Here is a 72,089-nt window from a genome sequence, read left to right on the forward strand (position 1 = left end):
AAGTAGTCGACCAATCAGAAATTTTCAGCGCTTGCGCCCCACCCCAAAGGTTCTGGTACTTTTGGAAAGTACTACCCCCCGAGCAGGAACTTTTTTGGGGGTAAAATAAAGCCCCCGGAACTAAATTTAGACCCTAGTTCCTGCGGTGGAAACGCGGCTTATACTTACTGGTGTGGGAATGCTGTTAGCCAGGTCTTGCACAACTGCCCATATTAATTAGGTGAATGCACTTACAATTCTCCTGCACTGCAGGTCACTCTGAATAAGAGCAGCTGCTAAATAAATGTAAGGCAACAATAATGGATGCCATTTATTTGTATTCTACCACAGGGGACAGGCAACCTGATCAGCAAATATGTAACTAGCATGACAATCCTGAGTTTATCCCAAAATGTCAACAAACTAATCGGGTTTACTGACTTCAACTAGTAACGTATGTGAAACAGGGCCAAATAAAATGTTATTATCTAGCTAATGTAGCTAGCTAACTTGCTATTTAATATTAGGTAATCTTAGCTAGGTAGTGTCAAATAGGTTCCCTCGACAAGCTCCTCCAACAATGAATAACAAAAATAACTATGACATCTTCTCTCCTACTGCCCTCAATTTAAAAACTACAATTTAATACATTGATTTGTTTGCGATATTGACTACTACAGCTTCTTCTTCAATAACGATGAATCACAATACTGCGAACAGATAAACCAAGCAGTCACCTGGTGCACAAACAATGACCTCCTCCTGAACTCATCAAAAACACAAGAACTCATCATTGACTTCAGACATAAATCACACCCCAAAACCCCCATACTCATCTCTGGCCAGCCTGTATCTGTCACTGCCTCATTCAGATTTATTGGCACTCACATAAGCAATAACCTTAAATGGAACATCAACACAGACTATATCTTTAAAAAAGCGCAGCAAAGATTATTCTTCCTCTGCCAGCTTAAAAAATTTAGAGTGAGAATGCATCTTCTGCTCCATTTCTACTCTGCCATCATAGAAAGCATCCTCACCTCATCCATAACAGTCTGGTACAGAAGTTTGGACAGCCACTCCCAGAATAAAGTACAACGCATCGTCAACAGGTCATCAAAAATCATTGGTACCCCCTCCCATCAATTGAAACTCTCCATCATAAGCGGACAGTGAAAATGGCAAGGAAAATCATCTCCGACCCCACTCATCCAGCACATCATGTCTTTCAGTTGTTACCCTCAGGAAGGCGCCATAGAACATTGCCCACAAAAACAACCTGTTTCAAAAACAGTTTCTATCCCACTGCCATAAGAACTCTGAACTCCCTCTGCTAATCACCTGTCCCCCTGTCTGCTGTCTGTCATGCTTCTGTGTCTATGATGTCTCACATTGTATTGTGTCAAATTGTCTGGGATGTCCCATGTTGTATTGTGTTAAATTGTCTGGGATGTCCCATGTTGTATTGTGTTAAATTGTCTGGGATGTCCCATGTTGTATTGTGTTAGAAATTATTGTGATATTGGCGTTAAATGTTGGGACCCTGCTGTTTTTTCTATTCTGTACCGCTCACAAATTCCACCAGCCTTGGCTGTGTGGTCATTAAAGGATCTAATCTAATCTAATCTAATGATAGATTCCAGTATTTTTCATGTGATGCAAAACTGACAGGCCTGTAGATTCCTGGATCAGTACGACCTGGAAGCATGGTAATATAAAACCAACATATAAGAAAGGGTTCTTATATGTTGGTTTTATATTACCTTGCTTCCAGTCCTCAGGTATTTCTCCAGTTTCTAAAGACTGTCTAAAATGCCTGCCAGTGGTTTAAAGATGCCCTCAACTAACCAGTTCACATCGCTGCAATTTTCTCTGCAACGTTCTAAAACCGTTTCGTCTCGTTGCGAATCATTGATCTGAACTGGCCTTAAGGTTACCATTATTTTCATTGCCATCAAGTTCATCAATATATTATAATGATCGGAATAATGCCGTCTTTCACAGAGCATTAACCCCGGGGTATAGGTGGAGCAAATCTGATTTCTGTGTAAAGATGCCAAGCCGGAGAAAACTAAATAAAAAAATATGGCAGTATGGATTAGCGTTATTATTACTTTATTATGCTTCCTCATATGTTCCTTCAGCCTTGATGCCCATTTTTGATGAAATCTCCTTTGTTTTTGTTCTTCTTGTTCTGATTGGTAATTTAACACCCAGATCAGCTTTATTCTCGAACAGTTTAGCTAGCAAAACCAGAAACACCAGGGGTAATTTTGCAAGGCAGTTGTTTCAAAAATATCACACAACAATCATTCACGAGAAAGACAATGTTTATTGTGCACGTGATACATAATTGCCCGAGCCACAGCGAATCCCGCGGATTCTTCTCTGCAGTGTAAAGATGCTCACACCGGGCAAAAGGTGGATAAAGAACGTCTGTGGAAATTGATCATCACTAATTCTACCCCAGGTGTAGTACAGCATTTTAACCCAGCTCGGCAGTGTAGAGACAGCATAAGTTAGCCTAATCTTAGACAATGAATGAGTATGTACATAACGTTACTTTTATAACAACCATTTTTTATTCAGTAAATAGTAAGTGTTATAGTTAGCGTGGGCCAGGTGCCAACTGACTGATGTCACACAGGTGACACTGGTTGGGTCTTGTTGGATCTCTGGGAAGTGGGTCCAAAAACACACCTGCAATTACTGCTTCTCGCCATTGATACCGCCAAAGAGAATGAAACGGAGATCCTCAAGATTGTAACTTTAAGGTATCAGCAATATCTTATTCTTAAAAAGCAATGCTCCTTCTTTGTTCCTGTGCACCTGATATCCTCCTTCAATTTACTTTTCCTACATTTCCTTCATTGAAAGAATGAAAAAAATGTTTAGGATTACTTTTTGCATCGTGGGAAATTTTCCTTTTAAAGAGCGTCTTAGATTCCTGTAGTTCTTTTTTTAACCTTAGAATATTACAATATTAAGCCTTATTGCTCTCAGTGCTGTTGTTTTTATATATCTTATACAGTTTTTTTCTCAAACTCTTCCATATAGCATTGTTCATCCACTGGGTAGACTGGTTCTTAAACTTACTTTTCTTTACTTTTGGAATAAATTTACATTGTGCCTCAAGAATAACCCTTTTGAACCTGAGCCACTTTTCATTCACAAACTTGCAGTCAAGAAGCTGCACCCACTTAATATGATTTAAATTTGCTCTCATCTTATTAAAATTATCCGTAGAGGAGGCCTTGTTAATTTACCAAAATACATCAAAACTAACTGCCGAATGATAGCTAGCCCAAGTGGCTCGATTACCTCTATGCTCCAAATTATGTCAGGATCATTACGTGGCACCAGAACCAGAATTAATTTCCCTCTTGTAGGCTGACTGATATACAGTGCCAAAAAAAGGTTATTTATAACATCTAAAAATTCTTCCTCTCTTTTTCCTTGTCCTGTCATCATAGCAATAGCAGGGTAATTTAAGTCACCCATGATAATAATCTCACCTTCCTGACAAGCTTTTGTTATGTTTCTAAGGAGCATTGAGTTCACACCACTGTCTGAAGCTGGCGGCTGGTAACACACGCCTACTGTAAGGCCCTTTTCATGTTCCTCAATGAGCTTAATCCAAATATCCTCACTAGGCATGAGCTGGTTAGTTGGGTCATGTAGCTAAACATCCAATGGGAAGATGTATTCTTCGTGGCCCTGTAGCATTTGTCATGATGTAATTGGTAGGGAAAACAGGAAGAAGAATTTTTTAAAAATGCAAAAACCCCTAAGTTCTGGACCTTTATCATGCGGACATGTGAAGTTGTTTGTGAATTCTGTCTGTTGACATGAGGTCAGAAGGTACGGGGAGTTAATGTTTTTAAGGGCTGAGAGTCTGTGGTCATTGTAGTTATTTCTGTAGGGAACCCTGAAAAATTCCAAATGTAATGTGTAGGTATGGAGCATGCTGCCACAACAAGTGTGATGTTCTGTGTAAGGACCCACACGCAGACCAGGGAAATCCAAAAAACGTTGTCTTTAATCAGTCCGAGGTTCGAAGCCAGGTAATCAGAGAGAAGACGGTGCCGAATCGAGTTTCCAAAAGAATAGTGAAAAGACAGGCAAAAAATCAAAAACCAGGAGATCAGAATGGCGAAGGTACAAAGGGACAGGCAAAAGAGAAGTCAAGGCAAAGCGAAGGTCGAACCAGAAGCAAACAAAACCAAAAGGGGCAGGCAAACTCGAAGTCGGGCAAAGGGGTGTCGCAGGAATCTCGATAGACAGGTGGAAAAGACTGACATTTATACACTGGGGAAGATAACAATCAAGGAGGGGTTAAGTGAGTGAGGGAGGAGTAACAAACAACATCCAGGTGAAGAACATTAGGAAAACTAATTCAATGACAGGGGACTGACAAAACGCGGACTGGAATCACATAGACAACAATGATAATAGACGGCCTGGGTGAAGCAGGTAAAACACGTGCAGAGAGAGAGAGGTGCAGTCAGAGCAAGAGACAGGTGCAGGCAATTGCAGAACTCAGCGTTAGAGCAGGCTAGAAAGAAAAGGGGCGGAGCTACAGCGCAGCATGGAAAAGGGGAGACTGGTTAATGTATTAGTATAGTGATCTAAACTATCAAAAACCCAAAACTAGTGTGTGTTAGTCCATTAGTAATATTCACATGTTAGTATATTAGTGAGGTTAGTACTTTACAATCTATAAATTAGTAGGGATTAGTAGAAATTAGTAAAACTAGAAATAAGCAGGAAGTAAAGCGAGACTAGAAAGAAGGGGGGAAACCACGAAAACCCGGAACCACCCGAATAGTGAAATCACACAAGTACAGGGGAGTGAAGCAGCTCAGGGAACACAGACACAGAGACAGTACTGGGGAGACAAGTGACCGGAAATACAGACTACAACAACAAGCCGTAACTTGGCAGGATGGCATACCTGCCATCCCAATATATTGTATACTATATGCTAGTGGAAGATGTGTGCTGAAATTGGCTCGCTTTCCCCCTACCTACCACGCCCCCCCTCTCTCTCTCCCTCTCCACCCCTCTCTCTGCCCTACCCTTGCCACCTATCAGCAGCAGGTCTGGACGATTGTAGGAAATAACTACATTAGCTATCTAGTTCAGTGTTTCCCAACCGATGTGCCGCGGCATTCTGGTGTGCCGTCAGGCGAGGTCAGGTGTGCCGTGAGAAAAATCCTTTAAAAAATTTTTTAATGTTCAAATGAATTTTAAAAAACGTAAATAAACAAATCCCATTCACAAAAGCCAAAATAAATGTAATTAATATGTATATTCATTAAGTGAAACCCCAAAAGAACATTTTAGGCCTACTGTTGACACGTCACATCGACATCAGTGTGTCACTTGCTTTTGAGTGGTGCGCCCCGAGATTCTGCAAATTTGGAAAGTGTGCCCCGGCAGGAAAAAGGTGGGGAAACGCTGATTTAGTTTACTAATGCAGTGATGCGTCCATTTATTGAACATTTTATGAAATACCCCGCTACCATCAACATGTTAAACACGTCAATTTTACATGCTACATTTATTATATATTATAAAATGAGGCCTACTCCTTATCCATAAGTATAATAATAAATATATATATATAAATATATGAGAATATATTTTGATGCTCACATTATAAAATGTAAAAGTCTTGTATTGCACATGCCCTCTGCTAAGGAGTCAAAGCTGTTTTCACTGTCCTCTTCATTAATATTCACTCAGATGAGTGATTTCCTCCAAGGCCACTGAAATTTGAGTCTTCTGTTTAGACATAGGCTTTGAAAAATACATTTTTGTTGTAAAACAACAACTTTTTTAGGCCTTAAGCCGGTGCAAGACCCAATAAATGTACTGCCCTTCGCTGGAAGCACAAACACCCTCCATCTAACTCACTCTATCAAAGATCTCTAGTCTTGTGTTCCCAATGAGAGAATGTACAATCTGAAATAAAAAAACTGGTATATTTGATGACATATTGCGTAACTTCATTTATTTTATGGAATCTACTGATCTACTATGTAAACACACACCTAAACTAAAAAATTTGGTCTCTACATTTTTGTTTATTTTATTTATTTTTTTAAAGATTTTTTTTGCTTTTTTCTAACATATGTAATATGCTGTTTTTAACACATCTGTTTGAGAGTGTATTGGAAAGGGAGAGGTACAGTAGATCCAGTAATAAATTGAAATAAGGAACTGCTCAAGTGAACAAACCTGTGATTGCAGTATTTTTGATGCAGAAAAGGCTTATGACGTGATGTGGAAAGAAGGGCTTCTGATTGATTAAGCTTGATCAGGATCGATGGGAGGGCTTCAACTGGATTAAGGATTTTCTGCTTGATAGAATAATGCAGGTTAGAATGAGCACAAAACTGCTCAACGGGTAAATAGTGGACTATCCAGTACTCCATAGGGCAGTGTTATCAGTCCATTGTTGTTCACTGAAATTATCAATTTCATTTTTTACAAGTATACCACCTGGTATGGGCAAATCGTTCTTTTCAGATGATAGGGATTTATGGAGGTAAGGACATTGAATGTGTTGCCACAAAGAAAAGGAGGAATAGACAAAGTGATTTGGGGGTTTAAATGGGTATTTAAATTCATTTAGGAAAAGCTTTCAGTAACTGCATTCAAGGGAAGTACCCTGATTTTAAACAAATGTATATTGCTGTCTCAAAGCATCCAGATGAATTAGTACAGGGGTGGACTTTGTAGTTCTGGCTAATAATGTGTTTAATAATACAACACACTTTATGTCTACACAGTGGAGTTGCTAAGAATAAAGATGGCGCTACAATGGGTATTGCAGTTGAGATGCAACTATAGTACTGACACTATGAATGACACTGAATTTGAAGACAATATCTGTCAAATGCAGAACAGATTTCAGAGAGTATATAACGTTGCTGATGTTATAGCAGCCATACCATCATGCACCCTGCTCCTACAATCTTCCCTCTGGTCAAATAATCCCCAATGCCCCAGTGCAGTGATGGGTACAGTGTACTGTAGGAGATGCTGTCTTTTGGAAGAGACGCTAAACTGAGGTCCTGACTCACTGTGGTCATTAAAGATCCCATGACACAAAGAGTGGGGGGTTCCCTGGTGTCCTGGCTAAATTCCCAATCTGGCTCTCTCCAACTTGCCACCTAGTCATCCCCTGATTCAATTGGCTAAAAAATGTTCTCTCCCTCTGAGTGGTGAGTGGTGAGTGGTGAGCGTTCTGGCCCAAAATGGCTGCCGTGTATCGCCCAGGTGGGCGCTACACATTGGTTGTGGGTGAGGTGAGTTCCAACTCATCACTGTAAAGCACTTTGAGTGTTTAGAAAAGTGCTAATAAATGCAATGATTCATTAATTCATTCATTTGTGTTACCGTGCCCGCGATACTAACAGGAAGTCCCTCCTCTCCAAAAAACCGAAGCGTGCCACTCCTCCTCGCATTTGCTTTTCCAGAGTTTAATCTGGTCGCTGGGGAAGTGAAGAACATTGTTGTTCTGAAACATTGGCCTATTCTTCAGAGTGATCCTCTTTTTAAAAAACAGTTTTCTGATCCCCCCTTGCGTGCTTCGGAAGGCCTTGCAACAAAAGATAAAGTAGTGTTGTGAGAAACCCCCAGACTAAACCCTCCCAGATAGCAGCGCCCCCTAGAGGCTTCTATCACTGCGGTCATTGTGTTCACTGCTCCATCTCCAGCAATGTCAAGGCTTTCCGCCATCCCCATTCGGGCAAAGAATACAAGAAAGATTTAATTAATTGCAATTGTTGAAATGCATATGCTCTAAAATCTGCATAGGTCAGACCGAGTGAGCCCTCAAACTTAGAATTGCAGAACACAAGACAGCAATCCACACTAAGAACTTTGCTATGCAGTTCTACACTATGAACTATGAATTTTGCAACATTATTCTGAAGCCAATCAAGTTTAATTAAAATTTTGGGGTATCAAAAAAGTTACTGTGTCATCCGGAGGTGGTGACATCATTAAGAAATTGCGCCGCAGAGAGGCATTTTGGATTCATACCCTTAATCGTATGGAACCTAATGGACTAAATGAGTCCCTCAATCTCTCATGTATTTTATAATCCTTAAGATTTTTACTGTTCATGTTTGACCAGAATTGTCTATAATTTGTTTAACTTTTCCCTTTATTAATTTAATTTCTTGGTTTTCTTCTGTACCCATTTTTTATTGTATCAGTTATTGTTGTCAAATGTTACTATATTTATTCTATGTATGTTGTAATTTGCGCAAGGTGTTTTTGTTTTGTACACGTGCACACCTTACATTGTATAATTGATGGGATGGAATTTATAATCCTCCTGGGGTGGCCTTTCCACTTGTTTTTTTGACTCTGAGGAAGACGTTGTAGCCGTCGAAACGTCAGTCCTGCCCTGTTCATTAAAACAGTGACTTTTGCCCTGAGCAATGTGTGCTCCAGTGTTCCTTCTTTTGGGCCAGTCCCCGTAAAGTGCCCTGGTAAGGAATTTTACTCTAGTTTGACTGTCCTGGCTGTTGCACTCTTTCATTTAGCTGGCTTGAAGCAAGTTCGGCATCATCTTTATCACACTGTAGGTGGTTTCACAGAGTAAGTAAATTATGTAAACTTTCTGAGAATCAGGGAGAGCCTCAGTTATAGGAGTTTTCATGTTATTTTAATGTATTTTGTTAATAACACAGGTCTAGGGACAAGATATAGATACTTTGATCCACACTCCGGAGCAGTAGGTGGCGTTAATGTAACCTGGATTTCTGGACGAGAATCACCATTAAGATTCACAAAGAAGCTCAGCTAGTGTATTAGGTGACGACACTTCATGCACATCCAGTGGGCATACTACAGATTTCCCATCTCTGTGGCTCCATGAGGTGGACAGAAGCTGGCCAACACACGCATTTGTTCTATTGGGCATTTATGGGAGTATTTATAAAAGTGTGGAGAGAACAGGGGCGATTAGCAGGGCCAGGGGCAGAATTCCTTAGAGTCTGACTAAAGAGACCACATTCTGTAAACTTACCACCTCTACACTGACTTGAAATAACGGTTAATCTATGCTTCAAATGAGCATTCAGTACGCTTACACATTAATATATTACATGAACATAGGCCTATTTTGAAATAAATACATAAATATAAATGTATTTCTAGTGTAAAGACTTTCTAAGCAAGACAAAGTTTTTTTCAATGTTTTAATCAACATAAACTTCTCAGAAAGAAGTCCTATAATTAGCTGGCTTAAATTGGGCGTGAATGATGCATTTTGGCGTACATAATGCCTGAACCTATTTCTGAGTTGTGTCAGTTTTCTTATTTTCTTCAGAAAGGTAATTATTATAGTCAGGTATAATTATGCCTCCAAGTGTTGGAGACCTTTCACTTGGTCAGTGTTTATAGCCAAGGTCCTGCCCTCTAAAATATCACTTCCATGCCCATACACAGCACCCATTCCAGGTAAACAAGATGTGGGTGAAGAATGATTACACTCCAGGCATAGGCCGGTAATCAAAGGCCTTCAGATCAAGGTACCAAATTTAAAACTCCCCAAAACCCCCATCAGTGAATGGACAGGAAGGTGGGACTGCTTTCTTTACAGCAAAACAATGGTCTCACGTGTGGCTAATTTCAGCAAAGTATGATGTAGCTGACTGACTGTTCACCTGTGACAATAGGCTATTTCTCACTGTTTGTCAATTGCAGTGGTTCTCAAACTTTTTGATTCAAGTACCACCTCTGATCAGATCATCAAAACGTCCAAGTACCACCTCACCAATTAGCATGCGCACACAAACGCACGCACGCATACACATGAATGCACGCACACATACACACTCTAACACATGCATGCATGCACACACACACACACAAGGCTTCTGTTCCTCAACTAAACAAAAGTCAAAAAACATTAAAATGGATTTCTTTGCTCACAAATCACAAGCTCATCAAGCTACCATCTCTGACTTTAGCAAAAGTAAATGGGCGAATGCAAGTTTCTACCCCCCCCCCCTCTCTCTCTCTCTCTCTCTCTCTCTTTCTCTTTCTCACACACACATACACATGCATACACACCTTTGCATGAAGTTGAGGAGCATCAAAAAATTGCAGTCTCACCGCTTGATATCGGGTAGAAATGTGTCATGCACAGAATGTACATCTGTGCATGACCAAATTCTTTTTGAGACTAATTCCAAACTTGTGATGTTGAGTTCTCTCGTCTTTCTGTCCTTGAATAATTTTCATCCTTTCCTTTCCATTAGTAAAGCATATTCAATCACTTGCAGTCTGACACCCAGTCATGCTTTTTATTGGCAGCACTTGGAAGGTAGACTACCTGGAGTCCCAGTCCCACCATTTCCAGCTATGACTCAGCCCTGCGAGTGGCTGCTGGAGTCCCAGTCCCGTCATTTCCAGCTATGACTCAGCCCTGCGAGTGGCTGCTGGAGTCCCAGTCCCGCCATTTCCAGCTATGACTCAGCCCTGCGAGTGGCTGCTGGAGTCCCAGTCCCACCAGGAAACAGTTTGTTAAATTAAAAGAAGAAGAGTCTAGCTACTCAATGATTAAATATGGTATTCCACAAGGATCAATGCTAGGACCAGTACTTTTCTCATTATATATACTCCCACTTGGCAAAATGGGACCTTATCCGGATAAGACCAAAATGTTGGTGTTAGGTCCGAAAATACTTAGGTCTTTCACAGCCATATTTGGTTCAGCCAGACAACCATTTTCTCCCTGTTACCATTGATCCTGATTTAACCTTTGACACGCACATAAGAAACATATCCAGAGTTGCTTTCTTTCAATTATGTAACATAACTAAAATCAGGCACTTCCTGTCAGTGGGGATGCAGAGAAATTAATACACGCTTTTGTTATGTCTCGCCTAGATTACTGTAATGCCATTAACCAGCTTCCCTAATATCTTGTTTTTGTGCAGAATGCATCTGCTCGTATCTTGACTAGAACTAAGAAGTATGAGCACATTACCCCAGTGTTAGCATCACTTCACTGGCTACCCACTAAGCATAGCATAGATTTCAAGGTTTTGCTCCTGACCTTTAAAGCTCTGCATGGAGGTGCACCAGTGTATAAAACTAACCTTGTCAACCCACAAGGTCACTCTGTTCTCAAGATGCAGGCTACTTGGTAGTCCCATGAATATCTAAGAACCTAGAGCGTGGTAGAGCTTTCTCCTACAGAGCTCCACTACTGTAGAACACGCTTCCAAAATTTATAAGGGAGTCAGACACAGTCTCAATATTTAAATCTAGATTAAAAATACCTTTATGCTCAGGCTTATAATCAGTTATAGTCTGGAAACAGGATGGGAGAAGCCTGTAGCCATAGAGCATAGTGGGGTGGAATCCTTTCCTTACTGTCACCTGTCAATCAGCTGTGATCCCACTTCACATGGGCTGGCTCTTGATAGGCGGGTATGGTTGTCCCCCCTCATGGCTGCATGGGCTCTTGATCCCTGTCCTAGTAGCTGTGCAGCCACAGCCTATTCCTGGCTTTGTAATCCCCAATTCATACCACTGTCACTTTACTGATCACTTGTTGGTAATGCCAAATACCAACTAGTGATCCGCACGTTGCCATCTTTCTGTGGTGGAGCCACAGAAGGGGCATGTGGTCCGAACAGAGGGTGAAAGGGCATCCCAGGAGATAATAGCGGAGAGCTGCGACTGCTTACTTGATAGCCAGACACTCCACAGTGCTGTACTTTGCCTCCCACTGTGACAGCTTCCGGCTAATGTACAGCACCAGGCGGTTGACCCCCTCAACCTCCGGGGACAAAATGGCCCCCAGCCTGCTGTTCGATGCGTCCGTCTGCAGACAAAACGGGAGAGCAAAGTTATGCGTATAAAGGAGCGGTTCACCACAGAGAGCCTGTTTTACCCTCTCAAACGCCTGCTGGCACCGCTCCGTCCACTGGACCGGATCTGAGGCACCCTTACAGGTCAGATCGGTCAGAGGACTGGTCAGCTCAGAGAAAGCTGGAATAAATCTCCTACAGTAGCCTGCCAGTCCCAAGAACTGTCCAACCTCTTTTTTTGTTTTGGGTCACAGGCAGGCCGCAATAGCTGCTGTCTCATCAACTTGGGGACGCACCTGCCTGCCGCCCAAGTGGTACCCCAGATACCGTACCTCCCTCCGTCCAACTGCACACTTCTTCTGGTTGGCCATAAGCCATGCACACCCCTGAGACTGAAGCACCGCCCCTACATGCTCCACATGCCGCCCTCAGGTGTCACTATAGATTATTACATTATCCAAGTAGGCTGCAGCATATGGAGAGTGGGGCAGCAGCACTCGGTCCATGAGGCGTTGGAAAGTAGCAGGCGCCCCGAACAGCCCGAATGGAAGTGTGACAAATTGGTACAACCCATATGCAGTGGAGAAGGCCATTTCTTCTTTAGACTCTGGAGACAAGGGAATCTGCCAGTCGCCCTTAGTTAAATCCAGCATTGTGAAAAAACGAGCAGTGCCCAGCTGGTCCAGGAGGTTGTCAACCCTAGGCATAGGATAAGCATCGAAACGTGAGACATCATTCTCCTTGCAATAATCAACACAGAAGCGCACAGACCCACCTGCTTAGGCACAAGCACAATGGGGCTGCTCCATAAACTGTTTGATTCTTCTATCAATCCCATCTCTAACATAGCCTGCAATTCTGCCTGCACAGTATTATTTTTGTGTTCAGGCAATCTATAGGGCCATGTTACTTGAAACAATTTAGGAAGCATTGGGTGGAATTGCTTTGGAATACAGCTTATTTAATTTGTGTGAGCTAAGATAGCCAATATTGTTTCATGTAACTTGGCACAATTTTGATAACAATACTTTTAATGGCTGGCCTAGATTTGAATTAATGACTTATAGACAGTGCTTTGTAAGTTGTGTGAGAGTAGTTTGCCATTTTTGTACTTTGAAAACATGTTTTTCGTCAGATGGTATTGACGTTTCCAAAATCCCACTCTGAGCCATAAGCAATCAATCCACTTTTTGTACATAGGCTAGGAAAAGTCAACGCATTATTTCCATTGAGCTGAAAGCATTTTCAGGAGCACTTAAAAACGAGCATTTCTATGTATGTCAATAGTAACTTCTTACCTTACAAACAGTGAAAAAATAATCTAATTTAGACATTCCAGTACCAAATAAATTTATAAGTGCCCCCTGTGGGGCACTACTGACACTCTTATGTCCAGTATAAAACACTACACTACTGACACTCGTATGTCCTGTATAGAACACTACTGACACTCTTATGTCCTGTATAAAACACTACTGACACTTGTATGTCCTGTATAAAACACTACTGACACTCTTATGTCCCGTATAAAGCACTACACTACTGACACTCTTATGTCCTGTATAAAACACTACTGACACTCTTATGTCCCATATAAGGCACTACACTACTGACACTCTTATGTCCATTATGAAACACTACTGACGACTAGCATAATGTGCCGAGTATTTCAAGGCAACTCCATTCACGCTAACAAACATAGAGTGTGATATTCGGCATAACTAATGACACAGTTCCTGATACTCAGCGGACATGAACAACGGTCGAGTGTGAGTGGTTGCTTATCTTGCCGTACTGCATTTGCTAGCCCACACTGCTAGTAAGTAATTCATCATCTCACTGCAACTTTAGCCTAAAGCTCTTATTTTTGCGATGGTTAACTCCTAGAAATCAGGATGAAGACGAAGCAAAAAAGTATATCTAGTTACCTATACAACATCCGCAGAATCCGCCCCTTTCTCACCACCTACTCAACCCAGCTCCTGGTCCAAGCAATGGTTCTATCCCGCCTGGACTACTGCAACTCTCTTCTGGCTGGACTATCGGCATCTGCCACCAGACCCCTGCAGCTCATTCAGAATGCTGCGGCTCGTCTGGTCTTCAACCTCCCCAGACACTCCCACGTAACTCCCCTGCTCACTACCCTCCACTGGCTGCCTGTTATAGCTCGCATCAAATTCAAAACATTGGTTCTAGCATACCAGGCAGTCAAGGGATCAGCCCCAGCATACCTTCAAAAGATATTCAAACCCTACATGCCAGCCAGATCCCTCCGTTCTGCTACCTCAGGACGCCTAGCACCTCCCCCTCTTCGCACCTGCACTTCCAGAACACGTCTCCTCTCTGTTCTGGCCCCACGATGGTGGAATGACCTCCCTGTGGAGGTCAGAACAGCTGAGACTGTGACCCATTTCAAACGACGACTGAAGACCCACCTCTTCAGGCTGCACCTCTCCCCATCCCTTCCCCCCCTGTAAATGACTAAACTTAGGGTTGTAACTAGGCAGCTGTTTAATAGGTGACTTAGTTGATGCGCCAGTCTTAACGACTACTTGTATTTTTATTTATTTTTATTTTTCCATAGATTGCGTTGTTGCCGTTCTCGTTGTTAGTGTTAATCAGTTTAACCACCAGGGTCCAGGTTGAACTATGCGGTTGTTCCCTGTACTTGGACCGGTACTTCTTTCTAGGGGTTTCGTCATACTTGTTCCTGGTTATGGTTATACACTTTGTTGTACGTCGCTCTGGATAAGAGCGTCTGCCAAATGCCTGTAATGTAATGTAATGTGGTAGAGCTAGATATTTATCTGAAATATTCAACCTGATACAATTTGTTTGGTATTTTCCTAAAATTATTGTGACCTGCTCCAGAGGGAAAACAGCAGTAATAATATGAAGGCATGTATTCCAAGCAACCAATGACAGCTTAGACCTCCCCCTGACCCGGCCAAGCAACCCATAACAGCTTAGAAATCCTGTTCACTCGGCCAAGCAACCAATGACAGCTTAGACCCCTCGCTCACCCGGCCAAGCAACTAATGACAGCTTAGACGTCCCGCTCACCCAACCAAGCAACCAATGGCAGCTTAGAGCTCCCGCTCACCCGGCCAAGCAACCAATTACAGCTTAGACGTCCCGCTCACCCAACCAAGCAACCAATTACGGCTTAGACCTCCCGCTCTCCAGGCCAAGCAACCAATGACAGCTTAGACCTCCTGCTCACCCAACCAAACAACCAATGACAGCTTAGACCTCCCACTCACCCTGCCAGGGATTTTAGGTAGATGACCCTGGGTGTTCGCTCTCTTTTTTCTTTTTTTTTCTTAAACCTTAGCAAACCTTTTTTGGGTGAGTTCCTATTATTTCAGCATCTCCAGCTAATAACAGATTGGATCACCATGCTGCTGGACTTCTGAGTTCCCGTCCCACTCAGAAACTGTGTCATCTGCACCTTGAAGTGCCACATTGCTGCATTCCGGTGTGACCGACCTACACTCGTTTTGGGCTGAGTGGTATTTCACAGATTTCAGTCTAGCGTGTCGTACTCTGGCTGGGTCTCAGATATCCTCCCTTCTCCTCTTTCTCCTTCCTTAATCTACGCTTTACTCGCAAGTAACACATTAATTCCAGTTTCCCCCACATTAGGCTATTTACCTATACATGCCTCAGTGTGAGAACAGTAGCCAATCTGCATGACTGTAATCTAGACTTCTGTATTATCAGCCGAGTTGTGAGCAATGTATGGACAATAATACTAATACATTCACATCTTGTTTGTCACTACATATTACCTTGTATGTATAGTATTGCATTGTGCCATACTGTACCATTATTTTTATCCAGCATTACAAATGGCTAATTTCTGAATCATTACTTATTAAAACTTTTTACATACTTGACTGTGGTTCCTCTCTCATGCTGACAAAATTATCCACTAGCAAAGACAAATAGAGACATCTGAATTCATATGTGCAGAGGTTGAATTCCCTCTAAATAAATTTACTAAAAGTATTGAGGTTGATAAAGAGTCATCTCCAGGTATTCTGGGTTCAGAGTGCTGGGCACAGCATAACTGAAAGTGACAATTAAACAGTGATTCTTAAACACTGAACTGCAATTAAATTAAAAATAATCCAATAAATTAAATTCAATAACTATGGTTAACCAAGGATTATCAACCCATTGCCAGCAGCCATACCTCCATGCACTCTGCTCCTGCCGAATGGCTGAAGCTAAGCAAGCGTGGGCTTGGTTAGGACTTGGATGGGAGACCACCAGGGAATACTGAGTTGCTGCTGTAAGTGGTGTTGGTGGGCCAGCAGGGGGCAATCTTCCCTCTGGTCAAATAAACCCCAGTGCAGTGATGGGGACACTGTGCTGTAGGAGATGCCGTCTTTCAGATGAGATGTTAAACCGAGGTCCTGATTCACTGTGGTCATTAAAGATCCCATGACACTTATCGCTAAGAGTAGGGGGTCTCCCGGTGTCCTGGCCAATTCCCAGATCTGGCTCTCTCAAACCTGCCACCAAAAATCATCCCTGGATTTAATTGGCTAAAAAATGTTCTCTCCCTCTCCACTTTCGCTAATGTGTGGTGAGCTTTCTGGCGAAAAATGGCTGCTGTGCATCACCCAGGTGGGTGCTACACATTGGCAGTGGGTGAGGTGAGTTCCCCTTCATCACTGTAACACACTTTGAGCATTCGGAAAAGTGCTATATACATGCAAGGATATATATATATATATATATATATATATATATATATATATATATATATATATATATATATACATTGTGTTAAAGCCCAAAACAACCTTAAGCAGGGAATACCTGTGGATTCACCTGGAGGAAATGGAGTACAAAGGGAAACAAATGGATGAAAATAAAATGGTGAAAATAAAAATCTCTCTCTCTCTCTCTCTCTCTCTCTCTCTCTCTCTCTCTCTCACACACACACACACACACACACACACAAGCAGAGAAGCACATATGATTGCAAGAGAATGAAGAATCATTCATATTAAAAAGTGTAATTTCTGTAATAATTTCAGAAAAACCTGAAACCCCGAGTATAGCTGTCAGAATCACTTACCTCTATTTTTCCCCTGACATTACATTGAGTTAAAATCAACTGAACAATCATATTAGATACAAGATACATAAATATCTGTTAAGACTGTTCTGTTAAGGCATATCAATGTGGTAAATTACTTATGTACTGTAATATGTAGTACAATTAGTATGTACTGTAGGACAACACCAGGTGGCCCTTAAGACAGTAAAATTACTATAGAATACTTTTTTCTGTAGTATACACTGAATATGATCACTCTGGGAGATTTCATCTCTGTTCTACTTATGAAAACTGGGAGATTTACCACAAATTCTTTTTGTAAATCTGCAACACAGATATCTTACATAGTTCAGCTGCAACGAGCTCTGTGATCGCTTCCTGTTTTAGAAATCAGTTAGAAACATTAATAAATGTAATGTGAGTGATTGAAATCTGAAGCCAAGGAACACAAAAAAATTCAGACTGCTTTCCAAATCTCCCTGGTTTTATTTTAATGCTTCTGCTTGCAGGCAGAGTACAATAATAATAATAATAATAATAATAATAATAATAATAATAATAATAATAATAATAATAATAATAATAATAAATGATAATAATAATAAGATGATAAGTCAGGATTGCCTTTGTTATAATAATGTCAGATGTTAGATAAATCTGCTCTGCAATCTCTCTAACAACCACTATTGGCAACACATATCCAAGTGTTGCAATTCACGACCCGGTGGAATGTCAATGTGCTCTTATGCAAATGGAGCCCACTCTTGCCGTTGGTGTGGGCGTGGAAGTGGGAGTGGGAGGTGTTAGAGATTTAAAGTGTGAGTTCACCATGGAGAAGGAAAGAACAGCCAGTGGATCGATAACCACGAAGCAAATAGCACTTGCAGTAAGGTTCTGCTCGGTATGCAGTCCAGGTTTGTGTGTATGATGCTATGCCACTGCAGCGCTTTCCTGTCCACTGTTCTGTATGGGATTGTACTGCAACATGGCTGATGATTCATTTAGGTAGGGGGAGGATGTGTCAGCCCAGCCAAACACTTGAATATATTATGAAATACCACCAAGATCATCTGCACTGCATGTTCAAACTGCACAGGGGTATTTCTCAGAAAGAACACGAGTGACTGAATCAGCACTATCTGAGGGGGCTATCATAATCTAAGCTTTTTCCTTCTTAATTTAAATAAAACAAATATCTACTATTGGAATCCTGCAGAATGAATAGTCCTTTCTCTGTTTCCCTTAGCTAAAATTAAAATGATGTATTTGAGATTGTAGACACTTATTTTAGATAATTAAACATATCTTCAATGCACACAAACAAAGACTGCTATTTAAATGTACATGCAATTGAAATACAGTATTTTTGTTTAAAAAAGCATTTATTATATTTATAAATATTCATATAAACATTCTCTTTTTCTTTTTTGTTGGTATTCACATTATGTATACAAGATTTGACATTATGAAAAGAAACATGCATGCTCAGTCACACTGAGTTAGTCCCTGCAGGCTCTGACGTATTTAAACACCAAAATAATTACCTTTGTATAAACAGATTAATGACCACACAACATTCTTTACTTTGTATGTACAAATACTTTGTCCAAAAAAAAAGCCATTTCAAAATCCCCAGTACAGTAATTGAGTCGTGCTGATCTGTTTGTATGTATACATGCACACAGACCTCTTAAAAAGTAGCATTAGCGATGATCTAATTTTCATCTTCTCTTCAGTCTGAAATCCCTCATTTAAGTGCTCAAATTCTTCAACATTCCAAGGGTAACCATGGCAATATCCTTTCTCAGTTATAGCTATGATGGTGAGGCAGAGTATTAAAGCAGTTACATGTATCATACAGCAGTCATTTCTATGCTCGCTCTCAGGGACCCCCTGTGAATACTGGCTTTCTTTTGAACCACTGCTGCAAAATTTTTAAAAGCTGTTAATTTTTCTTAATTAGGTGCTTTTCATGTTTATAGGGATTATCTAACCTCTTAAGCCACATTATGTCAAAAATAGCTGTGCATGCAATGTAGAATTGAACGTCAGACATTCACATTGTGCTTGTTGTGCTATACTGCAACCAATTTAATTAAAAGAGGCAACATGGTCATGGTCACATGGTGTGGGGGGGGGGCGTACTGGGGGGCAGTCCAGTTAGCCTGACCTGGATGTCTTTGGACAGTCCGGCTAGCCTAACCTGTATGTCTTTAGGCAGTCCAGCAAGCCTAACCTGTGTGTCTTTGGACAGTCTGGTTAGCCTAAGCTATAAGTCTTTGGACAGTCTGGTTAGCCTAACCTGTATGTCTTTGGACAGTCTGGTTAGCCTAACCTGTATGTCTTTGGACAGTCTGGTTAGCCTAACCTGTATGTCTTTGGACAGTCTGGTTAGCCTAAGCTATAAGTCTTTGGACAGTCTGGTTAGCCTAACCTGTATGTCTTTGGACAGTCCAGCTAGTCTAACCTGTATGTCTTTGGACAGTCCAGCTAGTCTAACCTGTATGTCTTTGGACAGTCCTGCTAGTCTAACCTAGATGTCTTTGGACAGTCCAGCTAGTCTAACCTGTATGTCTTTGGACAGTCCAGCTAGTCTAACCTGTATGTCTTTGGACAGTCCTGCTAGTCTAACCTGTATGTCTTTGGACAGTCCGGCTAGCCTAACCTGTATGTCTTTGGGCAGTCCGGCTAGCCTAACCTGTATGTCTTTGGACAGTCCGGCTAGCCTAACCTAGATGTCTTTGGACAGTCCAGCTAGTCTAACCTAGATGTCTTTGGACCATCCAGCTAGCTTAAGCTTTATGTTCAACAACCCAATTAGGAGCTTATTGATTCACGCCAGTCTTTAATTTGATCCGTTCAAAATTTTGTTACCCTTTTTATGTAATTGTTTGCAATATAGCACCATAAGCACAATGTGAACATGGGTTCTTATCCTTTATGGCATGCATAATATAGAGTGGATTAAAAGGGTCAATAATCCCTCCAAACGTGAACAGCACTCAATTAAAAAAAAAAAACATGTTAAAAGTCCGGGATTGCAATTGTGGTTGTTACAAAAACCAGCATACACAGGGGGTCAACCAGAACTGACATTGAATACCACTGTGTTACAGTATACAATACATGCTGCTTATGTATTTATATATGTTTCTTATTTAAATAATTTGTGTATTTTGTAAGTTTTCTTAATATATATTTTAAATGTTCTATAATATATGCAAACAATAAAATACATAAAAGTGGCAATATTTATATATTTTGTCTTTTGTATTTTTTCAATACATTGAATTAGTTGGAATCTGTCCTTTGAGCCTTATTTTGATTTTTTTTGTTTTTTTTTTGTTTAAATTTTTAATGTGAAACAAGAAACATTAAGAAAACAGTTGCAATGCATAAATAGTATAATGTACACTATTTAAACGACCTGGGCTAAACTAATGAAAGGTATCATCAAGTTATCTGTTTGAAAGCAGCTGTCCTGGCTTTAAACACATTTTGAAATATTGAATAAAATATTCATAAAGTAAATATTGATTGGTTGACTGATAATAATTGAGGAATATTATATTCCAATAATTACTTTTAACAGAACATTGAGGGATTCAAACAGTTTTCAGTTTTCTCAGCTTATTTGAGTTTTTTTTCCATTTCTGTGATTCCCTCACAAGGAGTGTGTTCATCTAAGGTATGTATCTGAGTTCAGAGACAACTCTCATGTTTTCTAATTTCATATAGGAGAAATATCAAACTGCAATGAACAAGGAATGGAGAAAGCTTGGTTCTTACCACAAATGTTTTGTGTGTTGACAAGGTGTTCAGAAATTCACACTGGAAGCCCTTTCCCTGCTGTTGTTGGAACTGTACTGATCTGCTGGTTCCTTATGAATATGCATAAGGGATGTTGCCAAAGAGAGATATATAGGTACGTATAGCTATAGTAGCGATGGAGACAGCATCAAAAAGCCCTGTTGCCAAGCAAAACTTTAAAGACAATGATGTATGAAGTGTGGAAGGTAATGTAGGAGATAGATATCTGGTCAGAATATATGATATCTGTGGTTTTACGATTCCATTTCGCATTTCTGCTTCCAATCAGGTAGGACATTGGGACCATGACAACATGGATGGAAGTCTCACTCGTTAACAGTGTTCAAAATGATAAACCGACTTATGCGCATGAACAACAGCAGGCAGAAATATCACACCTCAGTATTGCCATCATGCAGCTCTGTGAAGGCTGGTCACATTTTTCTGTGCTCCTTTTATTTATAATTAGACTTGAGAAACTAGGACCTCTTGGCTCTCAAATGGTACATGCTGATGCTATTCCACAGAGGAACATACTGTTCCCGTTCCTTATGGGAACATACTGTTACTGTTCAGTAATACACTAGTCCCGTTTCCCATATAAACACTGATTCACCTCTAAATGTGATCGCACTGATCATGTTTCTCACATAAACCAACTCATCCCATATAAATGTGCTGTTCTTGCTGTCCATAGCTGTGGGTGTTAGTAGAGCAGCCAGTGACTCAAGGTAAAGGGGCTAAAGGGGCTAAAGGGATATCTTCTATAGACTCTTGTTTGGTTTTCTGAGCTTCTGTAATTAATGGAGGTATTATCCAAAGATAAAAAAGAGACAATAGGTGAGGAGAGAGACGGAGTGTGAAAGAGAGGAGATAGAAATAGAGGGGCAAGAGAAAAGGAGAACAGCCCTCTGTGGTCCAGTGCCACCTAAAGAAAGCATGTGAGGTTTTTTAAGTGCAGGTTGTGATTGTCTGACTGGTGCAGGAGCTGGGAGGAGAGCTGTGGCCTATTCCTGCCATGCCCACCATGCCCTCAGCCCCCCCACCGCCCCCCCCGCCGGCCGTGTCCGCTGCCTTCTTCTCCCTCTGCTTCAGGTGCACCTTGGCATGCCGGCGGCGCTCGTCGCTGCGGGCGAACTTGCGGGGGCAGAACTCGCAGGAGAAGGGCTTCTCGCCGGTGTGCGTGCGGATGTGCGTGGTCAGGTGGTCGCTGCGGCTGAAGGTGCGCATGCAGATGCGGCACTGGAAGGGCTTGTGGCCCGTGTGGATGCGCAGGTGGCGCGTCAGCTCGTCGGAGCGGGAGAAGCGGCGGTCGCAGCTGGCCGCGGGGCAGGCGTGCGGGCGCTCGTGGATGGGCGTTTTGCAGGGCCGGTTGGGGTACTTGCGCAGGCGCACGGGCCGGAGCGTGAGGGCCTGGGGAGGGGAGGGCCCGTGCTGCTGCTGCCCAGCAGCCAAACCTGGGGCGACCTGCTGCTTGTCCTTGAAGGCCCGGATAGTCTCCAGAGGTGTGATGGGCGGGGGGTTGACACGCCCAAGGTCCTGGGTTTGGAAGGGCTTCTGATCCATCATGCCCACCTCCCCTTGGTGGTGGAAGAGGGTGTAGTCAGGAATGACCGAGAAGAGCCCGGCGTCCACAGCAGGCTTGGCGGTGGTGTGGTAATCGCTGCTTGGGTAGGGGAGCTGGGTGGTGGGGGCTGTAGGGCTGTGGTTGAAGGAGACCTGGTCTTGATACATGTCCCCACAGATGGAGAAGGCGGGCAGAGCCGTGCTGTACACCTGCTCCAGCTCTGAAGCTTGGCTGCCCATGGCCACACCCCCGCCCCCTCCACCGGGTGAGGTCTGGGCGCTAACATTGCTGGGTGACTGGGACACCCCCAGGACTCCTGCGCTCACCAAGCTGATGATGTTGCTGTCCGAGCACCAGCCGGAGCCTGTGACCCCCCCGCCCGAGGAGGAGGGCGTGTCAAAGGCAAACTTCCCCAGGTATGTGACCGTCTGGCCGCTACGCACAGACTGGAACCCAGAGCTGTACTGCAGGTCTGCCGCCCCTTTGTCCCCCCCCAGCCCCAGATCCATGATGCTGTCTGCGTGGCACAGGGAGAGAGAGACAGAGGCACACATTATAAACTAGCAAGCAGTCAGAACAAGGAGCAAAGAACATGCCAATGTATTCATACAATAAGGGCTCAAATAAGCATGACAGAAACACTTTAGTTTAAAAAAAAAAACCATCTGCACCGGACTATAAAGTGGAACCTTTTTCAAGCTGAAGTTACTCACTGAGTACTGAGAAGTCCATTTCTAAACTTGGAATGCATTTGCACACAGTCAAAGTCATTTCACCCTTCAGTATACATTTGAAGCTAACAGCTATTTTATTCTCTGCTATAGTACAACTGAAATACCAGACAGCCCACTTTGAAGATCTGAAGATTTCGATGAGCATTGAGGCTTAGTGAGAATTTCGAAGTCTCATTCTTTATTTTCATTCTCATTCTATTATTTTTTATCTGTTTACAGCCAGTTGAAGGTCAATTAGATGTTTCCAGCTAGTTGCTGTAATCTTAACAACATTTTCCAACAGTGTACCTGTTATGCAAATCATGTACATCTCACGGCACACTCTTTGCATTTCTGGAACAAGTTCCATATTAATATACCCAAATATACTGGCTCCAAAAACAATGATGAACATTAATTCAAAATCAATTGCACAGGGACACTTGAGCTGAACTGTAAAATAATTAGCATAAACTTTGTGCTGAGAATGGCTCTGAGCTTTGTCCTGCCTGGGAGAGTAATGACGCCTGAAGCCAGTCACCCACCGCACGCATAGCGTAAGCGGCGTGAAGTGGCGCGGCGCGTCGTGTGTCTGCACACGTTTGTGTCGCGCAAAGGCTTGGTTAAAGCTTCGTATTCCTAGCAGCAGTCTGCAGTGGGATTACATCGTGTATTTCAAGTTTGTTCACGACTGTTGATTATGGGTAAGTGAATACTTGGTGACAGACCTTTTTCAGTTTGTTAATTTGGTAATACTTTGTTAACTCATGTAAATACGTGAGAAAGTTTGTGCTGAGGCTGCCGAAACAATTTGCTACCTTCATGCTGCGTGTAGATGGAATGAAACGAGCCACACTCGCTCCTTGGAAAATACGTGTTTACTTTAGGCCTACTATTAAAAACATGACATTATGTTCTTAATAATAAAGTTTTGTTGTGTGCTCATGTGTTATCAATATAGCCCCCTGCACCCAAACCTGATGAAACTGGATAGGGAAAAAGATTGCTTACTTGAAATCAAATCAAAAATATGTAAACGCTTTAAAGAATTACCATAAACTTAAATCGCAACGTAGCCTATATAATAATCAATCTCAAACTATATTAATTTATTTGCTTGGTTAACAAGCGTGCCAACTTTATGAAGAATATGTAATGATAATAATAATAATAATAATAATAATAATAATAATAATAATAATCCGTAATCAACCATTGGGGATTCCCGTGTCATCTTGTTTTTCACGTCAAAACATTTAAATGATCAGATTTAGTAAAATCAGCTAATCGTCAAAAAGTTCAACAGTTTAAACTTGAAGGGATATGAACACCACAATGCTATGAACACCGGAAGCTTTGAAGTACAAGTGCAATAAAGACTTCCTTACAACTTAATTTATGAAATAGGTGCATTTTCATTGGCAAGACCAGTAAATAATCTGCTCTTTTAAAGCTCTGTGGATTACCTTATTTTTATTATCAAGCCCTTTTTGAAAGCACGGCGAACTAAGACATCAGAGAAGTCAAATAGGCTGAGCAATGGTTGGTTAAAAACTACCTTCCAACACTTCAAGCTAACAAACCGCTGCTCAGTGCATTCACTTCTACATCATTCAATATGTCTTTCTGTGGTGTATTTTCAAATTTACCCCACCCCCTCCGTAAAATAAGATAGCAAAACTAAGTTTGCCTTTTTCCCAGGTTCCAGTTTGAATTTCTTTTCTGCCAGGACAATACAAAAACAAAAAGGCTTGTACTTTTTTAGCTGCTTATAAAATATCTGGTGTTTATCTGGTTATATCCTGTTCTCCACTACTGCAAGAGGGAACTAGGGATACACCCCCAGTAATATAAGGATGAAATATAAGTCAGAGCATGTCTACCTAGCATTTTAGAGCATATTTCTGTGTATAATCAGGTCATCATGATGCGCGGCAAGCCGAAAAATAGAACAGAAGCGAAAAACTATGCTTCAGTTCGCTTGTGTTGCACAAGTTTCGCACTCGGTTCACGCCACGTTCGTGGCTGGTGTAGAGGACGCCGCCCGCTGCCGTTGTAATAACAGTACTTCAACTACGCTTCACGTACGCATGCTACGCGTGCGGTGGGTGATCGGCTTGAGGCTTAAAGCCAAGGCCTTACCCTGCCAGAGGAGTGTGAACTTATCCAATGGATACATGAGAGATATTCTACTTATATCACACCAACTTAACCTACATTAATATTAAAATACAAAGCAACGAAAAATTTAAACAGTTATCAAGTAAAATCGATTACATTTTGGTATGTGAAAGAAATACACTTCTGCGCTTACCGTGAAATAGGAAGAGACAGAGACACAGTCACAGAAACACAGTGTACATGAGACCCACAGAGACACAGAGTACATTAGACCCACAGAGACATAGTGTACAATAGACCCACAGAGACATAGTGTACATTATACCCACAGAGACATAGTGTGCATTAGACCCATAGAGACATAGTGTACATTAGACCCAATGAGACATAGTATACATTAGACCCACAGAGACATAGTGTGCATTAGTCTTTCAGAGACATAGTGAACATCAGACCCAATGAGACATAGTGTACATCAAACCCACAGAGACACAGTGTACATAGGACCCACAGAAACATAATGTACATTAGACCCACAGAAATATAGTGTACATTAGACCCACAGAGACATGGAGTACATGAGACCCACAGAGATATAGTGTACATCAGACCCAATGAGACATAGTGTACATTAGACCCACAGAGACATAGTGTACATTAGACCCAATGAGACATAGTGTACATCAGACCCACAGAGACATAGTATACATTATACACTCAGAGACATAGTGTACATTAGACCCACAGAGACATAGTGTGCATCAGACCCACTGAGACATAGTGTGCATCAGACCCACTGTGACATAGTGTACATCAGACCCACAGAGACATAGTATACATTAGACCCAGAGACATAGTGTACATCGGACCCACAGAGACATAGTATACATTAGACCCAGAGACATAGTGTACATCGGACCCACAGAGACATAGTATACATTAGACCCACAGAGACATTGTGTACATTATACCCACAGAGATATAGTGTGCATCAGACCCACTGAGACATAGTGTACATCAGACCCACAGAGACATAGTATACATTAGACCCAGAGACATAGTGTACATCGGACCCACAGAGACATAGTATACATTAGACCCAGAGACATAGTGTACATCGGACCCACAGAGACATAGTATACATTAGACCCAGAGACATAGTGTACATCGGACCCACAGAGACATAGTATACATTAGACCCAGAGACATAGTGTACATCAGACTTACAGAGACATAGTATACATTAGACCCAGAGACATAGTGTACATTAGTCTTTCAGAGACATAGTGTACATCAGAACCACAGAGACCCACTGAGATATAGTGTACATTAGACCCACAGAGACATAGTATACATTAGACCCAATGAGACATAGTATACATCAGACCCACAGAGACATGATGTACATTAGTCCCCCAGAGACATAGTGTGCATTAGACCCACAGAGACATACTGTACATTAGACCCAATGAGACATAGTATACATTGGACCCACAGAGACATAGTGTACATTAGTCTTTCAGAGACATAGTGTACATCAGACCCACAGAGACACAGTGTACATAGGACCCACAGAAACATAGTGTACATTAGACCCACAGAGACATAGTGTACATCAGACCCAATGAGACATAGTGTACATCAGACCCACAGAGACATAGTGTACATTAGACCCACAGAAGCATAGTGTACATTAGACCCAGTGAGACATAGTGTACATTAGACCCACAGAGACATAGTGTACATCATACCCAATGAGACACAGTGTAAATTAGACCCACAGAGACACATTTTACATTACACCCACATAGACTTTGTGTATTTTAACATTACATTACATTTATTTGGCAGATGCTTTTATCCAAAGTGACGTACAATAAGTGCAAACCAAAGGTCATTGGAATAACTACAAGACACAGGTCCAATAATGTACAATACTATTTTGTAACAGTTATTCATAGCCATGAACACATTAAGTCCAGTTCACATAGTAAACATTACTCTCTGACCTAGCCTATGCTAAGTCAAACTAGGAGGCATGACAAGCTACAACATCAAGATAATGATACAAAGTACAATATACATGCTGGATGGAGGTACATGTAACAAGAAAGTGGTACAGGAGGTAGATGTGTAACATGAATGTGCTATAGGAACAAAGGAGAGGGATTTAAATGATAAAAATGAACCCAGATTGGAAGTGCCCTGCAGAGTGGTGATAATACACGTAATAGAGCATGACATCGAGGTTGGCAATGCCGGTCCTATTAAACAACGTTTTTATCGCGTCCCCTTGGGATAAAGGAAAGTCTTAACTGCCGAGCTGAATTACATGCTGGAGAATGGAATAGCCCAACATTTTTCCTCTAACTGGGCTTCTCCGTGCCTGCCTGCCTAAGTACGCCCTCTGCTGCCTCAACTGGAACTCCGCCGCAACTACAGGAGAAACAAACAACAGACTAGCGAAGGAACAGCAGAGGGTCGCAACAGTTAGTCCAGGTATAGTCTGAAGATGACTCTTCAGACTACGGTGGAATATGGGCAATGACTGAGTGATTCATAGAGAAACAGGGAGTTTGTTCCACCACTGGGGAGCTAGGGTGGAGAAGCTCCGTGGTAGGGATGAGTGAGAATCATTCACCCAGATGGCAGAAAGTGCAAGTCACCCTGCTACAGCTGAGCAGAGTGGTCGAGCTGGTATGTAGGATTGAATCATGTCCTGTAGGTAGGCGGGGGCTGTATTGTTGGCTGAAGTGTAGGTGAGGGTCAGGACTTTGAACCTGATCCTGGCAGCGACTAGTAGCCAGTGGTGTGTCCTCAGCAGGGGAGTGATGTGAGAGAACTTAGGGAGGTTGAAGACAAGTCTGGCAGCAGCGTTCTGAATCTTTAGACCCACTGAGACATTGTGTACATTAGACCCACAAAGACATAGTGGTCATTAGACCCACATAATCATAATGTACATTAGACCCACAGAGACATTGTGTAAATCAGACCCACTGAAACATAGTGTACATTAGACCCACAGAGACATAGTGTGCATTAGACCCACAGAGACACAGAGTAAATTAGACCCACAGAGACATAGTGTACATTAGACACACAGAGACAAAGGGTAGGGTAGTGTGTAGTGAGGGTCTGCTGGGAACGCCTGGCAAAAGAGTCTGTCTGGAAGGGTTTCAACTCCTACCTCCGAGAAAGCTTTCCTGTATCTCGGAGGAGGTTGGGGACATGGAGTCTGAATGGACACTGTTCAAAACCTCTAATGTGGAAGCGGATGCGAGGAGTTGTGATCAAAACCTAGTCAATGCATGTCCTGGTGGCAACCCAAGGACCTGTTAGTGGACTCCAGCAGTGAGGGAAGCTGTCAAGGTAAAGAAAGAGGCATTTCAGGGCTAGTTTGCACAGGGAACCACTGATTCAGCTGACAGGAACCCGGAGGCAAGAAAGGTTGTAGCTGCTGAAGTTGCAGAAGAAAAAGCCAGGACATGGAAGGAGGCCTTGGAGAAGAACTTTTGGTCAGCCTCGAAGTGGTTCTGGAAAACCATTTGGCATCTCAGGAAGGAAAAGTGGGACACCATCCAGGTTGTTCTTACAGGGATGGTGAAATTCTGGTGACCTCAACTTGGTATACTGTCGTAAGGTGGAAAGAACAGTATGAGGAACTCCTGAATTCAACAGCTATGGCTTCCTTTCAGGAGGCTGAACTGGAGCAATCCGAGTCCATCTCTGTGGCAGAAGTCACTGGGGTAGTTGGTGAGCTCCTCAGTGGCAGAGCACCAGGGGTGGATGAGATTTGTCTGGAAATGCTGAAGGCTCTAGATGTTGGTGGTGTGTCATAGCTGAGACAAATCCTCAATGTTGCATGGAAGTCGGGAACAGTGCCTTTGGAATTGCAGACCGGGGTGGTGGTCCCCATTTTTAAGAAAGGAGACCAGAGGATGTGCCCCAATAGTTGATGAATCACATTCCTCAGCCTCCCTGGGAAAGTCCACGCCAAGGTGCTAGAACGGAGGCTATGACTAATAGTCAAATCCCATATTCAGGAGGAACAATGCAGGTTTTGGCCAGACTATGGAACAGTAGATCAGCTTTTTACTGGTATTTGAGGGGGCATAGGAGTTTGCCTAGCCAGTCTACATGTGTTTAGTGGATTTTGAGAAGGTATATAACTGTGTGCCTGGGGTTTCTTGTGAGAGGTGCTGCAGGAGTATTGGGTGCTGTGGTCGCTGTTACATACCATTCTGTCCCAGTATACTCGGAGCAAGAGCTGTGTTTGCATTCTTGGCATTAAGGCTTTACAGAGCGAACATGCCAGTTAGCTTAGCATCAAGTGTCAAGCTGGCCTTAACCTTATCTTCTCTTTTTCTCTTTCCATGGGCCTCCCGCCCCTTATCTCACCCTGAGTTCAAAGACTGCTCCAGCTTGTTTCCTCGGCCTGAATCCACGGGATCGCTCCAGTCCTGTCCCTCGCTCCATGGTGATGGACTGCTTCAACCCTGTACCTCCCCTGCCCATGCCTTGACGCTGTCTGGAGCTCCAGATCCATCATTCGGCTCCTCTAAACTGCACTATTCCTCTATAGTCGGCTTCCTCTTGAGATTTCTTGGGGAGTTTTTTCTCACCAGCATTTGAGGGGTTTCTCCCCACAGGGAGTTTTTTTTACCTTATGCACTTACTATTTGTGGTTTCAGGCCTGGTGTTTGCTCTGTTTGCTCTCGGGGTGATATTCACAAGTGAGGGAAAAACAGATTCGGAGGTTGGCTGTCGTGTTGGTGCAGTGGTTGCTGTAATGCGGGCATTATATCGGACAGTGGTGGCAAAGAAGGAGTAAAGCCAAAAGCCAAAGCTCTCTATTTACTAGTCAATCTTCATCCCTACTTTCACCTATGGTCACGAGCTATGGATAGTGACCGAAAGAGTGAGACTGCGAATACAAACAGCTGAAATGGGGTTCCTCCATAGGGTGGCAGGGCTCAGCCATCCCTGAGAACCTCAAAGTAGAGCCGCTGCTCCTCCGCATTGAGAGGAGTCAGTTGAGGAGGTTCAGGCATCTGATAAAGATGTGTCCTGGGCGCCTCCCTCTGGAGGTGTTCTGGGCTCAGCTGCTGGAAAGGAGACACAGGAGCAGACCTAGAACACACTGGAGGGATTATATCCACCGGCTAGCCAGGGATCGCCTTGGGATCCACCGGGATGACTTGGCAGAAGTTGCTGTGGAGAGGGACATCTGGGCTGTTCTGCTTGCCCCTTTGCCACCGCGACCCTGATCTGCATTAAACAGTTAGAAAATGGATTGATGAATGGATGGAGACACAGAGTTCTATTTTCCAGAATAAATGCCACACGGTGCATGGGCAAGGTAGACGTGTGGCGCACTGAGCATGGCTTGTGATTGTTGGTATTTTCAGGACCAGAGGCAAACAGGACAGAGTGGAAAGCGCAGTGGCACATCTGGAGAGACTGGGCGGGATTTTGCTGAATATTCTATCAGAGGGTGGGTGCAGATGCATTTGTTAATAGCTAATCAAATTATTTCTTTTCATTCCCTCTTTAGAGCCATTCACTTTGCACATCCCCTTTTAAGAGACGTGCACATCAGAAAACTAATTTTTAAAAATACTTTCTACAGTTACTTATTTATTTTTGCAAGAACAAAATCATACACCCTTTCAGCTTTCAGAACAGCACCTCAGATCACAGAATAAATCATTCACAACAAAGTTTTAAATGTCCATATGTACTTACATTGCATTCACTTTCAGTATATCCAATACTGTAGTCTTTATGTCTGTTTTGACAATGTAAATGTTTCTGTAATACAAAATCCACCCGCTTGTATTCAAGCTAAAAATGTTAGCTAAGTCAGGTGCTGTTTTCAACTCAATCCAACAAGCATCCACTTAGAACATGGCTGGCATATCTGACCACCCAATGCTCTCTTTACTACAGAATATTTTGTTCAGCAGATGGTTGGTCATCTGAACAGCTATAGATTTACTTTTACATCATTTAAGTTATAGAACAAATTAAACAAGACTGTAAATGAGCCCATATTGTGTAATCACGTCCAGCCACTTGTGAGTAATTAGACTGCGTATCTGCTGGGGGGGTGTGCATAACATACATTGTGCCGACAAGCAGTGATTGCATGCACATGGAAGGGAGGTAGTTATTGAAACAACTTACCATTGTGTCATTAAAATGTGTTTATAATTATGGCAGATTAGAGAAAACTGTTTTCACTGTAACAGAAGTAACTGAAGAGCTTGAAAAGTGGATTTCAATTAGAGGCTTTATTTTCACATTTATAAAGCTCTCAAATAGGGTGCTAGACAAAGTTATAGCCCCACTGGTGGGCAGGTAGGTTCACTGAAAAAGTAAGTTTAGGTGTTCTCCTTATTATGTCTTATTATTCCATGTCAAGTTTCTGTATGGTACTCCAACAGCTTTTCAGTAAGACCTACCAAGTTTGGCTAGCAGCTTCACCTACTGTAATTGCTTTTGTTTTTGTGTCAATAGCCCAGATCTGGGTTTGAGTTATTTACAATTTCCTCTGTTATCTGTTGAAAATATGTGATTTTGAGTGAAGAAAACTTGTTTTGTGGTGTAGATAATATGTTCAAAATATTATCCAAAATATGTGATTTGGTGAGGTTTTTGGAGGGATGTCTTGGAAAAACCCTTGCGGAATTTCACTACTTTTTGTGATCTACAAAGTGTTTTGCATGCAGGGGTGGGAAACAAGCTGGTGGTGAACTGTGTATGATTTTTTGCTACTAGCTGGAGTGAATTTTGTTAAATAAACAGTAGAGTTGCACATTTATGTACATTATATGTATACCATGAATATTTCTTCACATATTCCTTTAATATTGATACATAGACTTGATGTCTATAAATGTGACCTTCAAATAATGCCATGATCTCTCTGATGTGTCTTGCCACAAAGTTGTAAAAGTACTTTTGGCCATATGGTGTAGGTAGCTAGCTAACTAATTTGTAAGTTTCTGTGCCCTTTTAAAAGAGAATTTGGAATCCTGTTCAGATAAAATCACAAATTCCAGCATTAATATTTTTGTCTATGCAGTCAGTTTCTGTGTAATAAGCAAGGGAAAAGCTATTTATTTATTTGTGTGTGTGTATGTGCATGCATGTGTGTGTGTGCATGCGTGCGTGCGTGCGTGCATGGACGCATGCGTGTGTGTGTGAGTGTGTGTATGCGTGCGTGCATGAGTGTGTGTGTGTATGTGTGTGTGTGCGTGCGTGCGTGCATACATACATGCATGTGTATGTGCGTGCATGTGTGTGTGGGTGTGTGTGTGTGTGTGTGTGTGAATGTGCATGTGTATGTGTGTGTGCATGTGTGTGTGTGCATGTTTGTACACAGTTTCCCTGGGCCCCCCTGCAAGGTCCCCCCCAATAGGCATCCACACACATATATATATATCACAACAAAATCACATTTTCAACCTACAAAATTTCCAAGTCACTCACATATACAAAGCACTGTCTATAATTCATTAATTAAAACTTGCAAAATGTAGACCTGCTGTTAAAAGTATAGATATCAAAATGAGGCCAAGTTACAAGCAATATTGGATATCTTAGCTCACACAAATTAAACAAGCTCTGTTCCAAAGCGGTGTTACATAATGTTCCCTAAATTATTTCATGCAACTTGGCCCTGTGTTTTTTCATCTTACTATCTGAAGAGAATGTGGCCATTTAAAGTTTAAGTGTCACATGAAAGTGTGAAATGCCAGTCATTTATAGTGCAAATAATCTGCAATTCATCTGTGTTACACTTAAAATAGTAAAAAATTACTACACTAGATGTTTGAACAATTGTGTGCATTCAGTTGGGTGCATGGGTGTATGAAAAACACAACATTAATAAAATGCATTATTATTATTATTTTTATTATTATTATTATTATTATTATTTTGTTTAGAAAAGTGTGTTCACAAATATGATTTTTTATTTTTACTTTACATTCTAAAATGAATTATACAACTGTACTTAGTTTGAGTAAATTTTACCTGACCCACAAACATACAGTGCAATAATGGAGTATCCAATGTACAAGCTTGAGTTGCAAATATATAAGAACTACTACAACCCAGTATAAACATATCCTTTCTTGAGTGTACGTTTTCACTAGCTGTTTAAAAAATTCATTTAAATAATGTCTTCTTCCATGAGGCAATTTTTGTTATTTGACATTTTGATGTGACGCAAAGTTTGAATGATCACACTTGATCATGCTGTACAAGGGTAAACACCTTATGCAGAAGTGGGCAGAAACCTGGCAAATGAAACTCAATGTAACTAAATGTAAAGTTCTACGTGTGGGGAATAAAAACCTAGGGCAGGATTACTTTATGGGTGGTTCAAAATTAGAATGTGCACATGTAGAAAAGCCTATCAGGGTCTGGTCAATGTGCCATAGCAGTAAAAAAAAAAAAAAAAGCCAACAGGATGCTGGGATACATAGCCAGGAGTATTGAGTATAACTCTAAGGAGATCATACTCACCCGATACAATACCCTTGTCAGACCACACTTAGAGTATTGTGTGCAGTTCTGGGGACCGTACTACAAGAAAGATATAGAGGCGCTGGAAAAGGTCCAAAGACGGGCAACCAGATTGATTCCGGGTATAAAAGGTAAGTGTTATGAGGAAAGGCTTGAGATGCTTGGACTTTTCAAGCTTAGTAAAAGGAGACTTAAACCCATGCCACACCGCTCACCTCACCTGTGTGTGATGTCGCGGAACCTCTTGCTTTTCATTTCGACGCCCATGTTAACAGGTTAGAGCGGCCACACAGCCTGCGTGAGACGCGCGTCTTGAGCCTCGCTGCTGCAGCGCGTCATCTAGAGTTTCGGCGTGGAGCCTATTTTTCACGCGAGGCGCGCGGTTCTCAGCAAAAATAGACAGTGAATAGAGCTGTTGATAGTCATATTGACATCATACCAGCAACATTACATAACTGACACCTTTCACTATAGTTTCAATGTCTAGGCTATATCTGAATATGTCACAGACATGAAAAAAATATAAATATTATTTATTTTACAATTGAGCACACGCTTCTTAACCTTTTTCTGTCTAAACTAAATATAAATTAAATTTATAATGAAATGAAATGAAACATTCTATTATCGATGGCCATTATCAAAGGCAAACTCAATGTAGAAAGACAGGGCCGGCAGTAGCAGCGCCGCAGCAGCAGCCCTGGCAGCGTGCGAGCCGCAGCAGTTCAGCGAGGTAGCCGTCACGCACAGGTGAGATAAGCGGTGTGGCACAGGAGTTAGGGGAGATTTGATTGAGGCTTTTAAATTTATTAAAGGGATTAACAAAGTGAACTACAATAAATTATTCAAGTTGAGATCGGTTAGCAGAACGAGGGGGCATAAATGGGAACTGGCAAAGGGTAAATTTCACACAGACATTAGGAAATATTTTTTCAGACAGAAAGTGGTCAATGTGTGGAATAGCTTGCCTGAACATGTAGTGGAGGCAGAAACACCAGGGGTATTCAAGGCCCGGCTTGATACAGTGTTAGATACTATCTAGCTTTTAGGTAAACTAAGCATTAAATACAGTTTAGTGGTAGGAATAGATGAGCAGTGTTGGACTGAATGGCCTGTTCTCATCTTACGTTATGTTATTTTATATTTAGCTAGTTAGCTTGCTAATTAGCACACATTTAATACAGTCCTAGCTGAAGTTCCGTCCCACAATGAAATACAGTAAATAACATCTTGCTGACATGCTAAGCCAGCAGTAGCTAGCGACTAACATTGGTGCTTGTCAAGCTGTGGTTCACTAACGTGCCTTCAGCGCTATAACAACACTAGCCCCATCTATAGTTATGTTTTAAAATTCAGCACTACAACGACACTAGCCCCATCTATAATTATGTTTTAAAATTCAGCGCTATAACGACACTAGTCCCATCTATAGTTATGTTTTAAAATTCAGCACTATAACGACACTAGTCCCATCTATAGTTATGTTTTAAAATTCAGCACTATAATGACACTAGTCCCATCTATAGTTATGTTTTAAAATTCAGCACTATAACGACACTAGTCCCATCTATAGTTATGTTTTAAAATTCAGCACTATAATGACACTAGTCCCATCTATAGTTATGTTTTAAAATTCAGCACTATAATGACACTAGTCCCATCTATAGTTATGTTTTAAAATTCAGCACTATAACGACACTAGTCCCATCTATAGTTATGTTTTAAAATTCAGCACTATAATGACACTAGTCCCATCTATATTTATGTTTTAAAATTCAGCACTATAACGACACTAGCCCCATCTATAGTTATGTTTTAAAATTCAGCACTATAACGATACTAGCGCCATCTATAGTTATGTTTTAAAATGAGTGTTTGTGCAGGGCCTACTTCAGCACTATAATGACACTAGCCCCATCTATAGTTATATTTTAAATTTCAGCACTATATAAACACTAGCCCCATCTATAGTTATGTTTTAAAATTCAGCACTATATAAACACTAGCCCCATCTATAGTTATGTTTTAAAATTCAGCACTATAATGACACTAGCCCCATCTATAGTTATGTTTTAAAATTCAGCACTATAATGACACTAGCCCCATCTATAGTTATGTTTTAAAATTCAGCACTATAATGACACTAGCCCCTTCTATAGTTATGTTTTAAAATTCAGCACTATAACGACACTAGCCTCATCTATAGTTATGTTTTAAAATTCAGCACTATAACGTCACTAGCCTTATCTATAGTTATGTTTTAAAATTCAGCACTATAACGACACTGGCCTCATTAATTAATGTTGCAAGTCTTTACGGGCAGCCACGTTGACCATGACAGGTTTTTTCATCAGCCCCTCTCCAAATCTCACGGGATAGTACAAATATAATGATGTGGTTTCACTTTGTTTCAAGGTTTGAAGGATTCATTTGTTGACCAAAGAGATCGCCATTACAGCAATCTTCCCAACTGAGTGGTTGTCTTAGCAGGATATCTTAAAATCTGATTGGTTGAACTAGACTCACCGTGAAAACAACCTATTTGTGTTTTTATTTTTATATTTGCAAATCGTGGGACAAGGATTGTCTCAAAAATCCACAAATAAACTCAAGCCACAGGCAATGCACAAATGTGAACCTGCATTTATGGATCAGCTGCATTTATTTGTGGATCAGCTGTATTTATTTGTGGATCAGTTACATTTATTTGTGTATCAGCTACATTTATTTGTGGATCAGCTGTGTTTATTTGTGTATCAGTTACATTTATTCATGGATCACCCGCTTTTATTTGTGGATCGCTACATTTATTCCTGGATCAGTTAGATTTATTTGTGGATCAGCTCCATTTATTTGTGGATCCATTGCATTTATTTATTTACTTTTGAGACAATATTACCCCCATATGAATAGTACCCGGCTACAGGCCCGCAGAACAAGCCCATGGCTGAGTGAAGCCTAGTAGTTTAAGATTTTCGAGCCTACCTTGTTGTCATGTAGCTGCTTGAGTCATAACAAAACCTGATAGCACTATGGCAACCAGTTCCCATCGACCGGTAGGCTTATTGCAATGCAGATTTAGGTGCTTCATTTCGGTACTGTCTTCACCTACGCTATCATATACATTAATGTATTATCAACTCACTGAGTGACAGCAGGTATCATTAGCACGCTAGCTAACAGTAAACTCAGTCAAAATGCCAAAAGGAAAAACTGTTCAAAAGTGTGGCTCTATTTCGCCCAATCCATGGGACATGCCTTTGCAATAAAAGAGATGTTTATTTATTGTCGTTTTTGCTCATTCTTTTAAAGATGGTAGACTACCGGTTCAGGTTTGAAAAGTGTGTTTTTATTGTCAAAAATCTAAACCATACCCATCCCTAGTCATAAAATGATATTATATGAGGTTTGTATGTGGGGAAAGGTTTGCTGAGTTTGGTGGGGAAGGCCTTGACTGGCTTGCACATAGCCATGACCTCTACCCCATCAAACACCTTTGGGATGAACAGGAATTCCTACTGTGAGCCAGGCCTTATCGCCCAACATCAGTGCCAGACCTCACTAATGCTCTTGTGGCTGAATGGAAGCGAATCCCCGCAGCCATGTTCCAAAATTTCGTGGAAAGATTTCCCAGAACAGAAGAGGCTGTTTATAGCAGCAAAGTGAGGACTAACTCCATGTTAATGCCAATAGTTTTGAAATGAGATGTTCAACAAGTACATATGGGTGTGAGGTGTCCAAATACTTTGGGAAATGTAGTGTACCTGCTTTTAATCTATTACGTAACTGAATAGATTGCATGTGTGTCTCTGTGCATGTGATTCCCATATATGCTATTGACATGGATTTAAATTTCCTGCGGTCTGATTCAGTCCTACCTGAAACCGAGTCCAGTGTAGTCCATTAGCATACTCCTTTGGGTAGGGTATTTCACAACATATCTAAAAACTACACAACTTGCCCGTTTGTTTTTTGAAGGTATGTATACACAGTAAAATGTCCACTGTTAATTCAACTCGAACAGGGTGCATATGAGTCCAGCTGCGATCATACGTACTATGTAAGAGTTGACACTGAACATTTGACTATGTGCAAAGGTAACCTTTTGTATGTGTTGAATTCCATGTAGGCAAGGGCTATTGAATTCTATATATAGAGGACTGTCCGCTGATGAAACAGCTTTGTTTGCTACTCATAGATATTTTACACAGCAAGGTTTTATACTTTGAAAGTTTTGTCTTCATTTTCTTACAAATAATGATGGCCTCATTTGCAAAGCTGGTGTAATTAAGTGCTGTGTGTTATTATTGTTGTTGTTGTAGTAGTCCTAGTAATAATAGTAGACATCAATTCAATAATTATTTTCAGACAATTTCTTGTGCAGTAAATCTGCGCAATATGTGTGTGTGTGTGTGTGTGTAGCAAGGAATGTAGCATACTGTATATGGGCATTTGCTAAATGAAAATAATGTAACTACAACTGAGCAAACTTTAATATCTTTGGTTGTACATCTAACCATTCAGCACCATGGTATGTAATTTGCACAATTCAATTTCCTTTTTTTCATCATAGACGGTCTCTATTGGTTACATGACATATTTTGTGTAACAGTAACTGTTTAACAATGTTTCGTTTCTCGAAGTTCCAGTATTGCAGGTTATCTTTGGTTGGTGTCGGTGTACATGCATATTTACTTGCAAACTGGACCCGGTTGCATGTAATTTGTATCTGGAACGCTTGCACTGCGCGTGTATATATACTCGTGTAGTACCTCGATTGGAGATAATGCAAACGATTTGCTTCTCAATCAGTCAATAGGAGCATTCGATTATATGCGCCATTGTTATGCAGATCACACACGTCAAGCGATGCTTTGTGCTAACATGCAAGAGCATGTGCACGAAAAGGCCAATTAAATAACATCACAAGTAAGACGAGGGTATGTCGAGAAAAATGACCACACGCCTGTGCTCTTATCAAATTGTTTAGAGAGACTAAGAGCATGCAATATGCACTACAAAAGAGATTGTGGTTTTGCATACACAGGTTTTCAGAGTGGCATGGCTGCTCTTTGTCAGAACTGCATCAACTTTTTTATTCAAGCCAAGCTATTCAAGCCAAGCTTCCAGCCACATTTAGAATTAGAATTGCATACTCCAATGTAATGTGTAAGTGCGACCAAACCGCAGGTGCTGCTCTAACAGGTGCTCAAAACTGGAGTGCAGAAGCGCGCGCTCTCCAGCACTCAAAGGAAACTATTTACGTGGCTACTAAGACGCTCTTGGTAAATCTCCACAGCCAGCCACGGACACCGCACCTTGAAACAATAGAAGTGGGCAAGACTCGTCCTTACCTGTGTTCATCTGCGAATAAGGCGAAATAGAATCCGTGCTCGCGAAAATGTTCGACGAAGGGCTTTCCTCCTCTGGGTAAAGGTTGTCAGAAATCGTGTTTATTAAACTGCTCATTGTCGTAGGGACCCGCTCCGCCAGTTTCCCTGTCATAGCACTTATATCCAAGTTGTCTAAAAGGAAAACGTCTCAGATACCTCAAAAGTCCACGTCCTATTTGCGACAGCGCTGTAGATAGCCAGCAATAGAAAAAATACTAAGTGGTTGAAATCCCGGGTACAATGTCCAAAAGAGGAAGTTATCGCCGAAAATAAGCTGGTTTCTCTGTGTGGTGAGCAAAATTTATTGTGTCAGTTCATTATTTTAAATGTTCTTTTATTGTAATATCTGAGTTTCCTTTTCTGGTGTTTAATAAGGTGTCCAGATGAATGATACGCTATTGTAGGTTGTAGCTCAGTGCGTTGCCTAGATAGGGAACTCCAGTCAGCGCTTGCTGATATTTAAATAGGGGGACGACAAAACGAGGTGACGTAGATGACCATGTAAGGATACACAACAGTTTGGCGGGTTTTAGCCGTCACTGATGGAAGCTCTTCGTCTTGGAACCGTTCCTAGTGGCCTAGGTAGCACAGAAAGAAGAAATTTAGAAATAAATACTCGAAGTTTGAAAATATGTCAGTGGCAGCATGAACCACGAGTAACATTCAGAACAGAGACTTATGTGAATAATAATTTCCAAATTACAATAATCACCTGTATTTTCACATCTACCCGACCATCCATTATTTATACCTGCTTATTCCTGGTCAGGGTCGCGGGAGGTGCTGGAGTCTATCCCAGCATGCAGCGGGCGAGAAGCAGGAATACACCCTGGTCAGTTGGCCAGTCCATCTCAGGACTGTATTTTCACATATCAAATGTAAAAGTAATGTGACTGTGTAGCCAGTAATTTAACGCAAAATCATTAAATAATATAAATTAGATTATTTAATGTCATTTATAATAGCAATGACTTGCATTTATATAGCACTTATCTCACACTCAAAGTGCTTTAGAGTGATGAGGGGGAAACTCACCTCAACCACTAACAATGTGTAGCACCCACCTGCGTGATGCACGGCTGCCATTTTGCACCAGAACACTCACCTGAGCTGAACACTCACATCAGCTGAGGTGCAGAGGGAGAGAACAGTTTTTTTTCCAATTAAACCAGGGGATGATTCGGTGGCAGGTTGAGAGAGCCAGGGTCGGAATTTAGCCAGGACACTGGGGAACTTCCTATTCTGTACAGTGAGTGTCACAGGGTCTTCATTGACCACAGTAAGTCAGGATGTCCGATTTAACATCTCATCCGAAAGATGCTGGGTGCATTCCAACATCACTTCCTTTCCTTGTGTCCTTTCCTGGTATGGAACACATTGTTAGAACAGGAGCAGGCATAGGAAATGGACGACTGGAGGCATCTGCTTTTTGCTAACAATAGCTGTTCAGTTTGCAATTGGTGCAAATGTCAAGGCGATCAGATACAATGTTGAAATTTTAGTGCTCATCTTAATATTGGTGCAAACTCCAGGTCACACGTGCTGAAACTGAATCAGGGAAAATTGCTCCTGATTTTGTTCTCCTCATCCTGCAATGACTTGGATTCAGTGATTTCATTGTTGCCACTAAAATAATTCCAGGCATTGATTTAAAATCTTGTAAAATTTTATTGTTGTTGATTTTAAATTATTTATTCATTGCTTGGCAAGCTTTTATGAGTATTATTGCATTACCTTGTTTCTTTCTATTTTATTTCTTTAATCTCTTGCCCTCTTAACTTTGTTGTGGAAGCAGCAGGCTGCAACTGCTGGAGAGGGGTGTCAACCTGGCAGTGTTCCTAGGAGGAGCACTGCAGGTGCGCCTGTATGGGAGCAATGACAGGTCACCAGAATTCAACCATCTCAGCCCCGAGCAGCGCCTATTCCAGTGAGCCCACCCACAAGTCTGCGGCTCTGCTAGAGTCCGCCTGCCGCTCGACACGCTCCTGAGGGGGCTTCACCTGGCGCACCTGAGATCTGCATCGGCCGCCCAGGCAACCTGAGCGAGGGGCCTGCCCAAGCGGGGGACACAGAGGCTGTCCTGCGTGACCAGAACAGCACACTCCAGACTGTTTGTGGAGCGGTCTGTTCAGCAGAAGGGGGCAGTCAGGAAGTGACATCAGATACGGCCAGGCTCCATGGCGGGACGTCCAGTGCTGGCGGTATGGGGGAAAGGGCTAATGAAAGAGTGCAAATGCGGGCCACAGGGGGACAGCAGAAAGCCACAGCAGCCGGAAGACGGGGGCAGACTGGCGTAGACGGGTCACCAGAAACACCCAGAGAAGAAAAGGGGCCATTAGCCTGATTCAGAAGGGAATATTGTCTCCTAGCGCTCCATGACTAGCAGTAGACATTAAACTTGACACAGTAACTGGGCACTCAGTTAACATGCTCGGTCACTTTAAACTATCCTGTTAACATACAAGACAGCACCTTTAGTAAGATTGCCATGGCGGGCATGAAAAATGTAGCTACATAATTCTAGCGCACCATTAATGACGTGTTGTGGAGGAGGTGTAATATCACAAACTAATTTGGAATGCACAAACAAACAACAACAACAACCTGAGAATTTTAATTGGCCACAATACAACGATGAATACAGGCAGAAAACAAATCAAATGTATTATCTTAAAATGCAAATATAAGAACACATTTTCTGGTATTTGATTGGGTAGGAGCCCTAGAAAGAGAGTTTCATCAACATTGTTCGCTCCAATGGGCCAATTTTGAGAGGAATGTCGGATCATGGAGGGTCTCAATAGTTCCAAATGAGTAGCAGTGTTTCTGACTGTCTGTGATGCACTATTCAAAGGTAAAGTATAGGGATGGGCATGATTAGTCGACTAATCGATTAGTTGACTCGGGCAGTGATGTCGACTAGTTGATATCAATAATTATTGATTTTTTTTTTTTACACGACCAAGAAACTATTCATGATTTTGTTTCCGCCCGGACTCTAATAAGTGTAGCACACGCATCACGTTATAAGGGCAATGGGCAGCTAGGTGGGTGGAGCGGGGAGACAGAAACTACCTGTAACATAGTAGAAAGTGCTTGTAAATGAGAGAATGATGGCGGCGAGACGGAGTGAAGTATGGCGTTATTTTACCCAAGTTGAGAACAAAGTAGAGTACACGTTGTGTGGGATGAAGCTGTCTTACCACGGTTCTACTAGTGTGATGCGGAGTCATTTGCAACTTCGGCACCAAAGTATTAAACTGAAAGACAAAGTAGACGAACAACAGAAAAGTATGACTGATTTTGTTACAGCTAAACGCAAATGTGATAACAGCCGAAAAGAACAGATCACCCAGCTAGTCGCTTCAATGGTTTCTGGCGATATGCTACCATTAAGTTTCGTGGAGGGAGCTGGCTTTCGTAGGTTAATGGAATTTGTTGAACCGGAATACTCTGTGCCATCACAAAAGACTATTACCAGCCAAATTGAAAAACAGTACGAGGAAGCAGCTACGTTGCTAACGCTTATCCCCAGAGCACGTTGACATGCTGGTTTTCCTTGAACTAATCTGGTAGGACTTTCATTTTGCCATCTCTGGTAAGACTTATTTTCATTTTGTCACTGTAGCACTTTTTGCCTATTTGTAAAAAATTAAATATTAATTTCATATAGCACTTATTGTAGTTATGTGTACTGGTAGCCATTTTCGTTTTGTCATTTTTGGTCACTGTAGCACTTGGCCTATTTGGAAAAATAAAAGAATAATTTTAAATAGCACCTGTTATATTTATGGACTGGAAACTTTGTTTCATGGTAGTTACGTGCGGTTAATGGTCTATGTTGGGGGTGGGGGGTGGGGGGGTGATGACGTCACGACTAGTCGACTAATTGACTGAAATTACTGTTAGTCGTCGACCACTAAAAAAAATGCTCATCCCTAGTAAAGAAGGTAAAATCAATATTTTTTGATACTTATCGAGTTAACCCCTTAACCCCAAGCACTTAAGAAGGCCATATCCACCTGTTTTTTTCTATTTGTAAATAAAGCCTTACAACTTTGTGGCAACACACAATAGAGACATGGATTATGGCATTATTTCAAGGGCACAAGTGTACCACCAAAACTTATGTATTTACATATATACTAAGTTTTGCTACATAGTTTTAATTATTCATGATATACATATAATGTACATAAAAATGCAACTCTACTGTTTGTTTCACAAAATTTTACATTTTGAATAATGTTTTGAACATCTACATAAAAAGTATGTTTTATTCACATAAAATTACATATTTTGAACAGATAACAGGAGAATCAATTCAAACTGTGCAGATATGTGAATGGACTGTGATAGGTGAACATCACTCAGCCAAGTCATCAGCTGGTTCAGCCGGAGCGGACTTGACTCTCATGGCTTGCCTGAACTATGCAATGCTCCATTTTGGGTAAATGTTGTACCCTACATCGCAAGGTTTGAGTCTTTGATGGAGCTCCTGTTGTCAGCGACACTCAGTGCGTTTACATGCACATAGTTCGCCATTCTGCGTTTTTCTTCCATCCATGTATTTTAGGATATTTAACTCCTTTAGTTGCGATGGGAGGAAGTTAGTCTCCTCATCCATCCAGAAATGTGTTTTTTTTCACCGATACTAGGGAGGGCAAAACGGAGCTTTAGAATGTCGCCAGCAGTGTATGCGTGTGAGTTCGACAATACATTTCTCACAGAAAAGGTCGTTTGTCGCCTTTTTTTAGTTCATTACAGTGGTGATAGAAGTGACAATAATTAAGTGGTACTGTGCTGTTAGCCTTTATTGATCGCCGTACAAGGTTAATGTGAAATAGCTAGCACAATCGGACAGCACTAACCCATAAAAATGTACTTTGAATGGTAGCCTACTTGCTCAATCGAACGGTAAATGTGAAAAACATTTGATTATAGTCAGCAGCACCAAAATCTTCTGTCACACCCTCAATAAACGGCAAAGGTCCAAGGAGAAGATTGAATTACATCTTTTAAAGATATATATTTTCTGAAATGTTACCGATTCCGCTTAGCCACCGTGAGCGTATAGTTGCTATGTAAATTACGGAACATGCACAGAACGCCTAGGCCAATTTTTGGCCTATTGAATTGATTATTAAATCCACCCCCAACCGCATTATCTAGGTATGTTAATCCGACTCTGAAAAAATCAACTTCGTACGATTTCAGTCGGACTACAATGTTTACATGATCTTTAAAAGTCCAGTTTTAGCCAGACTAAAACAATAAATCGACTTTTTCAAAAATCATGTAAACCCACTGACTGTTATTGTATCTAACAGGAGAAGGCGCACTAAGCATCAACACTGTTAATAGGGGCCGTCAAGCATTTGATTGCAACTACTGACTGTAAGCAGCATTAAGGGTGACAGTTATCATCTAAAACTACCAAAAAAAAAAAAAAAAAACAGCACAAAAATATAGAAATTCGCAGAACGTCAAAAATGGTTTTAAAAAAAACATGGAATTCTTGTCAACCACAACTTCTCTTATAAAAAAACCAGCTGTAAAAATGATTACTCTTCTGTTACAAATAAATGACAACCTAGAATCTCCCACACAAATATCCCATTCAAAGCCAACATCCTTGCAACATCACAAAATTTTGCATCTGGAAGACTTCATTCGACAATTGCCGCCACAGCTAGAAAATGAGAGTCCTTATTTTGTTGTGTGCTGTCTGAGTGCTGGATGCACTCTTAGGTGTATCAGCAGACAAATACATTTCCCACCATCCAATGAATACATCTGTCACCAAGCAGATAAGTCTGCACTTTGACAGAAGTGTAACACCCGTGGCAGAACGCCTGAGGTGAGTGCCATCCCACTGAGGGAGAGCAGTGGGAAAGAAAATAAAGCAACTATTAGATATGGACATGATTGAGAAAGTGTAAGGTCACACACCATGGGTGAACCCCGTTGTGGTGGCTCTGAAGGTGTCAGAGGATAACATCCAAATGTGTCTGCATATGAGAAGGGAAAATTGAGTCATCATCAGAGGGAGATATCTGATTCCTACAGTAGAGGATCTCCTGCAAGGCATGAATGGATCATCCATGTTCAGCTCACTAGACCCCAAGTGGGATTACCATCAGTTGGAGCTCACACCAGAATCGACTGACATAATGACATTTGCTGTACACACAGGCACATATACATACAGCCAGAATGAAGTTTCCAGGACGAAGACCTAGCCTTTTGGAGGAGTGTTCTCTGGTCAGATGAAACAAAAATTGAACTGTTTCGCCATAATGATCAGCGCTATGTATGGAGAGAAAAGGGTGAGGCTTTTAATCCAAAGAACACCATCCCAACTGTGGGGGTGGCAGCATTATGTTGTGGGGGTGTTTTGCTGGTAAAGGGACTGGTGCACATCAGAGAATAGATGGCATTATGATGAAGGAGGATTATCTTAAAATAAAGCAACACCTCAAGACATCAGCTAAGTTAAAACAGAGGTGTCTGGTTAAATGTCATTAACAAGGTACCAAGTTTGTGGTTGAGTCACTTACTGAAGCCTCATATTAAAGGAAAAACGCTTTTGTAAAGAAATACATCTCTGAATATCCAGCTCCACAGTCAACAAGCAAGACACAAATGACATGGACTGAGCACGAAGGGACAGGAGACAAAAACACAGCAGAGCCTAACACAGAGGTTCCGAGTGAGGGGCCAGCATCCCTACCCCTCACCCCAAAACTCGACAGGCCACACCAGCAGACCAGACAGAGACTGACAGACTTTATTATAAAGTAAACCCATACAAATGGGGCAAGTGTGTATATAAAATAGAAGTGTATTCCACTTGCTGTTAATGAGGAATGTTCTGTTAGTTAAAAAGAAAAAGAAGAAAAAAAACATAAGGCAGGGTTACTTTATGGGAGGAACAAAATTGTAATGTGCTCAGTTTGAAAAAGAGTTGGCAGTAATGGTTGATCAAGGCCTTTCAGATTCTAGGCACTGTGCTGTAGAAATAAAAAAAGCCCAACAGGATGCTGGGATATGTAAGTATTGAGTATAAATCAAAGGAAGTTATACTTATCTCATATAATACATTTGTTAGAGCACACAGTATTGTATGCAGTTCTGGGGACTGTACTACAAGAAAGATGTAGAGACTGGAATAGGTTCAAAGAAGGGCAACCAAACTGATTCCTGGTATGAAAGATACAATCAATAAGGAAAGGCTTAAAATGCTTAATCTCTTCAAGATTAGTAAAAGGAGACACAGGTGATTTGATTGAGGCTTTTAAATTCATAATGGGGATTAACTAAGTTAACTACAAGAGATTCTTCAGGTTGAGTACTGTTAGTAGAATTACGGGACATAAATGAATATTAGCTAACGGTAAATTTTGCATAGACATTAGGAAACATTTTTTCACGCAGAGAGTATTCAATGTGTGGAATAACCTGCCAGGTCATAGGTAATCAGAGCACTAGATACAATTTAGTTCGGAAGATGGAGAGCATTGTTTGGCTGAATGGCCTGTTCTTGTCATTGTGATATCTTCTATTAGCAATGATCTGTGCATGAATTGTTTCAGTATCCTAAAATATTTTGCTCTTCAGTCCTGAATTTTCTGTTACCATAGCGAATAACAATAATAATAATGACAACAACAACAATAATAATAATAATTATTATTATTTATGTATTTGTATAGCACCTTTTTATACATGGATTGCAGCACAAAGTGCCTTACAGCAGACAGACAAAGCATACGTATGTCAAATCATTTTATGGCTAAAAATGAGAAAGAATTTAAAAAATGATGAAAAACTATTTAAAATAACAGTAAAAATGCAGTGGACAATTAAATAAAAAAATATAATAAATAAATAAATATTTAAGAATAAAATAACAGATAATAGTAAGAAACAAAGAATGTGTAAAATAAAGGAGTGCTTTATTATACCAAAAACAGTTTAAAAAGAACATTAAGATGTCATAAAGACAATATAAAATAATTCAGTGAAGAAATAAATTGTCTGTAATCAGAATTGTACAAAGTAAAAGCCAAGGTAAAAAGATGGGTCTTTAGTTGTTTTCTAAAACTGCGCACAGAGCTTGCCTGTCTGATTTCTAATGGTTTGGTGTTCCGGTCTCAAATCATAAAAATCAAAATCCGCTTCTCCACATCTGTTGTGTTTTAGTTTGGGTATACTGAATAATCAGTAGATCTGAGAACTTGACTCTGAACATATTCAGACAGGCAATCTCTGATGTATGCATGTGCTAAACCATTAAGAGCTGTAAAACCACAGTAAGATAATCTTAAAATCAATTCTAAAGGAAATGGGGATCCAGAATAGTTCTGATGTGCTCTGTCTTCTGTGTTTTTGTCAAAATTCTGGCAGCTGCATTTTGTACCAGTTGAAGTCAGTCAGTTGTCTTTTTTGGCAGCCCAGTGAGGAGTGTATTACAGTAATCTAAGCAGCTAAAAACAAACCCATGAATCAATTTTTTTTGCATCATGTAACATAAGGTAACATAATGTAACACTCGTGCAATGTTCCTGAGTTGGAAAAAAAGCAAAGAGAATAACAGGTGCAAGAACAGAAAATAAAACACATATGAGTACAGCATGAAAATAAAAAATTCTACTTCCATTCAGACAGGGAGCGATCAGACAGACTTAGAAAACTATATTAATTTGAGCTAGGCATGAGCATGTTGTTGCCTGTGAATGATCAAATCTGTCATAGTGCGTCTAGACCAATCAAACTGGAAATGCGAATTATGTGTGGGGAAAAAAAACTTTTACACCTCCTAATTCTGGGATTAGTGGGTGGGACGAGCCATCTGTGATTGTGCAAAGAACACTGGGAACCCTCTATTTGGAAGCTGCTCTCTGACATCACAATGGCCTGTGCTCCCAGCATGCTTGCATAAAGGGGATTCTGTGGAGCCAATGGCCTGTAACAAAACATTATTGGACGGCTGCACAGTTACAAAGCCGCTAGGTATCTAATCAATGAGTTATTTTCCCTTCAGTCTACACTGAGCCGGTTCAGAGGGCTGTGTGCAATTGTATTCTATCCTAGGGCAAAGCTGACTACCTACTCAGACCAAATGGAATGGCTGTAAAATTTGTTAGAATATAAACCATGTGGTAGGATTGCCCTGCATGTACCGTCTTGAAATGGTATGATCTGAGTGCACTACTCTTGCTCTTCCAGGTGCGCTTTGAATCACATCACCTGGAGATCCAAGGTTTTCCTGTGCCGATGATACGGCCCTACGACAGTCAAACCACCTGAAAATAACACATTACTGCCATTCAGCAGACACTCTGTCCAGAATCACATAAATGGCTTCTTAAATTTTTTTATGTATTTTTACGGCTATTTGGATATTTACTGAAGTGATGCAGGTTAAGCACCTTGCTCAAGGACAAAATGGCAGTGCCCTACCTGGGAATCACACCTGCAGTCTTTGGATTAATCAACCTTTCTCAATACTACACTGCCACCCAAATGGACACAAGCAGTCTTCCAATTCCTTTTACCTGAGGACTCTCAGAATAAAACTTGCCAAAATTTCCTTTGGCAGTTCAGTTCAACTGTCAAACTGTCAGTGTGGGAAACCTGGATTTTTAAGAAAAGAGTTTCTAAAGGCTGCAAAGTTTAGTTATGTTGTTTGTCTTACCATCATATTATTTACAGCAATTTTACTTCTGCTGTGGATGCTGTACATAAAAAGTGGAATGTAAATCTCTCACAAATGCTACTGAATTCACTACATTCTTTCTTTTTTGTCTGGATTTTCCTGGGGACCCTGTTCATGTTATTCATCTCAGTAAAATAAATGAGTAGGATATGTAAGCAGAGAGGCAGGCCACACCCAGCTGTTCAGAGCAATTATCGTCCTACTCCTACATTAAAATGCCACTTTTTGGCGCCTACTGTGACTTTGACGGAGCATTTGCATATGATCTTAAATAACAGGTTAAATGCGACCTATAAATAACTGGCCATCAGTCAATCAAAATTTGTTATCGGGCATTTTTACAATTAAATTTTCACACATCACTGAATAAAGTATGTTTTCCAGAAGAAAAAAAAACAGAAAACCCAGATCTAACTGGGGAAAACTGTAAAATGTTTTTCCTTGGGAAAAGGTAATGAAAATAATCCCAGGAAAGCAGTGCGAAAAAAGGAATAAAAAATAAAAAGAATCAAAGGCTTGCTGTATTCTCACTTAGAACATTCTAAAGTTTAAATACATCAAAATGTGTGCTGACTGGTAACCCAGTGTGGCTGGTGGTGGGAATGGTGTTATTGCCACCGATGGTTATGTTCAGGGAGGATGCCAACAGGGCAGCAGCAGGTCCTGTGCATGCCCTTGCCACAGGCCCTTACCTCCCCAGAGCCCCCCTCCCCCCACATCTGTGGAGATTCTGCAATGATGAAGTACGTTTCATGAGTTGGTTCAATCAGATTCAGAGCAGGTGAATGGCTCAGGCGGTCAAACATTTTTCTTGTTTTTGGCTTTGAAAATCTCCTTTGTTGCTTAAGTCATACATTTGGCATCATTGCCTTGCTGTAGAATGAGAATCTGTAGAATCTGTCCATTTCACCTTTTTCCAGAATTCAGGCAGGCTTTTTTAGTTACTTCTTAGCAGACTGTAACCTGGCTGTCTTGTTTTTGTGGCTAACTAGTGGTCTGCCTCTTGCAGTGTACCCTCTTGTTGTCCTTATCATGAAGTCTTGAACAGTAGGCACTGATATATCCACGCCTGCCTCCGGAAGAGTATTTCTGATCTGTCAGGCAGGTGTTTTTGGATTTTTCTTTATTATTGTGAGAATACGTCTGTCATCAATTGTAGAGGTCTTCCTTAGCCTACCAGGGCCTTTGCCACATCTCTGGTCCTCATGTTGACAAATGTCAATAACAGACCCAAAAAGCAATCAAAAGACTATAATCAAGGCTAGAAACGGAAAGCTCTCTTATACTTGCACAAAGAAAGCAACTGGATACACCTGACTAATCAGAAACACCTGTGAAGCCATTAGTTCCAAACATTATGGTGCCCTGAAATGGTGATTGGGAGAATGGAAGGAGACAGAGAGGGAGTGTCCAAACAGGGCTGTTCTGGGAAGTTGTGTTAAAGGGAATGCTTCTCATCACACTATAACTTAGCCTGAACACACACACATGCACATACACACATACACATACACATGCACACACACACACGCTCTCACACGCACATACGCTCACAAACACACACAAGCACACACGCTCTCAAACACACACACATACACACGCACACACGCTCACACACACACATACACATGCACACACACACACGCTCTCACATACACGCTCACAAACACACACGCACACACGCTCTCAAACACACACACATACACACGCACACACGCTCACACACACACGCTCTCTCACACACACACGCTCACAAACACACACGCACACACACTCTCAAACACACACACATACACACACATGCACACACACACATATACACACACACAGACACACACACACGCTCATACACATACACACACACAAACTCACACACCCAGTGTAGGTTCACAGCTAGTAGTAGTTAAAAACAGAAGTCTCTGGCCCGCTGGAGGCTTTCCCCTGTATGATGGCATTTGCAGTTACCAAGTCCTTAAAGAAGGAAATGTGCTGTTGATGGTGTGCTTGTACTAACTGGGAAAAATGAGGGTAACAGGAGGTGGGGGAAGTGGTCACACTCTCTGACCTCCAGTTAACCTAAAATCAATTCTGACTATCAGTTGGCCCCATATCCACTTTGAACTTTGGTTAACGCAGTAACCCTCTACAACATGCAAGCAAGAGAGGTGCATGTTATCCAGTATGTGTTTAGGGTTATCTGCTATCTATGGAGAAACTTATCACTGATCAAATAAACTAATAAATAATCAAAAAAAAGCACATGCACATGCAAGAGAATTCAGATGGAATCAATATAAGCACTGTGCATCAATTTGTGGCAGGATGCATAACTGTGTATAAGTGTGTGTAATATATCAGTGTGTGTAAGTGTTTGCCAGTTTGTGCAAATGCGTGTCAGTTTCTGGGAGTGTGTTTAAGTGTGATGTGTGCCAGCATGTGTACAAAATCCAGTGCTTTATTTAAGAGCCATAGAGGTTGCTCATGCAAACGATGAGCAGATCAGTCACAAGGTCGAAGCCATAGGAAATTTTAGGGGGAAATCCCTGTTGCCATGCATGCCATTTTGCCATATACCCCAAAACAATGTATGCATTTCAAATCTTGAGAAAAACTAAGCAAACCCTGCAAAAAATCGCCTTGAGGTTCTGTTGGAAAAAAAATCCCACAGCAACATGATGGCAATGTGCGGTCCTCTGGTTGCTTAGAAACAGGAAATTCATAAAGAAAAGAATTCAGATAGTTTTTTCTGTTGCTAGCTCCGTCCAGAGTCACGTTAAACTCCATCTGTCGGTGCTAATGATGGGCAGGCTCTTCACTGCTGGGTACATGGCGCTGACGAGCGCCGTGCTGAATAAACAGCGTCGCTCGCGGCTGCGGGGGTCACGCGCCTGCGGGGGCGGAAAGAACACTGCGCGTGAAAGCGCGCACAGCCCACTCCCGGGAGCGGCGGGGACGGCTTCCCCCCTGAAAGCTCCACGCAGTTTCATCAGCGGCTACTAAAATCAGCACGCAACCACCTTCCACCACTGCAGCTTCCATCTCAGCGTCCACCCCCAACCTGGGTTCACCCAGAAACAGGGTTACTCGGTTCAGAGTTTACTTCGCCATCTCCTGCCTCACTGTCTCGGTGCTCACCGAGCACATGCTCCCCCTGGAGGGCAAGCTGCAAAATTCTTTCTCTGGAAGGAAGGAACGAAGAAAGAAAGAAAGAAAGAAAGAAAGTTTCAGATAGTTGACTGGCACAGGACCTGTGTGCTCGCACAGCAGCAGATGCAGCAGAACAGAAAGCTGAGAGCTGGACAGACTGACTGACTTCCTTTTCTCTGTTTATTCATTTCTATAGTACTTCCTCATATGTGACTGACCTGACATGACAATGACTCTTTGAATGTATTGAGAGCTTCAGATGAGGAGGAGAGGGTGAGTGATGGGGAGAATGGAAGGAGACAGAGAGGGAGTGTCCTGAACAGCTGTGGATATTTGCTGAGAATGAGGCTGTTCTGCAAAGTTGTGTTGAAGAGCCTGTACTAGGGAATGCTTCCCATCGCTCTAGCTTAGTGTAAACACACACACACACACACTCACACATACACACACACACGCATGCACACACCCACACACATGCACACACACACACACACACCCACACGCATACACAAATACACACAGACACACACACGCACGCACACACCCGCATGCATACACAAACACACACACAAAAACACAGACACACACACGCATGCACATGCACATGTACGCTGTTACGTCCTAGTGTTATGTCCTGGACATACAGCTAGACTGTCTGTGTGTTTAAATCTGCTAATTGAGAGGCACCTGTGGGGAGGAACCTGAGTGCTTAAAAGCCCCTCCTTGGCTCCGCCTCTCTCTCTCACTCTCTCTCTCTCAGCCAGCAGACACTGCAGGAGCAGTGTCTCCCTCATCCACCTCATTTTCCCCTTTTTTTCTTTGTTTTACTCTTAATAAATTCAACCTTTTGTTCACACCTAACCCAGGTTGTCTGTGTCCCTTTATGTTGCTTCTCTCTTCCCTGGTAACACTAGGACGTTATTTGTTGTGGTTGTTAATTAATTATTGTTATTATTATTATTATTATTATTATTAACATTGTTTTATGTTGACATCCCTGCTTGTTGGTTGTGTGTGTGCGCGCCTGTGTGCTTGCTGTCGTCCCTGCTTCTCAGCATCCGGCATTTCAACATGGCCCTGATCTCCTTTCTCCCGCCATCACACACTGGATTGTTGCCTCTCCTGTCGTATGCTGTTGCATCGGATATTGTTGCTGAGTCCACTATATGACTGGAACCTTAACCCCAATAAGAGGAAGCTCGTAGGGAGTAGGGTGCCATTTCCTTTGTATGCTGTGTTTGGCTAGAGACGAAGTTAGGTTAGATTCTGTTGTTATTTTTAGAGTTTTTGTTTCCATGGGTTATTCATTCCTCTGTTATAGGTAGTCATGTTTGGTTTATTGTTTTGCCATTGATTTGCTTCTATTTTCTATTCATTGAATAAAGAAATAGATTGTTTAAAATAGCCTTGCTGGTCTGGTTAGTGCTGGGGATGGGAGAGAGGATTCCCACATAATCTTATGAGCTACGCCCCTCACCTTGACTGGGGACGTAACACACGCACGCCCGCCCGCATGTACACGCACATACACACGCACACATATGCATACATGTGTGAACACGCACGAACACACGTACGCACTCACGTACGTATGTGTGAGTAACTTGCCATTTTTGTACATTGAAAACATCAGATATTTCTTTTTGTACTGTGTTTGTTATGAGTTAGCAATTATAGTACTTCATATAAATGTAGGCTATGAGAGACATGCATATACAATGCCTACTAGACCTACTAATTGTCTGTATGTCGGTAGAGGATATATCAGGCTAGCTAACATTAATGTAGAAATGTAGAATTGCAGGGTAGCTACAGTAGCCCAGTCAAAAAGTATCAGTAGAAATGGCAGAGCAGTCCATTTGTCACTTATCAAGAAAATCGATATACCTGCCGTGAAGAAGTTTCTATAAGACCGGTAACGTTACCTACTGGACTGAAGTGCAACACTGATTTTAGTGCTTAATTTCATAGCCATCTGTACTAACATCCTACTCTCGGTCAGTTGTCTCGTTAGCAAGGTAGCTAACATGGAACTAGGCCAAAATGTCGAAAGTGGAATTGTAAAGCATGGATGTTTTTTATTTGTATTTCAGAAATATAAATGATTTTACTGCAAAAATTATACAGACGCAAAAGCAATAGTTTAAATGTTGTATTTTTTGTTACCCAGCAAGGAAGTGTAATGAGTGAAAGGTTTTCTTGAGTCCAAGGGGAGATTTGAACCTGTACTGTCTCTCATCCAAAAGTGTCAGTGGTAGACGTGCTACCCAGTGAGCTACTAGTGAAGGAGACAAAGGAACTGGAAAGTTTTGCTCTTTTAAAAGAGTGCACTTTCTATATATGTCCATTTAGCATTGTGTACCCAATATTTTTTATTGGTGATATACCTAAATGTCCAATGGGGAGACTTTGAGGGCCTGGAGTATTTGTGATGATGTAATCAGGAAGAAAAAAGAAGTAAAAAATGTGAAATCCCCTAAATTTACGGTTTTATTCTGTGAACGTGTGAAGTTGTTATGAATTCTGTCTGTTGAAATGGTGTCAGAAGTTACAGAAATTCATGTTTTTAAGAGCTGAGTGTCTGTGATCATTGTGGTTACTTCTGTAGGGAACCCTAAAAGTGTCAAACTCTTGGTGCTGTATAGGTATGGGGCATGCTGCCCTGCCAAGGCATATTATAATATTTGGTGGAATCCTGCTGTTGCCGTAGATGGTCTGCTCGCGCGCTTTCACTTCGCGCACGAGCAGATCCGTTTCCTCCGCAGAGAAGCATTCTTTCCTACTACAAATCTGCCATTATAATAGCAATCCGCCAAGGTGCAAGCGCACCTGGCTTTTAAAGGGAATGGGAGATGACACTCTGATTGGTTTATTTCATGCTACGCCAAAAACATGCCTATGATTAATTAAGAGACTAAGTACAACCCCTTTGAGCCATGCGCCTTACTTTGCGCTCAGATTATCCGCCGTTAAACTAGCAAAAGTGGATTTGGACACGCCCTAAATGCACTTGCGCCATGCGCTTTAGACCGCTCGCTTACATCGTTAAAATAGAGCCCCTTATGTATTGGCATTTGTTCTGGTCGGAGGACGGAGTGTAGCACAGTGGGTAAGGAACTGGACTTGTAACCGAAAGGTCGCAGGTTTGATTCCCGGGTAAGGACACTGCCGTTGTACCCTTGAGCAAGGTACTTAACCGAAATTGCTTCAGTATATATCCAGCTGTATAAATGGATACAATGTAAAATGCTATGTAAAAAAGTTGTGTAAGTCGCTCTGGATAAGAGTGTCTGCTAAATGCCTGTAATGTAATGTAATGGTCCAGAAGAAGAGTGAGGAGCTGCACATTTGGGTGGACTACTGTCAACTTAACCTTAAGAACCACTGGATGCCCTGACTGGTGCCCAGTGGTTCTCCACCCTAGATCTCGCAAGTTGGCAGAACATAATAGACAGCCTTCTCTACCATGTAATTGCATGCCTTTCAGGTTCTAGGCACTGTGCTGTAGTGGTAAAAAAGACCAACAATATGCTGGAATACATAGCCAAAATTATTTGGTATAAAAACATGGAAGTTATACTCATCTTATACAGTATAAAAAGATCAAAGTCTTTCAGGTTCTAGGTACTACGCTGTAGCAGTAAAAAGACCAAGAAGATGCTGGGATACATAGCCAGAAGTATTGAGTATCTTACAAGCTGTTTTGTTGTACCTTGATGACATGTTGTTTCCCAGCACATTCAATGACTAGAGATGATCTTGTGTCAAATGGAACGCTGTGGATTTCAGGCCAAGCTGAGCGAATGTCATTTTCTTCAACCAGAGATATCACATACAATGTTTGGGTCACCTGGTCTCGAAGGATGGGGTTGTGACAAGAGTGAGGCACTGAAGGCCTGGCCCTACCCCCCAAATGTCACAGAGTTATGTTCCTTTCTTGGCAGTTATTATCGCCAGTTTGTAAGGGGGTGTGCAAAGCTTGCAGCACTGCTGCACCAATCAGTGGCAGAACGGGTAAAGATTTCAAGGCAGGGCATACAGTCTCATTTAATTACAGAAGAGAATTGGACCCCAGATTATGAACAGAATTTCAACAACTGAAGAAGGCCCTGGTGAGCGCTCCAGTGTTGGCTTTTGCTGACTTTAAGAAGGAGTTTGTTGTTGAGATTGATGTCAGTTACCTGGGTTTTAGGAGCTGTGCTATCACAAGAGCATGATGGAAAGCGTATAAGGGTTGCTTTTGCTAGTAATGGGTTAAAAAGGGTTGATAAAAATATGGAAAATTATAGTACAATGAAACTTGAGTTTATAGCCCTTACTGAGCAGAGGTGGGCCACACAACTAGCCCCTTTTAATTTTGTGGAGAAGTATCATTCTGGTAGAACAAAGGAAATGCTGATGCTCATCAAAGCAGGGAACCATCTGTACCCCTAACTATCAAGCCGATCCATTCAGGGACCATTCTGGTGCCCCTGGAGGTATACAGTGGACTCCAGAATTATTGGCAGCCTTGATAAATATGCACAAAAACGTGAACAAAAATGCTAAACTAAAAAACAATTGACATATTGACATAAGCTTTATTTTCCAACATGTGTAAACTAGTGTGCTTGATAAATGATTCATTGGAATCAACCAAAGTCTTAAATTTTTTAAATAAAAAAAATATTTCCCCAAAAAACAGGTTCCACAATTATTGGCATAACCAGGGGTTTAATAATTTGTGAAAACACCCCTGGCAAAGATGACAGCAATGAGTCTTTTCCTATAATTTATGATAAGTTCAGAGAACACATTTGGAGAGATTTCTGACCATTGCTCCACGTAGAACTTTTTAGAATCATTGATATCTTTGGGTTTGCGCTTATGGATGACCCCCCCTTTTCAGTTCAGAGTCAGACCACAGGTTTTTGATGCAATAAAAGTCTGGAGACTGAGATGGCCTTTGGAAAACATGGATGCTGATTTTACTTAAGCATTTCTGTTTAGATTTTGATGTATGCTTGGAGTCATTGTCTGGACAATCTATCTATGACCAAGTCCTAGCTTCTTAGCAGAGACAACCAAATTTTCTGCCAGAATTTCCTGGTACTTTCTTGAATTCATTGTGCCAATGATCTAAAATAGTGCCCCGGGACCACTGCCAGCAAAACATCTCCAAAATATCAATGACCCACCGCCATATTTGACAGTAGGTATGAGGTGCTTCTCCTGTATGCATTCCTCTTTTGCCGCCAAACATGTTGATGGTGTGTATGGCCAAAACGTTCAATTTTGGTCTCATCTGACAATAGCACTCTCTGCCAGTCATAATTCCAATAAGGTCTGGTAACTCCAGATTCTTGGCTTGGTGGTGGCCTCCCTCACCATCTTCCTCACCGTCCGTGGGAACGCCATGCACTTGCTTCCTCTTCCTGGCAAATTTGCAACCATTCCATATGTTTTGCACCTTTTTATTATTGCCCTTACAGTGCTAAGTGGTATGTTTAACCATTTATGTTTTTTTTTGTACCCATTACCAGACTTGTGACAGTAAATTACCATCAGTCTCTTCTGAATTGACAGTTATTTGGCTTTTCCCATGCTGATGGATGACAAAGAGATTTTGTATGCTTGTTACCTCATTTTTATTCTCTAGTGAAACTGGAAGTGATGGAATGACACAATATAGTTCCTTTAGACTGAGATGAACTAAATTAAGTAAAATTGTATTGCCAATTTTATTTTGTTTGATTTTACTTACAATAATTGTTAGGGGTGCCAATAATTATGGCACCTATGATTTTCAGAAAAAATTTGATTACTTAATAAAAAAATTTGAAGCATGAGAGTAAATGTGTTGAAATAAAAGCATATAGTTTTCCCGAATGTTGGAACATAACATATAGATTATTATCTGTGTCATTTATTATATGCAGCCTTTTTTCTTCATTTTTATTAAGGGTGCCAATAATTCTGGAACCCACTGTATCAGGCTGCTGTTTATTACCTGGTAATCATCTTTAACACCACTGCTTTTCCAAACTGGTCCCAAGAGAATTTGATCACTATTCAACAAGCCAGTACTAAAATATTTTTGCTCCTTTTGAAAAGGACAACAGGTGCCACCATCATTGGCACCTGTTGTCCTTTTCAAAAGGAGCAAAAATATTTTAGTGGTGGGATTGGATTAGGGAATGGAAAAGTCTTTTGTATCTTATGGTTTATGTTCTAGTTCTGACAGATGTATTGTCCAAATACACACAACCATTGCCCATCTGAAATCAAATCACCAGAACCATTGTGAGGGCACTAGTCTCGAATTGGTTTAATATATTTGGTATCCTCAGCTGTATCCATGATTCAAGGCTAAATTTTTGAATATGCTGTTGTACAACAGCTCTATGGCTTGTATGGGATTAAGAACTCTACGACACTGCCCTACCATTCACAGGGGAATAGACAGAGTGAGTGTTGTTTTTCTCTTGTGTAGCCTACCCCCTGACTAAAAGCACAGGTGGCCAAATTACCTACCCCAACTGCTGGGGGCTTATAACTCTACCTCTCATCGCTCAACAGGCCAGTCTCCTCACTTTCTTATGTTTGGCATGACTCCACAGTTTCCGCACATAGATTTTCTACTTGGAAAAGAGGTTGGGGACGGCAGACCAGGTTGATTGGAATGCGCCAACATCTAGAACGACTCCAGACAGCCTACACAATTCCGAAGAGGAACCTGGAAGGGGCAGCAGAGTATCAGAGGAAATTCCATGGTGAGAACCTCAGAGACACAACCTTGAAGGAAGGACCACTTGTATATCTTAAGGATCATCAGAAACAGAATTCAAGATGTGTGGGGCCCAGATATGTATAGGATTGTGAATGCCCTGCAAGATGATTGTGTGGTATATAGCCAAACCAGTGGTTGTGTCTGGGAAAGAAGACTTCGCAGAATGGAAATTCAACTGGGTAATCAACAGATGGCACCAGAGAAGAGTAATTTTGGGCAGGAGGAGCCCGTCCCCAGACATATTGATGTCCAGGAACATTCAGACCTAGAGGGGTTGTCCTTTCTCTTCGTATCCAGAGATGCTGACCCAATGTGCAGCGGATCCCTAATGGTGGTGGAGGGGTATGCTCGGCTGGGTCAGCACAGTGTCGGTAGGGAAGGAGGCAACCATACTGCTCATCCATTAAACAATACCCCCATATAAAATATCAGACAGGACCATCACAGTGCACTCCCAGTAGACATGGAGTCACAATCCCAAACTGAGTAAGTCTTTAGTCCAAAATGGAGGTTCTAAACATGAGCAAAAATATGGACAATGGTCAAAGGCTGAGGGCCGTCATCACCCCTACAATTTACTTAGATCAGTGAATCATGAAGGAGAGTGTAGGGGCTGCGGCTCTCCCAGACAATTACGCAAAGGTGACCATCTCACTTTCAGGCCTGGATATAGAGTTGATCGTCGGGCCAACTATTCATTTGGGGGGGGGGGGGGGGTATATGTGGTAATGCCTAGAATTGGATACACCCAGTTGACTATATGGTGAAATTTCAACCATCACCCTGACACAGGCCCCTGAGTCACTTACCGTTAATTAAAGTAGCAAAGAAAAAGGAGTTTGGCTTAGATGTGCAGAGTCAAGTAAAGCATCTGCCCAGTGATTAACATATGTTTGATGGAAAGAAGGCTGATGTTAGCGTTAGGGCTGATCAATTTACCCTTTCTTTTGAGGCTTTTGACAATTGCAAACATTTCACCTCAAACATATTTTCTGTGAAATATATAAATATGCAGTGAGCTACATTATTTTTTGGACAAAGACATTTTTTTCTTGTCTTGGTTTCACCATGTAGAAATGACACCACTTTTTATACACAGCCTCCCTATTTCAGGGCATCATAATGTTTGGGACATAGTAATGTGAATGAAAGTAATCTCATAATCTTTCCTTGCAATGACTGCTTGAAGTATGTGACACACAGACATCACCAGATGCTGAGTATCTTCTCTGGCAATTCTCTGTTCTGAATTTAACCATAGAAAATGTTGAGTGACACACTTGACACATAGTTTTGGATGAAAATCAGATGCATTAATAACACCCAGCACCGTGGCTGATTTTGTAAAGCAAAATGTAAAACTAGGCTGCATGATAATGACTCCTGTATAATCTGTTGAAGCACAGCTTTCTTCACCAGATCTAACACAGCATGCAGATACTAGACTCATTGCTATAGCAACAGGTATTTACATAAGTCACAGAGTCCTCCCATGACTCCTTCTGCTGGTCTCTGTTTTGGCAATGAACTGAACAAATGCAGCTTATGCTAGACCATGTCCAAATCAGCACATTTGCCTACCATGGAGTATAGTTATGGAGTACACTGGATGAGAAAGTTAAATGTAGTGTATTCAAAATCCTAGGATGATATGTTTATTTCCAGGGTCTCGCTGAATATACTTGGGAGCATACTTTTTAGTAAGTAAACTAGCATTTTGAGCCCATAAATATGATGCACAGTTATGCTTCAAAGAGAAGGCACAGCTTTGCTGACGTGTTCCATCACTAACAGCAATGACACATGAATATGGGTGTACGAGGGCAGAATAACTTCCACAACACTTAGGTTGGAAAATACTACAGGGGACATTTTTTTATGGGGGATACTGCCCACTGCATACAAAAATGTATGGACTAAACAATACACAGTATGCTTAGTAGACAGCACATACTTTGAGGACACATTAGTTAGAATGCTGATTAGAATGCAGCCATAGTCTCTTTGGCACTGCACTGAGCATGCTCAATTCGAGTCTGTGCTTATCAGACTATGTGTGCATGTAAACTAGTGTGTGTTGGGGAGCGAGAGAGAGAAAGACAATCTGTGTCCACGCAATGGTGAACTTAGTGTGGATTCAGGGTAGAAAATAAAGACACAGTCCTGAGAAATTTGCATATGTGCTTAAAACTGCAGGTGTGACAAGGACTGAGAGAAACTTAACACAAGGAATGAAAGTGTGTTTGTTGCATTTCTACCTGAGAGTGTTTTGAGTGTGTTGACAGCAGTGTGTGTTCAGTTTGCAGCAGAGTTTTCACTCTGTGTCTGTGCAATGCTGTCCACTCCGCTGCACTGTGGAAACTGATTCATTGCAACCAAGAAACACGAAATGCCTCCAGGTCCATCCCACGCAGCTGAAGAGCCAATATAGCACAATGTGTAGCCTTCTGCAGCAGAACACAACACGTGGGAGAAGTTCACATGGAGTCACTCGATTGATGCAGTTTTTATCCTCCTGAGATCCAGCAAAAAAACTGTTTCAATATTTTTATCATTTGTGGAATAGTACAAGAGGCAGTGAAAATATTTTTTTAAGTATTATTTTGTTTTATTTTTAATGAATATCCCTTGTACTGTAGGCATGGTACAATATACGGTTCTTAAGATTAACACCAGAGTTTCATGTCCCCTACAGGGGACATTAATGTACAATTGGATCTAAATTAATTATTTTCTGGATTAATTTTCCTGTTGAACTCAATGGAAAAAATATTCAGGAGAAACTATGCTTGTAGTATCTACTGCATATCTGGCAGCAGCGTGGTGGTTTGAGGCTCATTTGATGCCTTGGACCCTTGATGACTTAAAGCCATTTAGCCAACAAATGTGTTATATATTGTATCAGCATAATTTACAGCTGAATCTAGTCCCACCCCCCAATTCCCATAGAGATCCATTCAAGTGCAAAGAGTTTTTGTATCGGTTGTAGGACAACAGAGAATGGTCCAAAAAAGAGAAAATATCCAGTGAGGTCAGAGGGGAATGGCCAGACTGGTTCGAGCTGATAGAAAGGCAACAGTAACTCAAATAACCACTTGTTACAACTGAGGTATGCAGAAGAGCATCTCTGAACGCACAACACGTCGTACCTTGAAGCAGATGGGCTACAGCAGCAGAATACCACACTGGGCAAGCAAGGTGTACCTAATAAAGTGGCCGGTGAGTGTATGTATGTATATAGTGCAGTCTGTACTTATCTGAACAGTTGAACTGTGACACAGTTCTTGCTGTTTCGGCTCTGTACTCCAGCACATTGGATTTGAAATAGAACAATGAATGTGAGGTTAAGCAAAATAAAATTAGGAGAGATCATGCAATGCCAGTGATCCCGTTAAATGAGTGTGCCAATATTACACAGACGGACAGCATGCCCCCGGTTTACAAGCTAGGTATTCCAAAGACATGCCTCCAAATGCACCTCAGTTCTTCGACACTTGCAAAGAGAGTAACATTAGTCCATCTATACACAATACAATTAGCTAACACACTAACGGTGAAGCCACACTATACGCGGCGACGGCCGCCTGGCACCGCGCCACATACCCTCGGCAGACAGTTGTGTTCATTAAATGTTGACCGGGTTTAATGTCGTGTGTCATATTCATTGTCCTGTCTGAATAAAAATCATTTTTGCTGTAACCTAGATCTGAAAGTCAGCTGCCTAGCTAGGCCGTCTAATGTCTAGCTAGTGAGCAACAACCAACAACAAAAACATTGTCTGGCTAATTAGCCAGCTAATGCCTTCAGAGTTATATCTGGTTATCTAACTAGGTGGCTGGTAGAAATGAACAACTAGCAACTAATACATTAGGAAGAATTTTTGAATGATATTGTTGGTTGTTACTCACTAGCTAGACATTAGACAGCCTAGCTAGGCAGTTTATTAACATTTTTCAGAGCTAGGTTACTGGTAAGCATCCATTTCAACATTGTTTGCTACCTTGCCAATTGCTAGCCAGCTGGGAATCCCCCATTAATATTAATTTTAATATTTTATCTTGGATCAAAATAGTCATAGTATGTTTTCTGTCATGAATGCTAGCTAGACGACTAGTCCATTTGCTTGAAAACTGTAGCATTCAATTGAGCACATATGTGATGAGATGGGAGCCAACATTTTCTCCCAAACTGCTTGGCTAGCTCAGTGTTTATGTAATATATCTGATGCATAACAAGTCTCCTTTATCATCTATTTCAGCTTTGGCATCACAAGTTTATATTGATTTATTTTGCAATATGGAATAGTCTGCCTCAGCATTGCATGGACCTCTGACTGTGATGTTGCTGAGAAATGTGTCCATTACTGAATCATAGACCTTAAGCAGCGAAACCTCAAGTCTATCCTCATATGGCATGGCTGTCACATCTACATATAGATAGAACATACACATAAAGATAGAACATACACATAGAAGGGCACAGAAGAGGTAAATCTGGTTTCCACCTCTGGCCCACACATGACATGCAGAAAATGTTTTTTTGGCTGAAATAGGTTTCTTTACTCTTCACTATTGATCTGATTACATTTAAAAAAGTAGTGTTACGATGAAACCGCAACTCACCAATCCTGCATTTATACCGTTTTTGGCACACAAAAAAAAACAATGGTTTAAACATCAATGCACAGTATATGCTCTTCAGCACCAGCACCGTTTTGTCCCGTAAATATTGCTGATATTAACGATTTATGCAGTTATTTTTATTACCTCTGTTTTAACTGTCTAGCACATACTTTGGACTATGTTAATCTTTGTTTAAATTGCACACAAACCGTTTGTGATCACCTCATACTTAATGTGATTTACTGTAGCAGACAAGTGTACACTCTTTGTAGTGTAATTTCACAGCTTTTGATCGCATTACTTCTAAGTAATTCAGTAAAAAGTGAAAAATTTTACAATTCTGCCTGTTCTCCCCTACCCAGATACCAAGCATGCGTTGGGCCAGCGTTGGTGCCGGTTGGCATTGTCGGCACTGGAAGTCCAATGTTAAAACAACGTAGGCTGGCTCACTGGTAGAACATTAGAATGTTGGCTGACCATCAGAGTTGAATATTCACTGTTGGTTTAACGTTGCATTTTTAACAATAAAACAACTACGTGTAAACATTTGTGTATGTGCTTTTCTGTGCTTTCCAAATCTTTCCATCAATCCCCTGCTCTTGCCACAGGTTGAAAATTATTTTATTTTATTTTTTTTATTTAATGTTTTTATTTTTGAAAATTAAAGATTGTTTAGCCTCTAAACAGCCATCCTTTCAGCTTTATCATCGTTATTTCCTTCTTCATTAATTCAATATTAATCCAGATTTTCCACGGGATGGAACATGGGAGCCCCCGCTAACGGGGACCACACCAGCGGTGCATCCTACGCTCAGCTGTGGCAGTCACACCTGGTCATGAAGCAAAACAGCCACAGGACAGCTGTCATTCTGAGCCAGAGTGACGAACGCAAGGATAACTGAAACTTATAAACTTCACGTGAAACAGTCTCTCACTGTCACTCTGAATAAAGTTGGCTATGTTTCATTTATTTAATGTTAGTGAAACACATTTTTCATGTCCAATTTACGCTTCTGGTCAATTTAATGTGGGTATAGCTAAACAAATACATTTTCTGGATTGTCTGTTGATGTTCACCAAATTCAAGAAATTAGATTTTCATTAAAAAACATATACTTATGTATACTCTACAGTGACTTCTGGAGTCATTTTTGTGAGAGAATTTTACTTCCGCATCTAAAAAACCGCCAAAAGTGACGTAACAAAAGGGAGAGCGGTCAAGTTGTACAATAAGAATACCATGTCATTCTACAGTCAATATCTGGGACTAAATATTGAATAAATATACAACCTTCCCATTGGTTTTATGTGTATAGACGTCCCTTTTGTGACTGAGTGGTCATATATTGTCTTGAACAATCCGTTTGTGAAATATACGCGCATTTGTGACGCCTGGGTACCTTCCAAAAGGGCATTGTTGCCCTTTTTAGTACAGTATGGCTTCATTGACTCATGATTAATTTATTCAGTAGGTGAGAGTATAAACTTTCTAACGATGTATAACATGCCTAATTTTGTGTAATAGAGTAAGACTGAAGAGGTATAATTGTTCTAACCAGTAGAGGGCAGTATGTGATTGTTGCATATACAACTACGTGTAGCCGTGAGGGGCGTAGGGAAGTCAGTCTAAGAGAAGGCTTGTAAAGAGAAGTTGTGCTAAAGGTCTGAGCACTTTAAAATAAAAGAAACCTCTCAGAAATAGAACTTCGGTGTCACGTGAAGTTACTACATTTTGCTTTTGGAATAGAGTTTTATAGGTCAGCGTAGCCGAATGTTTTCTCATCATCGCATTCACTAACACATTCAGTCTGTGGTAGCAGTAAAACACGCTGCCCCTGACGAAACGTTGTCAACGATTTTTCGTATTTTCTTGGAAAATACTATTATTATTGAGGACTTCTGGGCATAGCTAAGCCATATGTTTGTTGATAGACCTAGCTGACATCGTTTTCTGGAGTAAGACAGAACCAGAACCTGCTGCTGATGGTGGAGGCACTGTGCACTGAAGGAACCGCACCAGCTCTCAGTCTCACCCGGTCCTGGCTTCGACATCCCATCCTGAACTCCATCATATCACCAGGAACATAATCAATTCAATGCGAAGGAGATCTGTTGCGTTGCGTGAGGCAAATTTTTGGGGGAATCTGTGACTAACAAATGCATATCTGTATCCCCAATCACATGAAATCAATAGATATGTGCTTAATGAATCTATTTCAGTTGCCTGATTTACGTTTATTACAATTGAACTCGAAATTGATGTGTCGCATTTATATTTTTGTTCAGTATAGTAAATATCACAGAGAGGCTTACTACCTGCTTCATGTTTCCCAACAGGCTAGCACTGCTGCCCAGCTAGACATGCACTTGAACAAAAACTCAGGCGCAGTTTGGATCATGAGCTGTTCTTTCTTTCTCCACACTTTTTCCTTCTCATCACTGTGGTACAATACTCATCTGTCCTTAAGAGATTGTTCCAGGTATGCCAGTGGTTTGCCAGATTGTTTCTGATCTGTTCGACAGTTGATAAGTATTCTTTGGTCATCCACTACAGTAGTATTCTGTAGTCATCTGCCTTTGCTGAACTCACCTTGTGCATTCTCGCTTCTTAACAATGAACCAGACAGTTGATTTGAACACATACCAATGTTGTGGCTATGTCTCTGACCAATTTATTCAGATTTTTATGACACTTCTTTGGTCCTAAATAGCAACAGACTCCAAATGCAAATGTCACACTTAGAATCAACTCTACACCTTTATTAGCATTCCTGTGCATAAATTAATGTAACAACACACGGCTGGCCAAGAAACAGCCAGCAGCCAAATGTCCCATTACTTTTGCTCCTCTAAAATTATTATTATTATTATTATTTTTATTATTATTATTATTATTAGGGGTCCAAGCAGCGAAGCTGGTGGAACCCTATTGTATCTGTTAGGATTATTCTTATTATTATTAGGGGTCCAAGCAGCGAAGCTGGTGGAACCCTATTGTATCTGTTAGGATTATTAGGGGTCCAAGCAGCGAAGCTGGTGGAACCCTATTGTATCTGTTAGGATTATTATTCTTATTATTATTATTTTTCTCCGGTAAAAGTGTCTGAGGCTCAGCACCCATAAGTCCTGGAGCAACCAAATTTGGCAGGTGGCTTCCTATGGGCCCCCACTACTCAGGCACTAAAAACCACGTACGTCAGCCAGATGGTGGCGCTATAACAAAGGGTAACGCGTAAAAGCCCATAACACCCACACCATAAGTTAGATGAACACAAAACTTCCTCAACATATGCATCTGAACGTGCTCTATACCTTTGCCATTGGGACCACCTGTGTCTGCCATATTGTTTGCCCGCCATTTTTACTTTTTAGTTGGGGCGTGGCAGTTTTCTCTGCTAAAATGTCTGAGGCTCAGCAACCATAAGTTGTAGACCAACCAAATTTGGTAGGTGCGTTCCTGTGGCCCCCCACTACTCAGGCACTAAAAATCACCCATGTCGGCCAGATGGTGGCGCTATAACAAAGGATTATAATTTAAAAGGTCATAACTCCCACACCGTAAGTCAGATCAACACAATACTTCATCGACTGATGCATCTGAATTTGCTCTACAACTTTCCTATTGGGAGCACCTATGTCCGCCATATGGTTTGCACACCATTTGGCCTTTTTCATTAGGTGGGGTGCGGAAAAAGCTGGAGCTCCAAATCCAAACGATTACGACATCGAGTAAACTTCTTTACGGCAAGCGACAACCAGTTTTCTCTAGTTTTTATCAGTGAAAGCACGGTCTGACACTGCCACCTAGCGTGCATGCTAAGATCGGCTACCCAAAGTTTCTTAGTAAAAGCTTTCTGAGAGGATGAATAATTACTTTTATTTGGCATGGATCCATTTGAAGACAGTATCGGGTGAGTTCGTTTAGTCTTTGAATCTGTCATTATGCTGAGAAACAGCTAAACCATTTTATTTATTGGTTGTGAGTTTCTGTGAAAACGCGCGAAAACACGCTGGTCTGATGAAACAATGACGGTAGCCTAATACATATATTGTCCGCTTCGTTCCGTTGCTATCATAACATAATGACCTACAGCTGCAGTTTCTCGCTGCATTTACTAATATTGAATATAAACAAATGACGCAATTTATGCTGTAAATCGTATCCTCAATTTAATCTCTAAATCGACTGTAAGTTTAGGGTTGTAACTAGGTAGTTGTTTCGTAGGTGACTTAACTCGTCTTAACTATTGCCGTAGGGTCTTGTTTTTTTCACTGAGGGGACGGTCTGACCGTCGGGAAGCATTGGAAGACAGTGACCGTGAGTTCGTTTAATTTTTATAATTTAAAAAAAAATAATTTTTTAGGTTCTGAGTTTCTGTGCAAACGCGCGAAAACACGCTGGTATAATGGAACAATGACGGTAGCCTAATACTTATATAGTCCGCTTCGTTCCGTTGCTACCATAACATAACGACCTACAGCTGCAGTTTCTCGCTGCAATCACTAATATTGAATAAAAACAAAAGACGCAATTAATGCTGTAGTCTGCCAATGTCTAAATAAATAATACGGTCCATTTGAAGACAATATCGGATGAGTTCCTTTAGTCTTTAAATCCGTCATTATGCTGAGAGAAATCGTATTCTCAATTTAATCTCTAAATTGACTGTAAGCTTAGGGTTGTAACTAGGTAGTTGTTTCGTAGGGGACTTAACTCGTCTTAACTATTGCATAGACTGCGTTGTTGCTGTTCTTGTTTGTGTTAGTGTTAATCAGTTTAACCTACAGGGTCCAAGTTGAACCATACAATTGTTCCCTGCACTTAAAACGGTAGGCTGCTGCCCTCTAGGGTTTTCGATATACTTGTCCCTGGTTATGGTTATACATTTTGTTGTACGTCGCTCTGGATAAGAGCGTCTGCCAAATGCCTGTAATGTAATTTAATGTTCCGTAGCAACAAGATAAACCCCACGTTAGCCCTAAAATATGCCAATACAGCAGTGAAAACGCTGCTCACTGAATAACGACATAAACGAGACAAAGTTTTTTTTCAAAATTATGCCATGTCATTTTACATTCAATATCTAGGACTAAACATTGAATAAATATACAATCTTACCATTGGTTTTACGCGTAGAGATGTCCCTTTTGCGACTGAGTGGTCATATATTGTCTTGGACAATCCGTTTGTGATTCCTGTTGCTTACGGCGTTGTCGCCGTTTTTCGTACAATCTGGCTTGAATGACAGTTCATTTATTCAGTAGGTGAGAGTATAAGCTTTCTAACGATGTATAACATGCATGATTTTTCATTTGGAATAGCGTTTTATAGTTCAGCGCAACGGAATATTTTCTTATCGCATTCACTGTGGCGTAGCATAAAAGACGATTCACCTAACTAAACGTTGTCAACGATTTTCATAATTTCTTGTAGAGTACTATTATTATTGAGGACTTCATGGCTTAGCTAAGCAATTTCTTTGCTGATAGACCTATCTGAAACCGTTTTCTGACGCAAAGCAGAAGCGGATAGGACTTTGTCATTGATTTTCTGTCTCTATACTAGGCTACTAAACACAGATAAAATGTCATGTTGCTATGTAAGTATTACTGCTCAAAATATTTCGGTTATATACGTTCTTTTCGTTATATACCTTCTTTTTGAAATTGGGTGTCTTTAAATAGGTTAGTGGTATTATATAATGTGGATTTTTCACACTGCAATGTAAGCGTTAGTGTAATAGTTTTTGTGACCCATGGAACAGTGATTACGAGAGTGTTGGAACGTTGCTAAAATGTGGTGGACGGTTGAAAATTATTTTCGTCCCATCTCCATCCGTCATTAGGCTATGCTGAGAAATAGCTAAACCATTTCTATTGATAGTAATTGAGTTTCTCTGCAAACGCGCGAAAACACGCTGGTATAATAAAACAATGACGGTAAATATAGCCTATATATGTAGTCCGCCTCATTCCGTTGTTACCATAATATAACAAACTTTCTTGTGTCTACAGCTGCAGTTTCTCGCTGCAATTACGATTGAATATAAACAAAAGACGCAAATGCTGTAGTCTGTCAATGTCTAAATAAATAATAAGGGATTCTTCGCGCAGCACGCATGCTAGCAGGAATGTCCAGTTGATTTTTCGTTTCGTTTTTTTTAATGTCGTATTTATTAGGCTATATGAAATATGTATTATTATCCTATCTGTCTCTGAGGCGCTCTGAAATGTGCATTCTCTGCTAAGCTGAGCAATGGATTGGTATATGTGTCTGACATAGTGTTGCACAGTACACCGACACTTCAGCACTTTTTCGGTACTTAAAAAAAAAAAAAAAAAGAAACGGTTCGATATTAGTATTTTCCGACGTTCGGTAGTTTTGCGTCAAATGTAAAAGCCAGGGACATGAGTCTCCCGCATTACCGATTGAGAGGATGAAAAGTTATGATTTGTCAGAATCTTCGCTAGATGGCAGTAGCAACTAAGGGTGGCAAGTGAGGTGACCTGTGCTTGTGCATTTTTCGTGGTTGATTCAGCGCAAGCTTAGACTCAGTTCACTTCAGTAGCAATACCTGTTCTTATTTGTAAATATTTTCTTATAGGAAGATGCTGTATTGTTATTGAAATGTACTGTTTTTATATATATTTTAAAGTGAAAGACCTGTTTACAGATAATTCACTTTACAATTGTTAGATTTTTGAAATATATTTAATATAGTTTTCTATGGTTTAGTGCTGTAACACTACTGTCCTATGCTTATTGATATGTTGAACAGGCTTCAACTTAAAGGTTGTTAATAAACAGGGTTTTTAATAAACCGTGAATTCGAAAATGAGGTCATCCCTTGTGGACATTATGTTTCTGATCTATTAAGGTATTTTCAGTATCGTTAGGTACCGAGTATTGAATCAGTATCGTTTCAGTATCAATTATCGTGATACTACACCTGGTATCGGTATCAAAGTCAAAATTTTGGTATCGTGACAACACTAGTGACGCCTTTTTTAGTTGCGGCGCAGAAACACTGCAGCTGTGCATACACGCCGGACCATCTAAGTGTTACGACATGCCATCTAAGTGTTACGACATAGTAAAAGCCTTTACAGGAAGCGGCCAGGACACATCCATGGGGACGTAACTAAGTCATCCGACAGCGTCTCTTAGCACAAAATTGGCCGTAAGTCATCAATATTTCATACGATCATCGTGATATTCAGTAGATATGTTGGGTGAAGGCGTATGATCATGAGGACAAAGCCATTTTAAAATCGCTCCATAGGGGGCGCGATGCTGCCAATGCTTGGACCCCTTCCAACGCCGCTTGCGGCTTTAATTATTATTATTATTATTATTATTCTTATTTTTCTCCGGTAAAAGTGTCTGAGGCTCAGCAACCATAAGTCCTGGAGCAACCAAATTTGGCACGTGGGTTCCTATGGGCCCCCACTACTCAGGCCCTAAAAACCACGTACGTGGACCAGATGGTGGCGCTATAACAAAGCGTTTTGCATAAAAGGCCATAACTGTCACACCATAAGTCAGATCAACACAAAACTTCATCGACCTATGCATCTGAACGTGCTCTACAACTTTGCCATTGGCCCCACCTATGTCCACCATATTGTTTGCCCGCCATTTAGACTTTTTAGTTGGGGCGTGGCAGTTTTCTCGGCTAAAATGTCTGAGGCTCAGCAACCATAAGTTGTAGACCAACCAAATTTGGTAGGTGGGTTCCTATGGCCCCACATTACTCAGGCACTAAAAATCACCTATGTCGGCCAGATGGTGGCGCTATAACAAAGGATCATACTTTAAAAGGCCATAACTCCCACACCGTAAGTCTGATCGACACAAAACTTCATCAACTGATGCATCTGAATGTGCTCTACAACTTTCCTATTGGGAGAACCTACGTCCGCCGTATGGTTTGCACACCATTTGGCCTTTTTCATTAGGTGGGGTGCGGAAAAGCCGGAGCTCCAAATCTAAACGGTTACGACATCGAGTAAACTTCTTTACGGCAAGCGACAACCATGGCGACGCTAGTTTTTATCAGTGAAAGCACGGTCTGACAGTGCCACCTAGCGTGCATGCTAGGATAGGCTACCCAAAGTTTTTCAGTAAAACCTTTCTGAGAGGAGGAATCATTACTTTTCTTTGGCATGGATCCATTTGAAGACAGTATCTGGTGAGTTCGTTAAGTCTTTAAATCTGTCATTTTGGTGAGAAAAAGCTAAACCATTTTATTGGTAGTTTTAGAGTTTCTGTGCAAACGCGCGAAAACACGCTGGTATAATAAAACAATGACGGTAATACATACATAATCCGCTTCGTTCCGTTGCTACCATAACATAACAGACTATCTCGTGTCTACAGCTGCAGTTTCTCGCTGCAATTTCTAACATTGAATATTCACAAAAGACGCAATTTATACTGTACTCTGCCAATGTCTACATAAATAATACGCTACGGTAAAGCTTTGAGAGGATGAATCATTACTTTTCTTTGACATGGATCCATTTGAAGACAATAACAGTTGAGTTCGTTTACTCTTTAAATCCGTCATTATGCTGAGAAACAGCTAAACCATTTTATTTATGGGTTCTGAGTTTCTGTGCAAACGCGCGAAAACACGCTGGTATAATGAAATAATAACGGTAGCCTAATACATATATATAGTCCGCTTCGTTTCGTTGCTACCATAACATAACGACCTAGAGCTGCAGTTTCTCGCTGCAATTACTAATATTAAATATAAACAAAAGACGCAATTTATGCTGTAGTC

The 72,089-nt window shown here is 41.2% G+C and overlaps 1 protein-coding gene across 1 annotated transcript; it reads right to left on the reverse strand.

The window, feature by feature from the left end:
• Positions 1-20,214: 20,214 nt before the first annotated feature.
• LOC118212248 (early growth response protein 3-like) lies at positions 20,215-39,464 on the reverse strand. The gene is made up of 2 exons (XM_035389948.1): positions 39,003-39,464; positions 20,215-22,793 (listed from the first exon to the last, which is right to left on the reverse strand). Exons 1-2 carry the CDS (start codon positions 39,151-39,153, stop codon positions 21,661-21,663), a joined length of 1,284 nt encoding a protein of 427 aa, XP_035245839.1. The 5' UTR covers positions 39,154-39,464; the 3' UTR covers positions 20,215-21,660.
• Between the last annotated feature and the right edge of the window lie 32,625 nt (positions 39,465-72,089).

Source organism: Anguilla anguilla, chromosome 14 (genome assembly GCF_013347855.1).
Source record: "Anguilla anguilla isolate fAngAng1 chromosome 14, fAngAng1.pri, whole genome shotgun sequence".
NCBI lineage: Eukaryota > Metazoa > Chordata > Actinopteri > Anguilliformes > Anguillidae > Anguilla > Anguilla anguilla.

Excerpts from the sequence above, each read along its gene's own strand:
- LOC118212248 (XM_035389948.1), bottom strand. The coding sequence starts at position 39,153 with ATGACAGGGAAACTGGCGGAGCGGGTCCCTACGACAATGAGCAGTTTA. Across the intron at positions 22,794-39,002 it reads TTATTCGCAGATGAACACAG|ACAGCATCATGGATCTGGGG; the intron begins GTAAGGACGAGT and ends TGTGCCACGCAG.